Below are 72,089 nucleotides of genomic sequence, written 5' to 3'. Positions count from 1 at the left end.
TGTTGGGATTTTGGCAGAATTTCATTGGTTGAATTTTGGCATAATTTCATTGGTTGAATGATACAATTATGGTAGTCAACTGTTTGGTTATGTGGTTGACTTAATGAGCAAGTTAAGGGTTTGATAAGATAATAAACAAACTTTAAGGGAAGAAATTGATAGGGAATGAATTTCTTTGTGCCAGCAATAAGTTAGCTATCCAAAGGTGGCAACTTTGACCTATAAATTAGACATGAGACGCGAAGAAAGATTATGACCCCATGTGATCCTTTGTAGATCCTGGTGAGTTCCTTCAGAGAGATATTTTGATCATGAAGGTAGAGTCAAAATAAGTTATATTGGTTTTTGTGTGAAGAAATCATTTTGTGTGTACAATCTTCAAGAGAGATATTTGAAGTTTGTCTTTGGGTGGGTTTTCTTCTTTACGTAACCATATAATTATTGGGGATTTTTCTTGAGAGCATACAGTGAGCTTTTCTTCGTTTGGTGGGTGACGCTTTGTTGTGAGAAGAGTGATTATTGCCTGGAAGAACCAAAACGTTCTTCAATTTGTAAGCTTCTTCTATATAGTGATACGTATCATATCGCCTATGGATGTAACCCTATTTGTGAGGGTGAACCACATATAAATCTTATCTTGTGGTGTGTTTCTTTTCAACTTTATTCATATCTTGTTGTTATAAGATTTGTCTTCATTGTGTGTATCTTTGTCTGGGTTTCTATTTCTGCCCAACAAATTGGTATCAGAAGCTTCCATTGTGCCCAACAAGTGGTATCAAAGCCTAGGTTGCAAACTAGGGTCTTTTAGGATGGCTTCCAAATCCATGAGATATGAAGTTGAGAAATTTGATGGAAAAAAAATTTTTGGGATGTGGCAAGTTGTGGTGAAGGATATTCTTGTTAAGGAAGGTTTGATTAAAATCTTGGATGATAATCCTGATCCAACGAAGAAAGATGTAACGGCCCTGGTTTTTAGGCCAGCACGTCCTATGATGAACCGAATGTAGATTCGATAACGAATCCAGAATGCGGAAGAGAAACAAGACAACGGTCTCCCAAGGCACAACACACCTCTAAGACATTTTGATAACCTTCCATGAGGTCGTGGAACTCAATGAGAATTGAAGCGAAAGCAAAAGATCCAAAAAATAACAATTGAGCCCCCAGGGGTAAAATAGTCATTTTACATGAAAATGACATACCTAGAATGTATATCATTCCTGAAACACATCTATGACTTCCTACGAAGTCATAGAACTCAAAAAAAGTAGCGGAAAGTAAGAAAAACTGAGCAAAATAGCCCCAAGGGCAAGATAGTTATTTCTAAAACTATGGATTCGGATGTCACTGAGCACACCGCTGGAAAGACAATGAAAAACTAATCAAGATGGACTCAAAAATCGCATGATTCAGAGTTCAGACGAAGGAGAAACGGCATGACGAAGAAAAATGAGCACTTAAGGCTAAAAAGGTAAACTGGTGACTATCCAGGAAGATGTGGATACAATTGAGTACACCGTTGGAAAGATAGTGAAAAATTAGTCAAGTTCAAAAAAAAGTTCACTCAATTTGGAGTCCGAACGAAAGAAAACGAGTGAAAACAAAAATCTACGTCACGACGAGAACCCCGATAAGCACCATGACATGCTAGGGGAAGAAATGTTCCAGCCAGAACTGAGAGTCGAAACGAGGTCTGAAACAATATTTTCTGGGAAAATATGAAGAAGAAACCCCCCTTAAAATCGAGTTTTCTACCCGACTAAGTGAAGGAAAACAAAAAAAACTAAGTGTGAAATACCCAAAATGCCCCTAGATCAGAAGAGGTCAAGAGGGTCAAAAAGTTGCTACAGGATTTGTCCGCAACTGAGAGCAAAAACGGGCCATCAAATGAATTTTTCTGGAAAAACATGAAGAAGAACCCCACCCTCCCCCCAAAAATCAAGTTTTCTACCCAACAACGCGAACGGAATCAAAGAAAATGCACTATAAAATGCCCAAAATACCTCCAAGAAAACCAGGTCAATAAGTTTAAAATCTTTCCGAACTGCTGCCAAAGGAAAGGAAATGGGGCTTTGGGAGCTTTTTAAATTGCCTAAATTGGAAATGCAATCTTAAAATACACCCACAAGAACCTCGGAAGTTTCGGATCGGTTGATACATTTTTCAAAAAAAAAGTCGATGAATAGTACCAAGTACTAAAATCTCAAGTTTTAAAAACATATTTGTAAACTTTAGAATTAATAGCCCTTGGCCTCATGTCATACATACAAAATAAGCATCCAAAAAGTGTACTTAGGTACACATTACATATTTGGAATCAAAAATACAAGTTTTGATATATACAACTACAAAAATGACATTTCATGCTAACATTTGCATGAAATGGGAATTTTAAAAGCTACAAGTCATCCAAGGAATGATGAGCATCACAAACCAAGCCTTCACACCTGAAACAAATCCCCAGTAACTTTAGGGTGAGTAACATAAAGCTACTCGTAGGAAATGAGCATGCATCGACATAGCATTTTACAATTCTATAACCTTAAGGTAAAATATGTTAAAGGGGCTCATGCCACCTAACGTCTATGTCAAGTGAGACTCGGGGATCATCCTAAGCTACTCATGCAATCGAAATGAACTACGGTATACAAGTACACATGCTTCAGTCTACTAAACCGTATTAAAACATGATACATGACATACAAGCATACATGTTAAAGTACCTTAAATCATGTTAAACAAGATAAGCAATATCTAACACACATACACAAGTATTCGACATATATAGAGTACTCGTAAATCAAGTATATAAACACAAGTATACTAAGCTAAACAAAATACACATAAGACAAGCATACACGGCACGAGTATGCTAAGTGAAATTTAAACTCATGGAGTAAGTATACAAGTTCAAGTATACTAAATAGGATTCAAATATCCAAAGCAAGCATCAATTCTCAAGTTACAAGTAATCCATGATTAACAACTTGAATTTAAATGCAAAATCAAATGGTGGAAAGACTAAGACATGCGGTTACTAGACCAAGTAAGTATTTTTAGGTAATTACGACCCACAAGGTACTACCTAGTGCGCACTTATGACTTAGAGGGCACTTGTCCACGTACTAGAGCCAAATCCTAGCCATTACATAAATTATACAAAATCAAATACAAGTTAACACATTCCATGCACAAATAAGGTTGAATCCATACAAACCATGTCTTAGAATTCAAGTCTATATACCATATAACATGTCGTGTCCTCAATATGCAATTTATACCCAAAGCGAGAATATTTTACAACAATCGAACCAAATTACCATCCTAAGCCATAAGTACTAAATAAGCTACAATTTAGTAACTAGTTTTCAAGATAAAGAATTGTAATATTCTAACAAGCTATATACCTACACAAGATATACTTAAACAAGTCATGCAAGATAATGATATCTTATATCATGCAAAGTCCAATTCCTTGATTTAAACATAGAAACAATTTCAAAGACATAGTTAAATCCATGGAACAAGTAGATAGAATTTAATTAACTAAAATAATTAAATTTTCTAGATTTCAAATCAATTCCAAATAATCTCAAATTAATATATGTTAAGGGACATAGCATAGTCTTCACATATATCACATCAAATATCGAATCAAGGGATTAAAACACTTAAAATAAAATTAATTAAACTCATTAATTAATTTTCTCTAGATTTCCAAATAACTCCAAATGTCCTCAATTTTACATAGGTTGAAGAACATACCAAGGCCTATTTTAATATCACATTACAAGTTGATTTCATACTTGCTACAACAATGTGAATTAATCTTTCACAAAAAATAAATATTAAATAAAATTTGCATTTTTTATTCAAATGCTCCCAATTTAATATATGTTGATATACATACCAATGCCTAATTTACTACCATGCCACAATTTAACTCTAAGGTACACACCTTCATGAGAATTAAATCTTAAACATAGAAAATAATTAAATTAAATTCTAAAACTTGAACAAAGGCATGCTTACAAGTTGTATATGCTTATATAACAATCAATACAACATTAATATAAACCTAAGACATCCCCTACCTTAATTTGAGATGAAAATCTCAAAAGCCACCAAAATGAAACGGTTCCGAATCCAACAATATTTCAAGGTTTTGTCGGGAACAACGCCGTGAACATAAAACTCCAAGGAGGACCTACAAAAATCCTAACTTGACCTCAAACTCGAACTCAAAATATGGCCAAAAATGAGTTCTAATAAGGGGAAAAGATACGCGTAGCCAAGACAAACACAAAATGTAAAGGCACTACGACTTCTTAACAAGGGAAGGAAATTTTAATTGAGAGAAGAAGGGTGGCAGACCCCCTTGGGCTGCCATAGCAGCTGCTGGTTGTGCATAAAGAGAGAAGAAGGTCAAAAATGAAATGTCTCACCCCCCTTTTATAGGAAAACCCTAAAAGTGCCCCGAAAGGGCCCCCCGGGTCCGGAAAAGTGGAATTTGAGCAGACGCACTCAAATGACAAAACTCTGTGAACAAAAAAGAACCAAAACAAGAAAATATAAATAAAGGAAGAAACGACGTCAAAAACTGAGTCCCGGGCAGAGAAATATGCCCCGAACAAGTTCAGCGACAACTAGGGCCAGAAACCCTGAAACTGGGGGAAAACGACCGGAAGGCAATTCTAAGAGTACACGACTCGACAAAAAGTGAAAATGAATCCCGTACAAGAATCCAGGCTCAAAATGAGGCATTTTTGCAATAATTTTCATTAATTGCACAATGGCCCCTCCAAAAAGTGAAAATTGCATTAATGACCCAGAATGAAAATATCTTCCAAAAATATTTTCTTAAAACCACTGAAATAAAATATCTCCAAAAGGTATTTATGAAAAATACCCCAAGAAACAAAAATGTTTCTGAAGAACTTTGCATCCATGCCCTTATGGACACCGGGAGCAACCAGAGTACTTTCCTACAAAAATAAATATACGTATTTCATGGAAACCACTTAGAATGAAGATACATGAAGTCAAAAACCAACTTCGAACACAAAAAGTGAGGTTATGCCAACAAAGTGACAAACGAGAAAAAGACAAAATAGGAAAAAGGACGAAAAGTGAATAGTGTCGAAAAACGAAAAATGTGAAAATGACTCGGTCCTTAAAGAAAGTTGTCAATCAAAAGGAAAGAGTCTCAGAAACCATTTCCGAGCACTCGAGACAACACTAAATGATGAGAAACTGAACTAAGAAAAGAAATTTCAATGAAAAAAATTCATCCGTGAATTTTGAGGAAAAAGGAAAGGAAGGAAATGATTGGGTCATTACAAAAGATGAATGGGAAAAGTTTTATATGGAAGCTTGTTCTACAATCTGGTTGTGTTTGTCATAGGAGATCAAACATAACGTGATGATAGAGATATTAGCAAAGGAGATTTGGGAGAAACTTGAAAAACTTTATTTGGAAAAGTCACTTACAAATTGATGAGCACTGAAAAGTGCGTATTTAAACCCCTTAAGCTTAGGCATTCTAGTACCTTTTTCTATCTTACTTTACCATTTCAGATTGATTTCGTATTATTTCTATTTTCAGGCACTTATCCCGAAAATAAGCTAACTCAGCCAAATAAGAGTAGAAATGAAGCAATTCTAGGATGAATCAAAGAAAGGAGCCAAGTGGAAGCAAAAGGAAGAAAATGGTGGAAATCAACATCTTCGATCGATCTCAGATCAAAGTTCGATTGATCCAACATGATCAATCTCAGCACTTCAAGATGGATCAGAGCTATGATGACATTTTCAGAGATCTCAAAAGTTCGATCGATCGAACTGCTTTGTCCTTATCCAAATGATTGATCTTATCTAGTTGTACCACCCTACCAACCACTTTTGTCCTTTTCCCAAAAATATCTTCAAAAAATCTGAGATTTGTCTTTATCCAAAAAGCGCTGCCATTAAAGATCGATCCAGCCTAAGTTTAATAGATCTTAGCCATGTTCGATCGATCCAAGTCCAAGGTTCGATCGATCGAACTTCCTCCAGTGCAAAAAAGTTAAATTTCCAACTCATTGAAAGTTGTCTTTTATCCAATCATTAGGGAATATTTTGTGCACGACCCCAGCTCATTTTGTGTGTCATTTAACCTACCTATATAAGGATAAGGATTACTTTTGACATAGAGCACCTCATATCATATCATCTCATACCTTGTAAGAACTCTTGGAGAGCAAACTTAGAGGAGGAGGAAGCTAGAGACACCATTGGAGACTCTTCATCAACCAAGGAGCAAATCTCCACCATGGAGTTAGCCCTTGAGGGTTGGAGAAGCATTACCATGAGTGGCTAGACATCCTCTTGGGACTAGAGTTAGCCCCAAACATGCTTTCTATATCTTGATTTTGTGTATTATTGAGGGATTAGTGTTGTAATACATGTTTTGGCACTTTTATATATATAGATCTTGTTTATTCAATGATTTATGTGGTTTAATGCTTCCAATTGATCATTTCATTCTATCCATATGTCTATGTATACTAGAATAGATGTTCATGTGTTTATCTCTATTTCTTGTGTTATTGATGCATGTCTATGTGTATTAATGCCATAGATCTAGAGATTGTCAAAACATTGTGCTTCATGGAATGCTCTTGTAGTTTTCTAGATGGTTCATGCTCATTTCTTGATGGATTGTGCCTCTCCCTTAGCTTAATTAGTTTAATTTCATGTCATTAGCTTAATTGTAGTGTAATGGTAGCATAGTTGTTAGATGGGAGGACAATCCATACTTGTTGTTTGATGTTCCATACTTTTGAATGCAAGTAGCATATGTCTCTAACCTTGTGGTATATTTAGCTTGTGAGCTTAATAAAAGGATTAATAACTTGCTAGATATATTGTGCTTTTTACATGTTATTTAGACAATATATACTGGTCACCCTAACTATTGGTCACCCTAACTAATTGAATCAACCAAACACACACACACATCAATATTGCAATATACATTTCCCTCATTAGTCACTAGTTAAGGGTGTAGAAAAGCATTGCTTGGTGGTGACCTCTAAACCCTAAGAATTCTCTCTCTCTTACTTACTCCATATTGCATTCAATTATTTAGTTTAATTTGCACTCTAGTTTAATCAACCAACAAACTATTTGTTTGATCACTCGACCTACTAACCCTAATTGAGATTCCACAAGCTAGTACGATTCCAATCCCTTGGGACGATCCCTACTCGCCCTAACTATATTTTTAGTGAAGGTAGTAGTGACTTCTATAAATGTAAAACTTGGCCCTCGCCTAAATGCACACTTTCTAAGCTTGTGGTGTAGCGACACACCATCACAAATCGGATCAATCTCAAGAATCATTTCAACATGAAAGAGGGTTCTACGATGCAAGACTATCTCAATGAGTTTAATAGGATTCTCTCGGAATTATTAAATATGAAGGTAAAATTGGATGATGAAGACAAAGTCTCTGTTATCTTGGCTTCTCTTGCCACTAGATATGATCACTTAGTGACTACTATGTTATATGGGAAGAAGACTGTAGTCTTAGATGAGGTCAAATCAACACTTCTATTTCATGAAAATATGAGGAAAGTGTTGGAGATTAACAAAGACGGAGAGGCCACGGTCTTAGCTACAAGGGGGAAGACAGAAAATCGAGGCTCAAATTCAAATAACTCTAGGTCCAAATCAAGGAATTACAATGAAAATAAGTGTTACTACTGTCATGAGTTAGGGCACATCATTATGCATTGTCCCAAACTAAAGGCAAATAATGGGAACAACAAAGAGAAGGTTCAAAAGGCAAATTTTGTGGTAGCTGCTACAATGAGTGATTTGGAATATGATGATTATGTTCTTCTTATGGCAACTTCCTATTCAGGTATGTCATTTAATGACAATTGGATTCTTGATTCGAGTTGTTCTGTTCATATGTGTCCCAATAAGGATTTTTTCTCTTCCTACAAAGAGGTGAAAGGTGGTTCTATTTTGACGGCGAATGGAAACAGTCAAGATTAGGACACACAATGGGTTGGTGAGAACATTGTTAGGTGTGCGACATGTACTAAATTTGAAAAAGAGCCTTATTTCAGTAGGTGTGCTAGACTCCAAAGGTTATATGTAATACCCCTAGTTTTCAAAAGGATATAAAGGGAATTTAATTATTTATTTTATTTCATTTTATTTAATTATGTGGTTATGTGGTTATGTGGCTGTGTGTTTACAATGTGTGCTTAATTGATTTAATTGTTTCATGTGTTTTTGTGTGTATTAATTAGTGTGTATTTGTTTGATGTGATTAATTATGTTTTATTTGAAATTATATGCTTCCTTAAATGTTTAATTGTCTGTGTTATTTATTTATTTTATTTTATTTTAAAGGATGGTTATGGATAGTAGTAATGGACCAATCAATTGGGTTGCATGGACTACTTGGATATAAGTTGTTATGGGTATGGATATCTACCCATATACGGAGGTGGTATATACATATATATATTTGAGTATATATGTATATAAGGATAGAGTAATACTATTATTATTAATTATTTATTATTAATGGTAATAATAATAATATTGGGATGGTTAATATTTTATATAATTATAAATTGTATTATAGTTATATATGTATATACGTAATAAAGTTAGTTATCTTTTTACTTTATTATTATTATTATTATTATTATTATTTGCTTTTATTTTATTTAGCAGACTTAGATATTAGGTGGGATTAGGTTATGTTGTATAAGTATATATATATATATATATATATATATATATATATATATAATGATAGTCTGTTAAAGGGTTTAGAACCCTATTCACGAAATATAAAGGTAGTGATGAAAAAAGAGAAACAGAGAGAGGAAGCTAGGGTTTCGGCCAAGAGGACTAAACCAAGAATGAGGAAGAATAGTGGGTTGTTTGGGGGTTTAAGACTGAACAACAGAGGGCTTAGATGGTAGCCAGAGGTCACCGAAAAAGTTAGGAAGAAGAAGAGAAAGTTTCAATCCGAAACCTTAAGGCAAGCTCTTCTTCTATCTCATTTTCTTAGACTACATGTTCTATACAGGCCTAAGTTAATTCCAGGAACTAATCAGACTTTAAATTGATCTATTTTGCATGCTAATTATGTTTTAAAACAATGTTAAGTGAATTTATTTGTAATTGACTTGTCTTGTAAATTATGGCATGAGTATTTGTTTTAATTGATGTTAATGATGCATAATTAATTTATACAAATTACTAGAATGATTTGGGGAATAGTTAAGACCATTAGAAATATTAACAATGGAGAAGAGAGGGATTAGAACTCATCAGAGATGAGGAAGATAATGCAGAACAGGTTGAGAGCCGGCTCCCAAGGGGTGAGAGCCGGCTCCCATGATAAGTGCCGAATATTGCATATTCAGGCGCCCTTATTTGCATTAGTTAAGTCCATTAGTTATCTATACTGAATATATTAACCTTAATTGCATTCTTTTGTCTATTTTTAGGTGGTTCCCCTAAGAGAGGTAAAAGTGACGTTTTGATAAGTTTTTGAAGATCAAAGTATGCCGTTGCTGGGAACCTTCGTTTTGGCCAAGATTAATGACCCATGGGACTCGTGACGCTCTATGCAAAAAGTCCTAGGAAGAATTACAGCATCTCCGGGCCGAGCCAAATATTTGCGGAGTTGCAAGTAGCAGGTTGGTGCAAGGCAGAAGCCGCAGGTGACCGCCAACCGAGGGCGCCTGCCAATCAAGGCAGTGACTTCGTCCTCCGCGAGCGCCTGCAGGCGCCCGCTGATCTGCAAACATAGGTGCGTGGGCTATATTGTTTCTTCCAATGCTGTCCCCTTGACCTTTTTGTGTGGTCCTGATTTCTCCTAAGGTTGGTGAGCCACGAAAATGGAGGGAAAATGAGATTATTTTGGCTAGATAAGGGCTTGGAGGCTATTGTTTTTTGGATATCTCACATTTTAACAAGCTTCTAGAGAGAGAAATATTGTAATGTGAGGGGTTTGTGTGTTCTTGAGCTCAAAGTGCAAAAATGGAGTTAAAAATCACTCATTCTCCTTTCTCTCTTGCATCCATGAGTAACTAACTCCCTAACTAGGGAGGTGATGAAGCCCTCTTTAGTAAGTATGTTCTAGTCTTAGTTTATTTTGGGGAAAATGATGTATTTATGTGATTGTTTCACAATCTAAATTTTACACTTGATGTAATGAACCTAAATTCGTATAAATGATTATGATAAATGTATTATCTTGTCTTAGATCATATTATCTCATGATTGTATGGCTTGCATTTTCATAGTGACAATGGAAATAAGATTGTGAAATGGGTTTCTTGGCATGTTGTATGAGAATCTTGACATTCCATAGCTTAGGACCCTTATTTGATGGACTATTCTTGACTCTTGACTTCATATGCTCCTATCATGTGATTGAAGGCTTGATAATCTCAAGCTTAATAAGCATGTCTAAGGCTACACACTAGTTTAGGTAGTTCAAGCATGTGTATCTTTGATAAGTTATTCTTGCCATTGATTTCATGAATTTCTTAAAGGAATGTGTCTTTGATAATTGAGGAGAAAGGGAATATCGTATGTGGATATGATGGTGAAGTGATATTATGTTTATTATGAATTGTGTTATTGATGTTGGGCCATAAGTCATTATCCTTGCCTACTCTTGAAGTGCCAATTGATATAAACTCACCTAAAAGAACTCTTAAAAGAAACCTTAGGGAATCATAAAATTTAAGAGGACTTGATCTTGAGATTAATCCAATGGCTAACAATGAAGCAAATGTCAGGAATGAGGGAATTGATAATAATAGGGCTGAAATTCCAAATGTTGTTCCTATGACTCTTAGGGACCATTTCATCCCTACAACTAATGTCTTTCCGTCTTGCATAATGATGCCAAACATCGATGCAGCCCAATATGAAATCAAATCTAGTACAATTCAAATGCTTCATTCCTTTCATAGCTTGGAACATGAGGACCCTTATAAGCACCTTGATGAGTTCCTTGAAATCTGTTCCACTATCAAGCTTAGGGGCTTCCCTGAAAATGCTCTCCATTTGCATCTCTTCCCATTCGCCTTAAAAGATACGGCAAAATATTGGTTGAACTCCCATACTGCAAATTCCATCACTACATGGGCTCAATTGCAACAAGAATTCTTAAAAAAGTACTATCTAGTAAGTAAAACCAACCTAATGAGGCGTTCCATTCTTAGCTTTTCACAAAGCAAGGGGGAACAACTCTATGAGACTTGGAAAAGACTTCAAGATCTCCTTAGGAAATGTCCGTGTTAGTCACTAATTGACTCTAGAGGGGGAGGTGAATAGAGTCAATGGCCAATGTTTATAATTAAAAAAAAAATTATCTTCAACAACATAGAATGCAATACACAATAAAGATATTCGAGCAATATAGATGTAATTAAAAAGGATAGAGATAGAGAAATGCAAACAGTGACTCGGCGATTTAGCGAGGTTCGGAAGCTCCTATTCCTCGCCTCAAGGTCCTCCCTTGAGACTTTCCAAAATCACTAAAGCTCCTCATTAATGGTGGAGAGCAAACCGTCAATTGAAGCATAACTATGTTTCACTTCCTTGCTTGGAGAACACCTTTCTCCTAAGCTTTGGTTTTGGGTCACACCAACCCTTACAAGATAGTAGAGATATGAAAATGAAGATTACAATAATGTTTTTTTCTCTCTCTCTCTCTCTTTCTTTCTAGAAGATATTACAAGGATAATTCTCACACTAAGGTAAGTAGATGAAATAAATGAAGTTCTAGTCTCTGAACTAATATGAAAGAGAAGATGAGAAGTAAAAGCTCATATCTGAATTTCAGGCTCTTTGAATGCTTTTAAATGATCACCTTGAGTATTTTCACTTGTATGTTATATTTCTTTGAGCTCAAACCTTCTCTATTTGTAGATATTTCAAATTTAATAGAGCTGTTGTAGGTAGTTGAGAGCATTAAATGAAGATATAGCCGTTACAAATTTGAATCTGCAGACCCGTGACCAAACCGGTTGACATGTAGAATAAACAGGTCGACGTGTGCTGTAAATCGGTCGACGTGTGCTGCAAACCGGTCGACGTGTTCTTCATGATTCGGTTAATGTGTATGCTGAACCAATCGACGTGTACTGAGCTTAATTTGGACATTTGCTACTGCCTAGATACCGGTCGACATGTGTGTCAAACCGGTCGACATGTGTGAGCTTCAACTTGTAATTTTGTCACTACCTAGATACTAGTCGAAATGTGTACCAAACCGATCGACATGTGCTGCTTGACTTTTGAGTTTCAGGCTCTTTTCTTTTGAAGATGATCAAGAGCAAATATTGACTCTTTGAATTTCATTTAGAATACTTTGACTGTACATTTTTAGTGAGATGATCATATAGAAGAGCATATGCAACCTCTTGATGCTTTGGGAGACCACATAATGACTTGAAGTCCTTTCCACCCTTTCTAAAACAAGATCTCCATTTCTTTGCATTAAAACTCATTTAAACCATTAGAAAAACACATCATTATTGATTTGTTATCATCAAAATCAAAGGATTAGGGATTTTGATCAACAATCTCCCCCTTTTTTATGATGACAAATCAATTATGTGATCTAAAGAAAATAGGGTTGTTTAAAGATACTCCCCCTGTCATTTTGCCCATAGAATATATTAATTGACATGCTTTGAAGAGTTAAAATTTTAATTATTTGTGACAAAATGTTTTTGTAGGGACATATTCAATTTTGGAGATGTTATCTCCCCCTGTTTACATGTTTCAAGAAATTTTATGACATTGAGACTTAGTGAAGTAAAAAGATAGTTAATTTTCATATAATGCTTTTCATGAAGATCACAAATGACTAATTATAACTAGCATGCAATATTTCAAGCATTCATCAAAACCAACTATCCATGACTCACTGAGATCAATTGCATAAATCATCATAAAATCATTTTGCAAATATTATAGCAAACAACCATAAAGGTCACAGCAAAATGTCATAGATAAGCTTTTAACAAAAAGTCACAGCAGTATCAAGTTAAAATATCCCCAAAAGAATCCAAATGTTTTCCCAAGTCCTAAAAAAAATCACCCTAGATCACATTTAAATCAACCTAGATCACATCTTCTCCCCTTTTGTCACATCAAAAAGAGGGGAGGGTCAAACAACTAGTGAGGAGGCTGAGCGAGATTGGTGCGCAATTCTTGAAGATCATTCTTCATGCTCCGCAATTCTTCTCGTAGCATAATGACTTCCTCTTGAGTTTGACGAGAGACAGCCAATTGCTGAAGAATTAGGTTGCGAATAGCTGAAGAGATGTCATGGACTGGAGGTTGTTCATTGTCACTTTGGTTGCCCCTGTGTTCTTTCGCATCTGAGTCTTCAGATTCGCTTTCGGTTTGTGCACCACCCATAAGTTTGGGATCAAACCAATTCCCATCATCATCTCTTTTTAATCTCATTCGTAGAAGTGCCGACTTGTCAAAGCGATGTTGAGATAACAACTTCATTTTAGGTTGTCTAACAAATGATACCCCTTTGGCTTGAAAAATCTTAGTGAGAGGCATAGCGTAGTAAAGATGGCATTTTTCGTGATTGATACAATCCATCATATGATAGTATATTAAATGAGGCACATCAATTCTGCGACCCTTAAGCACACACCAAGTCAAAAGAGCTTCCGTGTAAGAAACGTCGGAATAACCGCCGGATTTGGGAATGATGGAATGGACAATGACTCGATAGATAAGGCAAGCTTTAATGGTAAGATCACCAGATTTGATGTCATCAATTTCCTCGGTAGTTTTGTCGTGACAAATATAATGAACAGCGGTGAGAGGATCAAAATCATCACTCTCATACCAAGAATGGGTTTCATAGTGACGGAGACCACTCTCGGGAAGGTTAAGGAGCACTCTTAGATCACTTTTGCGAAGGGAAATTTCAACACCCTGGACATATGACTGAAGGGAGTTAGTCGCATTAATTTTCTTGAGATGGGTGTAAAAGAGGCGAACTAACTTAAGATAGAATGGAATCTCCATGAAGACGAAATCAGCTAAGCCTACGGCTTCAAAAAGATTATAGGTATTTAGATTGTTGTTAATACGATTAGTGCTTTTGAAAGTTTTTCCATAAGCAACTTTCTTTTGAAGGAAAATGGTTTCAAATCTTGCCTTGTATTCTAGAAATTGAAAGATCATTAGGTTACGAGTAGGAGGAGGAACAGAGGCACTAGCTTCATGATCAAGTAGGGCTTTGCTTCTTTTCTCTCTGTTATGAGTGGAACGGGGTGGGTTTCTCCTAGGACTCATTAATGATGATAGTTTGAGTCAGGGAAGGCAAAGATAATAGGTTAATATATGGAGCCAATAATGATGAAGAGGAATAAAATAACAAAACCCTAAATTGAACTAAGAAGAATCGATGATGGGAGAACACAACAATTTTTAATGAATCATATTTATCATGAATCAAGGAGGAATTTAAGGATTTATGATTCGAAATATTAGGGAGAATGTATCTTTGAACCCTAATTCAGTTCTACCAACAAGGATTACTAGAGAACCGTTAAAAAAATATGAACACATAATGTATGAGACAGGTTGAAACAAGATGAAGATGACTTGGTATATCTTACCTTGAATGATGTAAGAAGGAATGAAGCTTGATAAACCCTAAATCGCCTTGAGGAGAGAAGAGAATGAGACTGAGAGAAGAAGGTACGAAGTGAGAAGTGAAAACCCACAAAATATATATATATATATATATATACATATAACACGGATGTGGTTCAAAAATAACCCGAAAAAAAAAAAAAAAAAAAAAAATGGATTGACCCATCTCAGGAACTGGTCGACTGGTTTGCAAGAGATGTCAACTGGTTTGATCAAGTGAGCTGAATCAAGCCTGTTGTCAAGTGAGCACGATATCGCCTTTTGACACATGATCCCTTAGAAAATGATATCTAATTTCGATATGCTTTGTTCTTGAATGCTGAATAGGATTTTTGGAAATACATATGGCACTTGTATTATCGCACATAATGGGGATATGATCAAAGAAAAGTCCAAAGTCTTCAAGTTGTTGCTTAATATAAAGAGTTTGAGCACAACAATTTCCGGCTGCAATATATTCGGATTCGGCCATTGATAGAGCCACAGAATTTTGTTTCTTGCAAGACCAAGACACTAGGGACTGTCTAAGAAAGTGACATGTCCCACTAGTGCTTTTTCTATCAATTTTACATCCGCCAAAATCAGCATCTGAGTAACCAACAAGATCAAATGAGGTGTGTCTAGGATACCAAAGACCTAAATTTATGGTATTACTCAAGTAACGAAAAATTCATTTAACGGCACTTAGGTGAGATTCTTTAGGACAAGATTAGAAGCGGGAACATAAGCAAACACTAAACATGATGTCCAATCTACTTGCGGTCAAATACAAGAGACTACCAATCATGCCTTGATACTTTTTAATATCTACATTAATCCCTTTTTCATCTTTATCAAGTTTCAAGGATGAACTCATGGGAGTGTGAGCATGTTTGACTTCCTCCAAGCCAAATTTCTTTAGCAAATCTTTAACATACTTTGATTGGCAAATAAAGATGCCATCAAGTGTTTGTTTAATTTGTAATCCTAGAAAGAAAGTTAGTTCACCCATCATGCTCATTTCAAACTCACTTTACATACAAGAAGCAAAGTTTTCACATAACACATCATTTGATGATCCAAAGATAATATCATCGACATAAATTTGAACAATTAATAGGCTGCAATCAATAGTTTTGGTGAAAAGGGTATTGTCAATTTTTCCTCTAGAAAAACCATTTTCAAGTAAGAAACCACTTAGTCTTTCATACCAAGCTCTTGGAACTTGTTTCAAACCGTACAAGGCTTTTGATAATTTAAAAACGTGGTTTGGACAATCATAACTTTCAAAACCCGGTGGTTGTTCAACAAACACTTCTTCATCAATGAAGCCATTCAAGAAGGCACTTTTTACATCCATTTGAAATAATTAAAAATTCTTATGGGATGCAAAAGCAAGGAGCATTCGTATAGCTTCAAGTCGAGCGACGGGAGCAAATGTTTCCTCATAATCAATTTCTTCTTCTTGATTAAAACCTTGAGCGACAAGTCTTGCCTTGTTTCTTATAATCGATCCAGACTCATCCCTTTTGTTTCTAAATACCCACTTTGTGCCAATGATGGTCTTGTTTCTAGGTCTTGGAACAAATTGCCAAACCTTATTTCTTTCAAATTGGTTGAGTTCTTCTTGCATTCCCAATATCCAAGACTCATCATTTTCAGCTTCATGAATATTTTTAGGTTCAAGTTGTGAGACAAAGGCGACAAAATAGCATATATTGCTCATTTAAGATCTAGTCCTTACTCCTTTGGATGGGTCGCCAATAATTTGATTGATCGGATGATGAGGCACATGCTTCCAAGTCTTAGGAAGAGTGTCCTCATGAGATTGACTTTCTTTTAGATCATCTTTGGTGAGATCTTTTAGAGATGAATCATTTAACTCAAGATTCTCAAGATCCTTTTTGATCTCAATTACATCCTCATTTTCATCCGAAGATCATCTAAGAGGGGGTAGAGGTGCTTCATAAAAAACAACATGTATAGATTCAACAACAACAAGTGTTCTTTTGTTAAATACTCTAAATGCTTTGCTACGAGATGAATAACCTAAGAATATCCCTTCATCCGATTTAGGTTCAAATTTTCGTAAGTTATCTTTATCGTTTAACACAAAGCATTTGCACCCAAACACCTTAAAATAACCAATGTTTGGCTTTCTTTTGTTCCAAATTTCACAAGGAGTTTTGTTGAAAAGTTTTCTAATAATGACTCTATTTATGACATAGCATGCGGTACTAACGGCTTCGGCCCATAGGGTTCTAGGAGATTTATGTTCATTTAATATAGTCCTAACCATTTCTTGGAGAAACCTATTTTTCCTTTCAACAACTCCGTTTTGTTGAGGAGATCTAGGAGCCGAAAGATTATGATAATAGCCATTATTATCACAAAATATTTCAACAACTTGGTTTTCAAACTCTCTTCCTCTATCACTCCTAATGGTCTTAATCTTACACTCTTGTTCGTTCTCAACTCTTTTACAAAATTTAGCAAAAATTGAATGGGTTTCATTTTTGTGGGCAAGGAAAAACACCCAAGTGAATCTAGAGTAATCATCAACAATGAAAAATGCATAGAGTTTTCCACCAAGACTTACAATTCTCTCCGGACCAAATAGATCCATATGAATCAACTCAAGTGGTCTTGAAGTAGTTAAGTCTTTTTTCCTTTTAAATGATGATTTAATTTGCTTCCTTATTTGGCATGCACTACAAATTTTATCCTTCAAAAAATTAGTCTTTGGGAGGCCTTTGACTAATTCATTATTAGATAATTTTGAGATCAAATCCATGCTAGCATGACCCAACCTTCTATGCCATAACTAACTATTTTCATTTGAAGAAACAAAGCACTTAACATCTTGATCATGTAATTCACACAAAAACAAAGTATATACATTACCATTTCTAAGAGCATGAAATACTTCATCATTATTCCTTTTAATAATGCATTTATCCGATTGAAACAACACATCATATCATTTATCACATAGTTAGCTAATACTAAACAAATTATGTTTTAAGCCTTTAACAAGTAAGACATTATCAATAGATAAGGAAGAGGATATACCAATAGATCCGATCCTGATAACCTTGCCTTTTGAATTATCTCCAAATGTAACACTTCCTCCTTTGTGAGACTTGATAGAGAGAAATTTTGATCGATCTCCCGTCATGTGTCTTGAGCAACCACTATTAAGGAACCATTTGTCCTTGGATGAGTATGGAGACTTCAAGCAAACCTACAAAAGGAATTTGAGTAATCTTCTTTTGGTATCCATAATTTCTTAGGTCCATGAGAGTTAGGAAGAAGCTTATATGTACCTTTAATAACCCAAGTTTCTTTTGTCATACATGGCCTAATAGGACAATGGTTGATCTTATGTCCTAACTTCTTACAATAGTTGCATTTTAGACTAAAAGAAGAATTTTTAACAAAGTAATTGTTCAAAGGTTTTCTCTTTTTCAATAAACAAGAATCTTTGTTGTGAGGATCAAACCCAAGCCCATCTTTAGCATAAGCATTTCTTTGCTTTCCAAGTAAGAGGTTCAAATTTTCTCTACCTTTTGTGAATTTGGCTAAGGTTTCAACTTGATCCTCAATAATGACTTTCAATGATTCATTTTTAGCAATTAACTCAATTGAGGCCTCTTCTTTAGCAAATTCTTTTTCCTTTTTCAACGTTTCATTTTCAAGTTGAGATTTTTCAAAGTTTTGAGAAATGATAAGTTTTTCTCTTCTAAGGCTAGCACATTTTTGAACCATTTTACCTAATTCATCATGTAATTCTTTAAAAGCATCTAGCAAATAGTTATGTGCATCAACTAATTCATCATAAGTAGTTTCTAAGTCAAATGAGTCATGATTAGAGTTTACCTCATCTCCATCGGCCATGAGGCAAAGATTGACCAATTCGTTGAGTTCATCATCACTTTTGGATCCATTTGAATCATCATCCTCCTATGTAACTCTCTTGTCTTTGCCTTTCTTTTTCATTTCCTTCTCATTTTTGTAGGCATAGCAATCGGATTTAAAATGCCCCGGTTTTCCACAATAAAAGCATGTAGGTGCTTCTCTTTTTCCTTGTTCACTAGATGAGCCACTTCTTTTAAAATTGTTGCTCTTTTGAAACTTCTTCATTTGAAGGACTCTTCTCACGGTTTTGGTAATGAGGGCAATTTTTTCTTATTCTTCATCATTAGGAGCCTTATCAATTGTGACTTCTTTGGTAGAAGCTTGAAGAGCAATGTCCTTCTTTTGAGTCTCCTTTTCTTTATCTATGGGAAGTGTGTTGAGATTTTTGGCTTCTTGGATGGCAGTCTTCTTTGCTTCCCAATTTTTAGGCAATGACCTAAGAATTTTTCTCACATTCTCGGATGATGTGTATGACTTTCCAAGAGCCTTCAAAGGATGCACAATGTTAGTAAAATGATAGTACATTTCACTAATAGTTTCTTTGCCATTCATGGTAAAAAGTTCATATTTATGTACGAGCATATTCATTTTGGATTCCTTAACATGACTAGTACCTACATAGGTAACTTCAAGTTTATCCCAAATTTCTTTAGCTATTTTGCAATCCAAAATTCTATTGAATTCGTCTTTGCTTAAGGCATAATAGAGATTTGTAATGGCTTTGACATTGCATTGTACAAGTCTACAGTCATTAAGGGTCCATTCAATAACGGGTGTTGAAACATTTTCACCATTTACTACTTTGGTTGGAACATGGTCTCCTTGTTCGGTGGCTTTCCAAACATCTATGTCTATGCCTCTTAGGAATGCTCTCATTTTGATTTTCCAATAATTGTAGTCACTTCCATCAAACCATGGAGGTCTATTGTTAGATTGACCTTCTTGGTGAAATATTATATTACCCATGATCTTTCTCTAAGATGGTTAAATCTTTTTCTAGAGATTAGGCTCTGATACCAATTGTTAGTCACTAATTGACTCTAGAGGGAGGGGGTGAATAGAGTCAATGGCCAATGTTTATAATTAAAAAAAAAAAAATTATCTTCAACAGCATAGAATGCAATCCACAATAAAGATATTCGAGCAATATAGATGCAATTAAAGAGGATAGAGAAAGAGAAATGCAAACAGTGACTCGGTGATTTAGCGAGGTTCGGAAGCTCCTACTCCTCGGCTCAAGGTCCTCCCTTGAGACTTTCCAAAATCACTAAAGCTCATCCTTAATGGTGGAGAGCAAACCGTCAATTGAAGCATAACTATGCTTCACTTCCTTGCTTGGAGAACACCTTTCTCCTAAGCTTTGGTTCTGGGTCACACCAACCCTTACAAGATAGTAGAGATACGAAAATGAAGATTATAATAATGTTTCTCTCTCTCTCTCTCTCTTTCTAGAAGATATTACAAGGATAATTCTCACACTAAGGTAAGTAGATGAAATAAATGAAGTTCTAGTCTCTGAACTGATATGAGAGAGAAGATGAGAAGTAAAAGCTCAGATCTGAATTTCAGTCTCTTTGAATGCTCTTGAATGATCACCTTGAGTATTCTCACTTGTATGTTATATTTCTTTAAGCTCCAACCTTCTCTATTTGTAGATATTTCGAATTCAATAGAGCTATTGTAGGTAGTTGAGAGCATTAAATGAAGATATAGCCATTACAAATTTGAATCTACAGACCTACGACCAAACCGGTCGACATGTAGAATAAACCGGTCGACGTGTGCTGTAAATCGATTGACGTGTGTTGCAAACCGGTCGACGTGTTCTTCATGATTCGGTTGATGTGTACGCTTAACCAGTCGACGTGTACTGAGCTTAATTTGGACATTTGCTACTGCCTAGATACCGGTCGACATGTGTGTCAAACCGGTCGACATGTGTGAGCTTCAACTTGGAATTTTGTCACTACCTGGATACCGGTCGATATGTGTACCAAACCAGTCGACATGTGCTGCTTGACTTTTGAGTTTCAGGCTCTTTTCTTTTGAAGATGATCAAGAGCAAATATTGACTCTTTGAATTTCATTTGGAATACTTTGACTATACATTTATAGTGAGATGATCATATAGAAGAGCATATGCAACCTCTTGATGCTTTGGGAGACCACATGATGACTTGAAGTCCCTTCCACCCTTTCTAAAACAAGATCTCCATATCCTTGCATTAAAACTCATTTAAACCATTAGAAAAACACATCATTATTGATTAGTTATCATCAAAATCAAAGGATTAGGGATTTTGATCAACAGTTTGCACCACCTAATTCCAAAATGGCAATTGGTGCAAGCTTTCTATGCTAGTTTAACCAACACCCATAGATTCATGGTTGACTCATCATGTGGAGGGATGTTCATGTCTAAAAGTACAGATGAGGCATGGACCTTACTTGAGAATTTGAGTGAAAACTCATTGCAACATAATTCTCGTAATGCTCCAACCTCAACCAACGCAAAGAACACCAACCCATGTCAACCAAAGACAATGAGGGAAGAGTCTTCTCAAGTGGATGCCATAGCTCATAAATTCTATCAATTGATGGCACCACATCTCTCTCCTTCCTTGTCTCAAAATTCAGCTAGTGCGGTGTGTACATCATGCACTAGTCCTTTCTATCTCTCGGAAGATTGCCCCACATCGGAGCAATTACCTAGTCCCAATCAAGAGCAAGCAAATGCGATGTTTTCCAGGCCCGGAAATAATCCTTATTCTAATACTTATAATCCGGGATGGAGAGATCATCCGAATTTTTCGTGGAGGCTACCCGCCCCACAAAATTTGAATTTTCAGAATCAAAGGCATCAAAATCAGCCCCCTTCTCAATTTCAAAATAGGCAATTTCAGGTCTCTTCAAGTTACCACCCCCCTTATAATCCAAATGTCTCTAATCACCCTCCTGTGTTTCCAACTGATGAGATTTTGGCGGCAAACAAGCAAATGATGGGAGATTTTGGCTGTAAATAAGCAAATGATGGAATCTCTAAACAAGCAAATGTTGTAATCCAACAAGCAACTCTTGACATCATTACATCCCACTCTCCAAATAGTTCATTCTCATACTCAGTTGATAGCTAAACTTGAGAATCAAGTAAGACAAATAGCTACTTCCATAAACCAACTTCTTCAAAAAGATAAGGGAAAGCTTCTCGCTCAACCATTTGAGAATCTTAGAGGGGATGCATGTGATTGACGAAGCCCCTCCTCCGAGTGGGCCCACTCATGAACAAGTCCAAGTAATCACCACCCTCCAGAGTGGTTGAGTTGTGGACAACAAGGTTGATGGAGGGAAAGAAAAAGTTCTTCCTCCCAAAAATCCAAATCCTAGCTCTTCTAATCCAAAGTTTATTCCTGAAGATCCAAATTCTAGCACTAAAAATTCCAAGCTTGTCAACCCAAATGTGGAGACTTCTTACGAGCCTAAGGCTCCATTCCCTCAACGTCTCCAAGAGTCAACACATTTTGGGAACAAAAATTGTAAAATTCAAGACATGTGGGAAGTTTTCAAGCAAGTAAAGATTAACTTGCCTCTCTTGAATACTATCAAGCAAATCCCTCCCTATGCAAAATTCCTCAAGGATTTATGCACTCAAAAGTGCACTTCCAAAAATCATTTGCCAAAGAAAGTAAGATTAATTGAAAATGTGAGTGCAATCATTCAACATAGTGCTCCTCCAAAGTATAAGGATCCGGGCGCCCCAACTATCTCGTGTGTCATTAGCGATAACAAGATAGAGAGGGTCCTCTTTGACTTAGGAGCTAGTGTAAATTTGATTCCATATTCAATTTACTTACAGCTTGGATTGGGAGATTTAAAGCCAACCTCCGTGGTCTTGCAGCTTACCGACAGATTGGTCAAGCACCCACGAGACATTCTTGAAGATGTCATAATCAAAGTGGACAAATTCTACTTCCTGGTAGACTTTGTGGTTCTTGACACAGAACCAATCCATGATCCAAAGAAGTATATTCCCGTGATCCTCAGTAGGCCATTCTTAGCTACAGCTAATGCTTCAATTAATTGCTGAACCGAGGTGATGGACATCGCCTTTGAAAATATGCAAGTCAAACTCCATATTTTCAATGCAACTCAACATCCTTCCGAAGAGGATGATTGTTTCCTTATTGATGTGGTCGATGAAGTGGTTGAAGAATCTCTCCCCTTCATTCTAAGCAGAGATCCTTTGGAAACTTGCATGTCCTATTTTAACCTCTCGAACTTTGATATTGACCAAGCCATCTAAGAAGTGAATTCGTTGCTCGACATTGGTGCTATCATGGACTTTCCTCCTTGGAAGGTACCAAAAGAACCACTTCCCCAACTTTTCACTACTCCTCCGGTCCCTTCTGTGATATCTCCACCACAACTTGAGTTAAAGCGGCTCCTGGCCCACCTCAAGTATGTGTTTTTTGGTGCAAGTCAAACTCTTCCAGTCATCATTACTTCGAACCTTTTAAAGGATTAAGAAAATAGCCTTTTAGTGGTGCTACAAGAGCATAAAGAAGCTATTGGCTAGGCAGTGGCTGATTTGAAAGGAATCGACTCTTCTATTTATATGCACCGCATTCATTTGGAGGACGATGCTAAACCTTCTAGAGAGGTACAACACTAGTTGAATCCCAAAATGAAAGAAGTGGTCATGAAAGAGGTGATCAAGCTACTAGATGCGGGAATCATTTACCCCATATTCTGCTAGCAAGTGGTTGAGCCCCACTCAAGTTGTTCCTAAGAAATTTGGCCTCATCGTTTTTGAAAATTCAGTGGGAGAGCTCGTGCCACAACGCAACACCACCGGGTGGCTTGTGTGCATTGACTACCGGGAGCTAAATTCTACCACTAGGAAGGATCATTTCCCACTCCCATTCATTGATCAAATCCTAGAGAGGTTAGCCGGCCAAAGCTACTATTGTTTCCTTGATGGTTATTCTGGCTATAATCAAATGGCAATTGATCCGCAAGATCAAGAAAAGACCACATTCACATGTCCCTTTGGAACATTTGCCTATAGGCACGTGCCCTTTGGACTATGCAATGCACCGACAACCTTCCAAATGTGCATGATGTCCATATTTTCATATATGGTTGAAAAGTTTTTGGAAGTGTTCATGGATGATTTTTCCGTCTTTGGATCTTCCTTTGACTCCTGGCTCCAAAATCTATCCCTTGTGCTTCAAAGATGCAAGGAGACAAATTTGATTCTAAGTTGGGAAAAGAGCCATTTTATGGTCCAAGAAGGCATTGTCTTGGGACATGTCATTTCAAAGAGGGGAATTGAGGTTGACAAGGCTAGAGTTGAGTTAATCTCTAACCTTCCTCCTCCCAATTCTGTCTGTCAAATCCGTTCATTCCTTGGACATGCTTGCTTCTATCGCCGCTTCATTAGAGATTTTAATAAAATCTCTCGGCCCTTGTGTAATCTTCTTGCCAAGGATGTTCCGTTTAATTTTAATGAAACCTGTTTGGAAGCTTTCAAGAAGCTCCGTACTCTTCTCTCATCTGCCCCAATCATGAAACCATTCAATTAGTCTCTTCCATTTGAAATCATATGTGATGCATCTGACTATGCATTAGGAGCGATTTTGGACCAGTGTGTGGACAAGCTTCCGCATGCTATCTATTATGTTAACAAGACTCTCTCTGATGCTCAGTTAAATTACACTACCACTGAAAAAGAATTGCTAGCTGTGGTGTATGCCTTGGATAAATTCCGCTCTTACCTTCTAGGATCCAAGGTCTTTGTCTTTTCAGACCCTGCCACTCTAAGGCATTTGCTCGCCAAAAAAGAGACCAAACCTCACCTAATTCGATGGATACTCTTACTCCAAGAGTTCAACATTGAAATTTGGGACAAAAAAGGGACAGACAATGTTGTCGCCGACCATCTCTCTCGTTTGCTCATTAAGAAATCTTCTGAATTTGCTGCAGTTCGTGATTCCTTTCCGGATGAGCAACTGTTTCAGATTTCTCATTCAAATCTTCCATGGTTCGTGGATGTTGTCAACTACCTTGTAGTAAGAAAAATTCTGTCCAAATGGTCAAAATAAAAGAAAGACCAGTTCTTCTCCCAAGTCAAGCATTTCTTTTGGGAAGATCCGGAATTATTCAAGTATTACCTGGATCAAATCATCCGGAGATGCACTCCCGAATATGAATTCACAAGTGTCCTAAATTTCTGCCATACCCTTGCTTGTGGGGGTCACTTCAGTGCTAAGAAAACCGCTGATAAAGTTCTTCAAAGCGGATTCTACTGGCCTTCCTTATTTCGGGATGCTTACAATTTTTGTAAATCTTGTGAGCGTTGCCAAAAGCTCGGCTCCATGTCTAGAAGAGACATGATGCTCCTCACTCCCTTCTTAATCATAGAAATTTTTAATGTGTGGGGGAATGACTTCATGGGACCATTTCCATCTTCTTATGGCTATGAGTATATTCTTGTAGCGGTGGATTATGTGTCTAAATGGGTTGAGGCCGAGGCTACCAAAACCAATGATCATAAAGTTGTGGTCAAGTTCATTCAATCGAACATTTTTAGTCGTTTTGGTACGCCCCGAGCACTCATCAGTGACGACGGATCTCATTTTTGAAATCGTTATCTTAAATCCGTCCTTTCTAAATACTCCGTCATTTATAAGGTTGCCACACCTTACCACCCTTAAACGAGTGGTCAAGTGGAAGTATCTAATCGGGAAATTAAGCATATTCTGGAAAAAACGGTTCGACCGGACCGCAAAGATTGGTCATTAAGACTAAATGATGCACTTCGGGCATACCGGACAGCGTATAAAATGCCCATTGGCATGTCACCATATCAACTTGTCTTTGGCAAAGCTTGTCATCTCCTGGTCGAATTAGAGCACCATGCTTATTAGGCCATAAAAAGGCTCAACTTTGATCTCAAACAAGCCAGCTCTACTCGCAAATTGCAGCTCAATGAGCTTGAGGAAATTCGCAATGATGCATATAAAAGCGCCAAAATCTATAAGGCAAAGACTAAAGCGTTTCATGACAAGCACATGGTTAACAAGTCTTTTGCCCCTAGACAGAAAGTTTGGCTTTTCAATTCTAAATTGAGACTCTTTCACGGTAAACTCCGTTCACAGTGGGATGGTCCATATTTTATCACTTCCGTCTTTCCTCATGGTGCAATCGAACTCCAAGATCCTGCCGATGGGTCTCTCTTTAAGGTCAATGGCCAACGGCTTAAGCCTTATGTTAATGGCATAGTCCCAATTCGCAAAGTAGAGAAAGTCCTATTGACGGACCCAATTTACGAGGACTAATGCGAAATCTTGGTTCGTCTAGCTATCGATGTTAAATTTAGCACTCATGGGAAGAAATTCTTCCAATTTCCAAGCTTCCCTCCTTTAAGTTGCCTTGGCCACGAATTCTCCGGAAATTAGCTAAGTTTAACCAAAATGTGGATTCTTCCGGAATTGCCTTGAATTGCATTCCAAAAATCGCATGTGGTTCTCTTAGTCCTTTTAAGGTCTCAGTACCATTTTTGAAATTTTTTGAGGTCATTACCGTAATTTTCTTGTCTAAATCCAAAAATCACGGGCATTTCGGGCATCAACTATACCGCTTGGGTAATTGAGCGCCGATTCTCATTCCAGGGGTCTTACACGATTTCTAGGATCCGTCAAAGCATGTGTTTTACATTTTGATCCTGTCCCGGCCCCCGTTAGGCAAAAATTCATGCCAATCAGGAAGTTTGCACAAGTAGTTGTGAGCGCACGTCCAAGTCTCGCGAGCGCCCGCAAAAATGTGCAGATTCATTGAAGTGACGCAGGCGCCCGCGAAAATGGGCAGTGGCCTCTTGCTTCGGCGAGCACCCCCCAAGAAGCTGCAGGTGCCCGCCGCCCGTCACAACTTTTTTTAAATGGGCATGTCAAGCCCATGTTGTTAATTCTAAATCTCTCTCTCCTCTACCTCTTTCTACCTCCAACCCTCTCCTTCGCCCTTCAACCTTCTACCTCCTCCTCTTTCATCCTATCCTCTTCTTCCATCCCCAACCTTTTTCCTCCTTCCTCAACCCCTCATCCTCATCTCCATCAACACACGAAAAGGGGATTTGTGCTCTCCATTGTTGGGTAAGTGTCGAACCTTTGTTCTTCTTTCAATTTTTGATCATGTGGAGGCTGGGATTGATCGAATTGAAGTGTAGTTTGTGCTTGGGACTTGTATTGTTGATTATAGGGTTCAAATTTTTGGGGTTTTCACATCTCTGACTCCCTTTTGTCTCTCTTCCTCATTTTTGTGCACACCAGGTGTTCGATAAATTGCCCGAACCAACTTTTTCACTCAAATGGCGCCCAAAACCTCTTCCAAGTGAGCTCGTTCTTCCGAAGGACCTTCCGGGGAGGCCCCCACGCCAATTTGGGCGGATTGGCCCATTGACACTGAGGCAAAATTTGACATCCAAGATGGCTTCGAAAACAATCCAGAAACCGCGTGGGAGGTCTGCGAATTGACGAAGCGTGGCCTCGCCACTCTTTTCAAGCCATGCGCTAATGGTTATTACCCGTATGTAGTCCGCCTGTTTTACGCGCACCTGTTCCATTCATGCAACAACCCGAACGTCATTAAGACCACTGTTGATGGCATCACTTTTAAGTTCAAACTTCGAGACGTTGCCACGGCTTTACTCTGCCCATTGGCATCTCCGGTGGATGAAGCGGGTCTACCTCTGTACGTTGTGCCTCCAGATAATCTAAAAGTGGTGAACGTTATGGAGGAAATTTGCCACAACCAGTATACCGACAATCAAACAACCAGCACCAATAAGTCATTTCTCCAATACCGGCTCTAGTTCTTGGACTCGGTCCTGGCCAAAAATGTCCTTCCTGTGCCGAAGCATTCTGAACGTAAAGGGGCTTTTCTAAACTCCCTTTATGCTGCTGAGAAGGAACAGTGCTTCTGCGTCCCACAGCTTGTCTGGGACCAAATTCTCAAGGTCAACAATGACCTAATTGTGTTACGGTCGAGCGATGCCATCACCTAGGTATTACCTTTTCCATACTTGATCACCCAGTTGCTCAAGAACAAAGGGTTCAAAGCGCCTCGTAATGAGGAGAAGTTAACCGATGTGTTTCATTTTGACCTTGGGGTTTGGAAGTCTAACACAGTTCAACTCAAGACTTCTCGTCAAGCTCGCATAGGTGATGTGTTGGATTGGGGAGCTCCAGCTGCTCCTGTTGCTCCTGCTCCACCTGTTGCTCCTATTGCCCCACTCCAGCAGCGAGTCGAGGGCATCCTTACGGACTTCTGTAAGGAGACTCTTGAGAGGCTTCAGGCGACTCAGGATGGACAGTAGACATTGCAGACCATGCTCCAAACCCTGATTGACCGAGCCCCAGGCGGCGCCGGTAGCTCATCCTCTGCTCTGATGGAGTGATTTTGTGTTTTCCATATCTATCTTGCTTTCTAGTTGTACTTGTTAGACTTCATTTTGGGCCGCGTTTGGCATTTACTTTCCAGTTCCTATTTTGAACTTTTAACTACAATACTTTTACTGCTTTGCAGGGATATTTGGTTTTTAGATAAATAAAATTGCAGTTATTTCTATTCATCTTTGTTTGGATTCATTTGATGTTTGTGGTGTATAGGTGTCTTTTGCTAGGTTTTTGAATTCAAGTTTGGGGGCATGCTCTTGGAATTCGCAATGTGGCTTATTTTTGCACCGCCACTGAATTTCTTCCTCCACTTGGTACTATTGTTCCATGTACCCTCTTTTCAATTCCATTTTCATTATTTGTCTTCTCACATTGAGGACATTGTGACATTTAAGTTTGGGGGTGTATTATTGCATTTTTGGCAATTACATTTTTGTTTGCATGCGCTAGTTGTTCATGTAAAGTAATAAAATCATGTTTTTTTTTTTTAAGAACAATGATAGAGTAATCTTGGAACTTGTTGGAGATTGAAGTATGCGTTTAATACTTTGTATACAGAGGCATTTTTATTTTATTTTTCTAAAAAAAAAAAAAAAAAAAAAAAATCTAAAATGATCATGTTGATTCATATTGGTTTGTATAAATGCTTCAATCAGATTTTCGTCGGATTTCATACTCTTCTATGCTTCACACTATATAAATGCACATCGGAAACTCAATTGTGAGGCATGCAACTTGATTGAACTTGACCTTGACTCAGTTGATTTGAATTGATGACCCTAATGATTGGATATCTTTGGCATTGAATCTAAAAAAAATATGAATAAGGATAATGACTAGTTTAAGTTCGTAACCTTACTAACTCGAGTTACTAAGCCTTTGGAGTGTCCTTACACATAGCACCCTAAAGCTGTCTGGTTTGGGAATTATTGGCCTAACACTTGCTACATGGGTTAGTTAGGAAGCTTAAGGGACTTAGGCATTGCACGGTCATTCACGAAATAAAAATAAATAAATATGATTCGTTGGAGTTCGTAGCCCTACCAATTCAAGTTATTAAGGCCTAGAAGTATCTTTATACTTAGCACCCTAAAGCCGTCCGGTTTGGGAGTTGCTGGCCTAACGCTTGTTACATGGGTTGGTTAGAAAGCTTAAGGGACTTCGACATTGCACGACCATACTATGTATCTATAAAAAAAAAAAAAAAAAAAAAAAAAAAAAAAAAAAAAAAAAAAAAAAGAAAAAGAAAAAAAAAGCAGCAAAAGTTGTATTTTGAATAAATTCATGCCTTAGAGACCTCATTCAAAAAGGGAAATTCAATGATTTGAAACTTGTGTTTTGAAATTGGAAAAAGAAGGTAATAGCCACATATTGGGAATCCGGTTCACTTTCACTGAAGTTGGAGTTGATTTCTACTAAAGAAATGACAATTGAGGTTTTTATATAGACTATGATGTTGATACATGAGAATTAAAATTTGTTTAGCCATTTTGTTTATCAAGGCTTCATATATGCAAGGTAGTCTGCTTAATGATCCCAATATTCTGTCTATTCCAGTTTACATTTGAACTTTGCATATATTTTCTTGCTCCATGATTGATGCATGTTGATAGCATTTCAAATGTTGTCATTTTTGTTAAGGGTTTCATTTTTAGTTTTGTTATGGGACTAGCAAAATATTAGTTTGGGGGTGTGATAAGCGCCAAATATTGCAAATTCAAACGCCCTTATTTGCATTAGTTAAGTCCATTAGTTGTCTATACTGAATATATTAGCCTTAATTGCATTCTTTTATCTATTTTCAGGTTGGTTCCCCTAAGAGAGGTAAAAGTGACATTTTGATAAGTTTTTAAAGATCAAAGTATGCCGTTACCGGGAACCTTCGTTTTGGCCAAGATAAATGACCCATGGGACTCATGACGCTCAATGCAAAAAGTCCTAGGAAGAATTATAGCGTCTTTGGGCCGAGCCAAATCTTTGTGGAGTTGCAAGTAGCAAGTTGGTGCAAGACAGAAGCCGCGAGCACCCGCCGATGAACCGCGGGTGCCCGCCAATCAAGGCAGTGACTTTGTCCTCCGTGGGCACCCACCTAATCGTCCAGTATCCTCATCCTCCGTGGGCGCCCGCCTAAGCTCTGCAGGCGCCCACCGATCTGCAGACATAGGTGTGTGGGCTGCATTGTTTCTTCTAATGTTGTCCCCTTGACCCTTTTATGTGGTCCTGATTTCTCCTAGGGTTGGTGAGCCACGAAAATGGAGGGAAAATGAGATGATTTTGGCTAGATAAGGGCTTGGAGGCTATTGTTTTTTGGATATCTCACTTTTAGCAAGCTTCTAGATTGAGAAATATTGTAAGGTGAGGGGTTTGTGTGTTCTTGAGCTCAAAGTGCGAAAATGGCGTTGAAGATCACTCCTTCTCCTTCATTTCTTGCATCCATGAGCAACTATCTATCTATCTAGGGAGATGATGAAGCCTTTTCTAGTAAGCATGTTCTAGTCTTAGTTTATTTTGGGGAAAATGATGTATTTATGTGATTATTTCACAATCTAGAGGTTACACTTGATGTAATGAACCTAAATTCGTATAAATGATTATGATGAATGTATTATCTTGTCTTAGATCATATTATCTCATGATTGTATGGCTTGCATTTTCATAGTGACAATGGAAATAAGATTGTGAAATGGGTTTCTTAGCATGTTGTATGAGAATCTTGATATTCCATAGCTTAGGATCCTGCTTTGATAGACTATTCTTGACTCTTGACTTCATGTGCTCCTATCATGTGATTGAAGGCTTGATAATCTCTAGCTTAGCAAGCATGTCTAAGGTTACACACTAGTTTAGGTAGTTCAAGCATGTGTATCTTTGATAGGTTATTCTTGCCATTGATTTCATGAATTTCTTGAAGGAATGTAGCAATTTTGTGTTGTAACATTTCATAATCACATATTTATGTTGTTTCCCCATGTTAATCTCAACTAGCATGTTAATAGGGTAGGTAGTGGATTCACTTCCCTAGTCCCCTCTACATTATTTCCATCTTTTCAATTCATTGCAAGTATTGTTTTATGCAATCTTTAATTCCTAGTTTCTAAGTGACAAACCAACCAAAACTCTATCCCCATTTCATCAAATTAAAAGTGAATTTAAAAATTAGTAATCCCAGTGGTTCGACTTACCCGACCAATAGCCCTATTTTACAATGATTTGTGTTATTGCAAAGGGTTGATTTATTATAGATCGAATCTTTACCAATCATCCCAAAAAGGAATTATATTGACGACTCTCAGAGGGAGAGAGCTAACTCTATGAAATCGAGAGCCTGCTCCCTCAAGGCGAGAGCTTGCTCTCAAGTGGACAGAGCTTGCTCTCAAGGGGATAGAGCTTACTCCCACGAGGACAGAGCTTGCTCCCAAGGGGACAGAGCTTGCTCTCAAGTGTACAGAGCTTGCTCCCAAGAGGACAAAGCTTGCTCCCTAATTTGAGAGCTTGCTCCATCGCTGATACTTTAATATTTTGGGATTTTTGGCTACTGTTTTGAGGTTTGGGATGTTCTAGGGCTGTGTAGGTTATTATGGATGATTTAAATGACTACAATGAGCATGTTAAATACCTAGAATGTATAATTAATAATTATATGCTATGGAACGATGAACAATGTGAAATTTTAATTAAATTTATGTGCTGTTAATGGATGGTTTAATTACCTAGTATTATTCTAGCAATCTAAATTGATGATATATGATTTTAATCATGCATTGGCAGTATAATATGATCATGTTATTATCTGATTTTTATTATGCTTGTTTATAGAATTAATTGATGTGTTATTTTAATTATTTCATTAATTACTGGACTATATGGATGTAATGCACCGGTATGGGACGGCGGCATTCTAGAGACGGATTAACCAAAGAAGTTAAATCCTACCTATTATGATATAAGGGAATGGATTAATTACAATGTTAAATCCTACTTATATTCATGTCAGGTCAACGAAATAGTTGAATGACATATCGGATATTTATTTTATATTCTGGATAAGATGGATTTATATATGTATAGATATATGCCATGATATGGGTCTCAGGATCTTGGTTAGGGAACGTATATACAGTGGGATGAATAGCTGGCTATGATGGTTAGTGGTGTACCCTGTTAGGTGTAAGCACTCATGTCCACTTCAGGTGCGTTTTGCATGTTGCATACTATTCAGGTTGAGACCATCATGTAGTCCAGTGAAAGTCCCTTAGTGTGTATATATATATATATATGGACTATATAGCTATTTTTAAGTTGTCTAGGATGTATACGTGTATCGGGTCTTTGTTTAGATTGTAGTAAAGTAGAACTTGTTTGTGGGCATGACCCACCATTATTTTTTAGGTATTCGTAAGGAATAGGGATTGTTCGTGCTGAGCATAGATCATCTACTTCATTCTTCTGGATTATCTATATAGGAGTTCTTTTATGATTCTGTATTTAGTTGTTGATCGTTGATTATTCAGTTTTGAATTTTCTAAGGGTCCATATAGTATGGATTCCTGGGTTGTACAAATTGGAGGATTATTTGTATTACAAGAATTTATTAATGGAAATTTATTCTGAGGAATTATTGGATTATCATTTTAGTTTCATTTCAGCATTTTATTTATTCTTCTATATCATATTTGTATTATGCGTTCAATTATTACCTATTTGTTTTTGATATCCTTGGTGGGCGTTCGGGAGTGGGCCTGGCCAACCTGCATCCGGAAGACGGGGGTATCACATTATAATGTTGTAACAGAAAGTGGAGTTATAAGGGTCGCAATGGGTTTTCTTGTGGTGTTATAGGGAATCAAGGTAAGTAACTTGTATATTCTTCAAGGGAATACAGTAACATGTGGAGCTATTATGGGGTCTTCTACAGTGAGCAGAAAGCTGCATTCGGGTCTTGGAAAAGGAGGAGTTACAGAGAAGAGTAACGATTTTAGTTCTCAAAAGGGTTGTGAGGGGGCTACACAACGTTATGGGAGAATGAAATCCGTTTTCAGATGGAACCGAAATTGCAGCAGTCCTTACAGAGAGGTAGACCTATAAGGACAGATGTGGTGGTGACTTGTAACAATCTCGGTGGACATAACATAGCCCGTTTGAGTGCCATTAAGATTTCTAGGAAACAAGTAGTTGATCACATTAGAGATGCGAAGGAAAGTCAGGGATGTCCTATTCTCCACAAGGGTGAGAAAATGACTTTTCATTACCAGTCGGTGGTTTATGGGCGGTTGGCGAAGGTTGCTAGAGGAGATGTCAAACTTAGAGTTTCCGAGGGTGTTTTTGATAAGCATTTAGAGTTTGATAAAAATACTGGAGGCATGCTTGTGGCTGCCCAAGACGTGTTTGGGTTGAAGAAGAAGATCCTAAAGGTTAGGTTTGAGGAAGACTCAAACTTAACTAAAATCCTTCATTAATTTGGTTTTTCGATGGCAATGATGATGGCATTTTTTTTAACTCACATTCTGGTGGAGAAAGTCTCTTTATGGTGGTGCCTTATTATTTGTGTCAAGGTAGAGAAATTTTACCAATGTGGAGATTGTTGGGATTTTGGCATAATTTCATTGGTTAAATTTTGACATAATTTCATTGGCTGAATGATATAATTATGATAGTCAACTGTTTCGTCTTATGGATGACTTAATGCGCAAGTTAAGGATTTGATAAGGTAATAAGCAAACTTTAAAGGAAGAAATTGATAATGAATGAATTTCTTTGTGCCAGCAATAAGTGAGCTATCCAAAGGCGGCAACTTTGGCCTATAAATTAGATGTGAGACGCAGAGAAAGATTGTGACCCCGTGTAATCCTTTGTAGATCCCGGTAAGATCCTTCAAAGAGATATTATGATCAAGAGGGTAGAGTGTGAATAACTTATATTAGTTTTTGTGTGAAGAAATCTTTTTGTGTGTACAATCTTCAAGAGAGATATTTGAAGTTTGTCTTTGGGTGAGTTTTCTTCTTTATGTAACCATATAATTATTTAGGATTTTTCTTGAGAGCGTACGGTGAGCTTTTCTTTGTTTAGTGGGTGACGTTTTGTTGTGAGAAAAGTGATTATTGCCAGGAAGAATCAAAACGTTCTTCAGTTTGTAATTTTCTTCTATATAGTGATACATATCATATCACATGTGGACGTAACCCTATTTGTGAGGGTGAACCACGTATAAATCTTGTCTTATGGTGTGTTCCTTTTCATCTTTATTTATATCTTATTGTTATAGGATTTGCCATCATTGTGTGTATATTTGTTTGGGTTTCTGTTTCTGCCCAACAAATTAGTATCACAAGTTTCTGATATGCCCAACATATATTTGTACAACTCCCTCTATTGCTCTGAACAACGAACCAAGTCCAGAAAGAAACCCATATGCATTAATTTCCGACGAAATCTTAGAGGTCTTTTGTTCTTATCAATCTCTTCGTTCTTAGGTTTTGGTTGTTTTGGTTATTTATATACATCCATATAGTCATATACTATATATAGTGTATATACAGATGAGTAGGTTTTTTTTAAAAAAAAAAAAAAAAAAAAAAAAATCTGGGTTGTTTTCCAAGGATTTGAGGAGGTGAAATTGGATGGGTAATATCGAAAGTAGTTGCGTAAACGGTCACCGGAGACAAGGGAACAGGCGCAACCACCCTCCGCCACCGCCACCGCCACCGCCACCGCCACTGCCACTGCAGTAGCCTCACCCTGAAATCACGGGTATGCTTTCGTTGCTGTACCAATATCCAAACATGACCGTTGAGGGGGATTTCATATGTTGTAGCCAAACATAACCATTGAGGGGCAATTTATGCATTAAAATTTAATTTTTTGTTGATGTCGACAAAAAGTGCCTCTGACCAGCTTTGACCGTTGACCGAGTGGGGAGACTGATGTGTGTCAGAAAAAGTAAAGGGTTTGACTAAAATTTTGCAAGTGGGGGGAGGGGGGGTTGGACAAACCGCAAGGGTATAACTGAATTAAACCCTTTTAGAATCAAAATCTCACATTTCTTCATGTGGATACTAAAAAGATCGATAATCCTAATAGTTTTTTTTGTTCTGTTTTTTTTAACGGTCCTGATTTTGTAGGAAAGTGCGGCCCATTCATCAACGGTTGTCATAATTTTAAGGTTTTGGAAAAATAAATATTTGGAGAAAATTATTTTTTCAAAACCAAAATTTTTTTTAAATATATATATATATATATATATATATTGCAAAATAACACAATAAATTTTCAGTTTTTGAAGAAGACCCTTTACAACTTCGAATGTATTTATCTAAGTAAGAAATGACGTTTAATTCCAACTCTATATCATTTTTCTTTCTTAAAAGAATAGTAACATAACTTTTTTTTCCAAACACTTAAAAAATATCATGAAAACTAGTCCGATTGTTTTCATGGCCTTAATTATTATGTAACATATTTGAACATATGGTTATCTCATTTCCTTTCTCACTCTGAAATAAAAATGAGTTTATTATCATTTTTAAAAAATAGTATGGGGTCAAATGCAAAAAACATGTTTATAGTGCATATTGCACCCCTCCAATGTAAAAAAAAAAAAACACCCTAAACTATGACATTTTTGCAAATAGGTCATATTTATTAAATTTGAACTAAAATATCCTTAACAACCCATTTTATAATATATAATTTTTTTTTATTATTATAAAATGACTAAAAAGGGTTTGCCGGTGTGGAAAAAATGATGACTCCTACTTCGGCGTCGGCATCGCATAGAATGGCCAGCTCTTCCGCCTAATGATGCTAACCTTACACACCTTCTCTATCTTCTTCCAGTATTTTATTAGCAAAAATAATTAGTTAAATATTGGAATAGAATAATTTAAACCCAGTATATATGCTCGTGATGCCTACAACCCCCTTCCCTCTCTTTATCTCTCCAACCCAACCCCATTTCCTCTCTCTTTCTATCTCTACCCCACTCTCCAATCACAACCTCAACATCTCACTACCACCACCCAGTTGTGTCGAGGAACGGGGATGAAGGGCGGCGATGGTTTGAACCGGTGATGAGGCGGACTAAAACGAGGGCGACAGAGATGTCTTCAGCGAGGATAGTGGTGCTCTGAAGCGGCGGCGGCGACGGAGAACTATCTGAAAAGTGAGTTCGACAAACACATCTCATCGCCGGCCAGTTGTGTCGCCGCCGTCCTCAAAGTTGCACATCGCCACATCGTTGGACGTCGGTATCGGTAAGTTCAGATCCCTCGTGCATCGCCGTCGCCGTTCCTAGCTCGCCCTACACATCTCATTGCCGTCCAGTCCTTGCGCCGGTAGTGGTGCTCTTTCCTTGCCAATTTACAAACCCGATCGTCAACCACCTCTTCCCCACCGACCCAATTGAAGCCCAAAATCAGAACCTCCTGCACGAAGGTCAAATTTTGGATCTTCCCTTCAAGCTCTCAATGAGATCCGGATTTAAGTTTGCAAATTTATGTCATATTTATATAGACAAATTGGCATTTTTAAACCTATTTTTTATAAGTTGGTGGTGGTCACCACCTCCGAGAAATGAAGAAAGATATATAGATTAGATGTGTGTGTATATATATATACACACAGATATATGTATATAGAGAGAGGAAGAGAAATAAGAGAGGGTAAATATTGGAATTTGGAAGAGAGAGAGAATCGAAATTACAGAAGAAAAAAAAAAAAAGAGAAAAGAAACTGAAAATTAGCAGGGAGAAATGTTTGGAGAAAGTTAGAGAGAGTTGCAGAGGTCCTTGTTGCCCGAGGTGCAGAGAATTTTTTTGATTTATCTAGGGGCATTTTTGAAATTGTAAAAGGGTAAAATAAATATTATATTAATTAAGGGTTGTTTTTGCATAAAAAAAAAAAAATAGGAGTGTTTTTTGTACACATTTTTAAATAGGAATAAAATTATTACGAAATGAATACTTCATAATGTTTCTTGCACTTACCCAATAGTATGTGCTTCTCTTTCCAAATGTCCTAAGAAGTTATTTATGGTTTAATATAAAACAAAATGATAATAGTAATAATAAAAAAATAACAATATTTGTTTATGACTTTTTTGCTATTCAAACTATTAAACAAAATCCTTCTATATCTTTTTTTTTTTTTTTTTAAAAAAATAATCTAATTCTTCATTTGCTATTATCTTCTACTTTAATGTATTTTGTTCCTTCTAACTAAACGAAACCTTAAAAAATAAAGTATATATTTCTATTTTAATAAAAAATTAAATAAGAAGCATGAAAATGGTGTTATTACAACTTCTCTATAACATTTTCATGTTTAAACTACAGAATTGACATAAATATAGTTGAATTTTTTCCAAATTATAAAACGAAAATTTAACCCACAGTTGGTTCAATTGAAACTAGGAACCAAATTTATTTTGTATTTAGATCAATCGATTTACTTCATATCACAATACTAACTTTGTATATTGACACGAACTCATGAGACCACCACAAGTGCATGAGGCTACAAAAAGTAAATTGTATAAAAGAGTGACAAAGTTAATTAAATATATAATTAAAATGTACGACACTGAAGTTCTCTAATCCATTTAATTTCACGTGTTGTCGTACTCACCTAAAATTAATTAAAAAGTACAAACTGTGGTTTAGCGGTACCAAGTTTCTATTTTTTAAAGAGAGGTCAAGAGTTCGAGCCTCAGTGAAGACATGTGTGTGTAAGTACCAACTAGAAAAAAAAAAAATTTAATTAAAAAGTATAATCAAATTGTTTTGGGTATCATGGACACTTAATTGATAAGAAGTAAGACTGAGTTTGGCCATATGTTTAGACTTACTAATAGCATTATTTGCAGCGATTTATTTATTTCCTGTTGTGTTCTCACTTTTGATTATCCCACAGTATTGAGTAATGACCTTCATTTTTTTTTTATTTGTTTTTTCTTGGTCAGAATTAGAAATCAGAGGGGAGGGGATAGGCGGCTCAAACCGAGGCGCGCACGTCAAACCGTGTAGCACCTTGTAGCTTCTCACTAACTGGGACACAAAGCACGCCGGTAATGACCTTTATATTTTAAAAAAGGGTACAAATTTCCTTAAACTACCCTTTTGATCTTCCCAAAATGCCCTTATATCATTTTACATATAACCAAACAATGTTGTGTTTGGTTAGGGTACATTGGTCATTTTATATTTATTTATTTTTTCAAATACAAAAGGGCACTTTAGTCTTTTTTTTTCAAATACTGACCACATGCCGTTGTTCGCACCAAAAATAAATATTAGGGACTTTTGAACCTATAGAGAGATATATACCCTATTTGCGAACACCGGGTGTTTTTCACTCTCCGCATTTTTTAAAATACAAACATAGATAGATTAGAGTGATGGCAATGCCAACAAAATTATAGGATTTACATTATCAATTCATCTGGTTTTTACAGTCTCCCTCACTCCATCTGCATTGAAAAGCTAGACAATCAAAATCACTCTACAAAATCAACTGATGGAAAAATTGGCAAAATTCTTGAATGATATATCTTCCTGCACTTCGGATGGTACATGGGATTCGTCATCCATCTTCCATCTATTGCTTGCACTTCCAGAAGCTAAACATGCTATATACTGATGCGATGAACAAATGCGTGCTGAATTTGGAAAGAAACAGTGCCACCTTCTTCGATTGCGCTTTGCTATGGTAAGACTTACGGAATTTACAACGATATATTCGAGTAAAAATTGGCAAAAAGCAATGGGCTCCACATTTTTTTTCTAGGAATTAAATTCTCTTGTTTTACCAGTAGTCCCCACAGGAACAAACACCATTTTCAAAATGGTGAAACCTTTTCCGATCTCTCACCACAATTTTTCTTCCAGTAACCTTAGTAATGAGCTTGATCACTGAATGACAATCATTGCATACTCTTAGATTTTTTACGACCCTTATTGTGGTATATGGTTTAGTCGAGATTAGCCCATAGCATATTGCAAGCCGCTCACTATGGATAGCTAAGGCCCCTTCTTTCTCCTGATCCTCAATATCCTGTAAAACCACACCTGTTTCTGGAGAGTAACCCTCAGATCTCAGTATCTGATTCAACTCCTTTAGTTTTCTGTAGATTGCTTCCTTTTCCGGATGTCTAAGGTCCCCCAAAAGGAATTCATGAATCTCATTCTTCACCTCAATCGAACTACAACCCGGTTCCTTCTTAATACCACATTCCTTCATCTTTGCTCTCACTTTTGCAGCATCCTCCCATTTACTCATTGAAGCATAGACATTAGACAGAAGAACATAAGTTCCCGAATCAGCATCCCCACTTTCTAGCAATATTTTTGCAATAACCTCTCCTAATTCGACATTTCCATGGATTTTACAGGCACTCAACAGAGCTCCCCACATGATATGATCCGGTGCTATTTTCATTCTCAGAATAAAATTATAAGCCTCTTCAAGACGACCCACACGGCCAAGAAGGTCTACCATGCATCCATAATGCTCAATCCGTGGTTCAATCCCATGATATCCAGTCATTGCGTCAAATATTTCATACCCCAAATCCACCAAACCCCTATGACTACATGCATTCAACACGCCAACAAAGGTAATGTTGGTTGGCATTAACCCTTGCTTCATCATTCGTTTAAACATCTCAATAGCCTCGATGCTCTTCCCATTTGATGCAAGCCCCACAATCATGGAATTGTAAGTGCTGACACCTCTCTCTTTCATCCCATTAAACACTTGTTCCGCCTCATCAATACTACCACATCTTGAGTACATGTCAATCAAAGCCGAACCCACAAAGTAATTCATCTTGATATCAGACTTCCCCACATAAGAATGCACCCACCTTCCTAGCTCCAATGCCCCCAACTGTGAACAAGCGGATAAAACACAAACAATAGTAACTTCATTTGGTCTCACACCTTCTCTTTGCATATCCCTAAACAACTCCAAAGCCTTATTCATTTCCCCATTCCGAACAAACCCATCAATCATTGCCGTCCAGCAAACCGTGTCCTTACTTTGAACTCGACAAAAAACACTAATCGCCTCCTTGACTAACCCATAATCAAAGTAAGATGAAATCATGACTGTTAATGCAACAACATCTCTTTCAGGCATTTCATCGAAAACCCTCCATGCATCATCAAATTCCCTGCATTTTCCATAGAGTTGCATAAGTTTCATCCTTACAGATCGATTTGAATTCAACCCGAGCTTCAAAGCCCGTCCGTGAACTTCTTTACCTTCTTTCAATGCCAATTCAAACCCACAAGCATTTAGAACTGAAGTAATCGCGTAATTGTCGGGTACAACTGATTCGTGGACCAATTGAGAATATACCCGAATCCCATCAAGACATGACCCATACAATACCAATCCATCAATGAGAGCAGTGTAGAGATAGACATTAGGGTTTCGAGTTTGTTGGAAAACCTTGTAGGCGTAATCAATGGACTTACAGTTGGAGCAAGTGCGAAGGAGCTCGAACAAAATAAAGGGGTCTTGTTCGTGTCCGTTTCGGATGATTTTGGCGTGTATTGGAGTGATTTGTTTGATGTGTTTGCATTTCTGCAACAGAGTGATGATTTGCTTACGTTGTGGGGAGTGATTGGGTTTTGAATCTGAATTTGAATTTGGCGGGAACGGAGACAGTCCCACAACGGCTCTTGTGGAGTGACTCATCATCAGTCATTATCTCCCAAATGTACCTATTGATTTTTTCATTGTAGTCGTGCGTGTTTATGAGCATGAGAAGAAAGTGAAAAAGGATAACACTTCATGCTTATGTGAATTATGGCCCTTTTAGTATCTCCTTGTACACCTGTCCATCCATCTTTAATGAATTTTGTGTGCGCTAACAAATACTCCGTAATATATATATTAATTTTTTGATATTTTAATTATGAAAAAACTACCTCTTTGACAAAGATTTTTTTTATCTTTTTAATAAATTGGTATATTATGTATCTTTGCAGATCTCATAGTATATTGTTATCTTTTAGTATAAAAACTATCTTATATACCTTTGAAAAAAAAAACTTATATTTGATGGACAAAAATGACCTCACTGAAACCGGTTCCCATAACATTTAAGTAATTTAAAAATAAAAAATAAAAAAGTCTATCTCCCCTCCGTCGTGGGTCATATATGTCATTCTCTTTTTCCTTAAATAAGACTTCCCTATATCGTTAATACTTCGTTATCTGTACTATCAATCAATTGTATTCTGTGACATAAATAAAAGTATTCTATGTTAGTAGGTCATATCTAATTAGTTGGTAATAACCAACAGGTCCGTAGCCTAGCTAGTAGTATCTGGCCCCAACTTCCCAAAGAGAGGTCAAGGGTTCGAGCCTTAGCGGAGGCATGTGTGTTTGAGTACCAATTAGGAAAAAAAAAAATCAATTGGTAATACCACGTCACTAATACAATCGGCCCAAAAAGTTTTTCTTCCCCTCTTTATTCGTGGTCTCCAACATCACCTGGTGAGCCTTTTGGTATCGACTCCAGCTGGCTAGGACCATGTCACCGACATCATCCACCTCATCGTCTTTCTCCTTTGTTGCATCAATGGCCATTGTATTCCTCCTTGAATACATAAACGGCTAGTACAACATTGAATAAGAGTGACCAACTTATATTAGTGTGTCGTGTCAAGACATGAGTATTTCATTGGTGTGTTAGGACACGAGTATCTTATTATATGAATTAACATGAACACGATACAATTATTATTCATGCTAATAAATCTTAACACAAACACAACACAATTATTAATCGAGTAAATTAATACGATACAACACGTTTTACTTAAAATTTCATACTATTAAAGTCATTTTTAAGATGAATACAACAAGTTTATCTAACACATTTGCAGATGTCTCGATAACCCAATAAGTTAGTGCCTCTGGTGAATTTTGGAGTACCAGACTTCGGCTCTTTACATTTACTAATCTAACTTCTAACACTTCTTACCTTAAAAAATAAATAAATAAATATAACATATTAGTTAAAACGAATCTCATCGGGTAGAAAGTGAATAGGAAAAGAGATTAAAGTTTGCTATCAATTATGTTTCTGCCAGCCAATCAAGTTACAATCGTGTGCTTTTATAATGTTGATAGTCAAGAACTGAACACATTCTTTCATAACGTGGAAACACAGTTGCTGCTATGGGTTCATTGGAGACGATAGTGTGGTATCGACCTAGCTTAATAGAGTGAGAGAGACTTACTTAGGTCCGCAGCATCTCCATAGAGTGAGAGACTTACTTAGGTCCTCAGCATCTCCGTCTCTGATACTGCTACTACTCTTATTTTCAGAATTAAAATCTCACATTTCTTCATGTGGATGCTAAAAAGATCGATAATCCCGTTGGGGCAGGTTTTTTTTTTTTTTTTTTTTTTTTAACGGTCTTGATCTTCTGTTAATGATGTGGAAATTCTTCAACCCAACATGTTTGTTGGGGTTGACAGCCTAATTTCCAACAATATATCATTGGGACCTCTCATCACTGCCATCTATTCCCTTCTTTCAAGCAAGGTCGTTAAAATTGGGATTTTACGCAAAATCGTTTTAGGTTCCGTAGAATCGGATTGTGAATAGTAAAATTCTACCAAATTATGAAAAAGTAATTAAAATTAACTTCTTGAACAATAAGATATGTAAAATATAACTAAAATAAAGCCAAAACACAAAATATTACATATTCATAAGTTCATAAATTTCAAATTCTTGAATATGTGACAAACCTATTTGGTGACAAACTTATTTGGGTGCGTGTTGCTTTCACACGGTAGCTAATGAATTATTATGTTCTTAGCCCCTGCTATAGTGTGACAACATGGGTCTTTGCTTTTTTGCAATCAGTGTATCTATCAGTTTTGATAAGGATGTGAATAAAAATAATAATTTCTTCCTACTTACTTTTTTTTCTTTTTTCTTTTTTTCTTTTTTTTTTTTTTTTTTTTTTTTGTTCATATTGGGTTCCACCACAGGTCAATAATCTAAAGTACTAGCTTATTTATTTATTTATTTTAAATGTACTCCCAAGTTGAAACTAAAATTTAGATAATATTATTTTAGAATTTTATCATATATTCTTTTTTCATATTTTAGTTTTTTTAATCAATTTAAGAATATTTTCATAATTATACAAAAAAGAAAAGAAAAGAGAGACCTATAAAGTTGGTTCCTTTGTAAAGTTTATGCAATTCACTTAATCAGAAAATTAGGGTCCGTTTGGTTAGTTAAAAATTGATGATGGAAAGTAAAAGAAAGAAAAGTGAAAGAAAAGAAAAGAAAATTAGTTTTCTATTATGCATTTGGTTAGCAAGAATTTTTTTGAAGAAACTTGTGAAAAAATGTTGTTTAATTAGTTTGGATAGCAAGAGAATGAAAGGAAAATGATTTTATATGTCAAAATTACCCTTATGAATTTAATAGTAAAATAATAATAATATATACAATTAAATAATAATAATATTAGTAAAATAATATACACAATTAAATTACCCTTATGAATTTAATAATAATAATAATAGTGATAAAATAATATATATAATTGGATTTATAAATAAATATATATGTCTAGATATGTATGTGTCTCTTTATATAGTTTTTTTTTTTTTTTTTTTGAAGTTTTCATTTTATATTAGGACTCTGCTATTAGATCAGTTTACTTTGTTTTGTAAGTGTAGCGAAGAATTTTCATTTCAAGAGTAAAAGAGTTGTAATCAAGTTAGGAGTATTAATTTGTGTAAGAAAACTCTCCTTTTGTGAGTATGAAGAAACAAAAAGAAACATTTTACACAAGAGTATAAGAGGAAATTAATATATAATGATATAACTTTCACGCGAAACTAAAATTTTCCCGTGTTTTATAGAAGAAACATTTTGAGGAAAATCAAACAGTTATGAAAATATTACTTTTTTGAAAAACTTTCCTTTTCATGCTAACCAAACGACTAAAAATCTTAAAAAATTTCTGTTTCTTTTCCTTTTTCACTAATTCATGCTAACCAAACTAACTTTTAAAGATTGAAGAGGTTTTTTATTAGTTTCTATACAATATTTGGACCAGGCGTGGCCCAAACAACTAATAGAATAAAGGCCCAAACACCAAATACTATAAAGGCCTACCCAAACACCCATTTTTGTAAAATCGTACTATTTTACGATTCTATCCATGATTCTATCGATTATACATTCGATTCTACCAATTGAGCGATTTTGTTAAGATTTAACTCGATTTTGAATTATAAATTGTAGAATCGCGCAATTCAACAACTCAGAATTGCGATTTTAATAGCCATGCTGCACGGTTAATCTTTTTTATCACAGATTCAATCTCTGCCTACTCCATCAACTGCTCCGGATGTGATTAGTTGGACTCCATCTCCAACTAATTTATTCTCCTTATCCAAAACTATTGATTATCTTGCTCCAACCTTGGCACAAGCTTATTTGGTTTAAGCACCATATTCCTAAACACAACTTTATCTTGGCTTGGTTTAAGGGGTAGGTACGGTTCAGAACCCTTGATTCTAAGCTAACGAAGAAGAAGCATTATACAAATGCATGTTACTTATGCCTCACCAAAGAAGAATCTTTAGACCACATCTTCTTCAAGTGCAAGTTCTCGGCAGAAATTTGGCTGTTTGTACAGCATGTTCCAGGGTTTTATATTCTCCCCAATTGCTGGTCTGACCTGGTGGTTTGGTGCTCAGAAAATTGGAATTCAAAGACCCATTTGGTACACAAGTTACTATTTTCTGCCTTTATTTACTTCATTTCGATGGAAAGAAATGCAAGAGCTTTTCGCAATCAATCCTCTTCTGCACAGCACACAATCAACCTCATTAAGAACTGCATCAGATGCAGAATAGCTTCTATCAAGTTGAGAAGCACTGCTGAGCTCAGACAGGTTGATAAATCTGAAGACTTGGTGCATTTATTCAACCAGGGCTGTTCAATAGCTCATGGTCATCTCTTGTTAGCCGGATAGGATTTTTGTTGCTCGTTGGGCTCATCTACTGTGATGGTTCTTGGTTGCTCCTGGTGGTACGTGCTTTGTTGTGCTTTGTGTTCTTGTCTCTTTTCCTTTGTACATTCTCTTTATTCAATACAGGCTTACCAGTTAACCAAAAAAAAAAAGAAAAAGAAAAAAGAAAAACAAAGACAACCAACTGGAAAATCTGCTTACAAGACAAAGAAAGGAAATTCCTAGTCCTACTATTCCAACATAAAGACAATACTAATTGCAAAAACCATTAAAAGGAAAATAAAAATAATTTTTTTCCTATTCGAACATGTACTATTTCTTGTTGAACCATGTCATACACAAATAATAATTAAATACTCAATGAACAAGTAATGTTTCAATCAGACTAAATAAAATTCTAGATCTTCTTCCACTATTACGCGTGTTATCATCTACCAAAGCAAATATCAACACCTATGAAGTGCGGATATTTATATTTGTTTTTTGTTTCCATAATATTTGTTTTTTTGTTCTCAACTTTGAGCACCCATATGATACTTCTTAGGTCACAGAGTTAATAGTATTTTATGACACATGTTGTGATAATACGGATTTTTTAAAAATTTTAATTTATTTTATGAATTTTAATTTAATTGTCAAAGTTTGATTATTTTATTTTAATCGGAGACTTGTAGTATATATATATTTTTATTTGTTACATATTTTATATATGTTTTTGTTACATCAGAACATAATGGAAGAGGTGGCCGAAAATGCAAAAGAAAATTAAAAAAGTAATAAGGTAGTTGAAGGGTCCCACTAAAGTTGTTTGATTTGGTTTGTTAACTCTCTCTCTCTCTCTCTCTATATATATATATATATATATATATAATATGATGGGATGATGGAAGGGACCAGCCGAAGTGGGAAAAGGGAAAAGAAAATTGGTGATGTTTTGCGGGCTCAAAAGGAATGGATATTTAAAGAAGTTTGAATTGGTTTTTGATATATATATATATATATATATATATATATATATATTGCCTGTTGAAGCAAAAAGGGGCTGCCAGTCGATTTGAGTGAGAGAAAGGGACATTGTAATATGATAATGGTGGGGCTTATTAGTTGATATTTTAGCAAAATATTGCTTTATTTACGTGAGATGTTGCTTGAGAGATACCAGATGAAATGACACGGGTTAGTAGGGAAAGAAAGAGATGGTGGCGGGTCTTAGTGTAATTTGTGGTTCAAATGTGATTATATTTTCTGATGGAAGGGATATGGTGAGCAGTTGTGAGTGGTCGGTGGACTTGCCTTTAAATATCAATATCAGTTTTGTAACTTCGGTGAGCAAGTGGAGATAGGAAAAAAAAAAATTAGAAAGAGTTCGAGGACAGTGAGCCGAGACAGAGAAGAGAGAAATTAGAGAATTAAAGAGTGAGAGTGGAAGAGGCATAGAGAAGGAGTCGAGAGCTTGCAAAGGAGTCCGGGACCTTGAAGCTTTGATGATTCAGTGAGGAAATTCTTTTTTAAGTGTAAGCTTCTCTATATCTTGAATGGCTTGCGGTAATTTTACTTTAAATAATTTTATTAAACATTTTAATTAAATGCATATGTATTTTGTTTATATATTCACCTGAGTATGTATATTTTGTGAAACTGTTTTATTAAACCCTTATGAAATTCTTATTATGGTTTTTTCTACTGGGACTTTCTGTCTCACCACCCTCTAGTTTCAGGTAACTAAGATGAATGGAGATCACTAGATTCAGTCTTAGGTGGAAAAGTCGGCGTTGCAGGATTTATTTTATTTATTAGGAGAATTTTTGTGTATATTTGAGGAAATTGACTTTGTATAAAGAGGCATTTTTTTTTATGATCCTGGTTGTATTTTGATGGATTTGGATTCGTATAAATTGAGGATTTTATTAAAATTTTTGTATAAATTGAAAATTTTATTAAAATTTTCAGAACGTGACACATGTCCAAGCCTTGAACTCTAAAAATATAACTTTTATATAGAATTCTAAATACTTAAAGATTTTTCAACAAAAAAAATTTGAGATATAATGAGTAGATATTATATCTAGTTTAGTCCAAAGTTAAACTACTATATAACATTTAATTATAACATGTGATTTTAATTTTAAAATGGATGCAGGCTGTTTTAATTGTTATACATACTTCATACAATATAGAAATATAAATTTGTATCCCCATCTTTATATCTTGTGGTTTCCTTAATCTTATATCCAATTATCCATGATCATGTTTCATAGAAAATCACAAACCATTTCCAATTTAACAAATAAATGTCATGTCTATTAAAATAAGAGAGACAAAGTAAAAGGAAAAGAAACGATCATTCTTAATGGCAGAATAAAACAATTGGAGTGCAATATTGAAATATATATTAATATAATACATATATATATATATATATATATATATAATAAATATTTCAATAATTCCTTCCCCTGGGGTTTGATGATCAACATAGTGCAATCTTTGAAATGGGTATATCGCAGGGTAAGGTACAATGCAGACTAGCTCATGGGTTTTTGTTTTCACTTAAATTTTACATTCAATAAGGTATATTTTACATTGCGGAAGGTATATTTTACATTTTACAGAAAGTACATTTTACATTTTGAACATTCAATAAGATACAAAGACCAAATCTTCCATAAGCAAGCGCGTATCTAGTGGGTGCGCTTCTCTTCCACTGGTATATTTGTCATAAAAGTATATACAACAGTGGATATATACACCAAAAGTGCAATTGTAACCAGTATAACCATCACGGCGACTGCAAGAATTGTTGATTTGCACCCACAAGACAACGTCCCCAACCGAATCTGGATCACATTGATCATCGAAAGCATCAAGAACACGCAACCCATGACCGATCCAAAGGCCGAAAACAACATCCCAACTCTGAGGCCAGTTTTGTTAATGTCTGCCTTAGCCGCAAGCTCTACCTTGCTGTTCAACAGATTGATGGCCAGTTTGAGACCCTGCGCGACAAGGGAGGAGAAGAGGAAGAAGCTGAACGAAAAAACCTCGAACACGAGGAGCCTCTTGGCGACGGCAACGTCTGCGTGGCAGTCCACTCGGTCCTCGAGGCTCCGTTGGGTGCCCGGCGTGGTGAGAGAGAGACCGACGAAGACGGCGAAGGTGAAGAGAGAGTTGACATTGACGAGGCCGTCTAGGGCTGTCACATGGACGCGGGTTGTCGACCTAGATTCGGATCTGAAAGAGGAGAGAGAAATTGAATTAGAGAATATATAAACACATGTATATGATATCTATATATATGTGTGTGTGAATATGTAGAGAGAGAAAAGAGAGATTACTGTTTCGTGTCCATCGACTCCATCGACAGTTGTCCCTATTTAGGGTTTTATGTTTTTCCTGAAATTTGAGAGAGGAGGAAATAGAGTTTAATTTGTGAGGACTGTTGGGTTGTTGATTTTTAGGATTTGCTTGCTTCTCTGTAACTGGGAAGGGAAGTGAGTGTGTGTGGAAGATTGAGATGCTTTGCTTTTTATGGTAGTTTTGAGCGTGGAAAAAAACAACGTGGGTGAATTAATTAATGAAGGCCCCAAAAATCACGTGAGGTTAATTTGTCGAAAAAGTATCATTGGAATAATTTACAAGCTTGACAAAGACATACAACAATCCTTCCTATGTCATGTGATGATGGTGAGTTACAACTAATCTTCTTTCTTATTTGATCAATGATTAAAGAATCTTAAATTTGTTGATAAAAGCGACGAAAAAAAAAAAAAAAAAAAATTGAGAATAAATTCAAAATCAATTTTAAGTCTGTTATAGAGTGTGATTTGGATTCTGTCACATAGTTGGAGATCGTATAATCCTATTTAGAGAGGATAAAGAGGTCTTATACTTCATTAAAGATGGAGGATCAATTCTGGTTGCTTGATAATGCAATTTGGAGATTGAATGAGGACACCCAGAATGATCAACATTCCACCTTTGGTAGAGGATCCAAGTGCATTGAGATCGTAACATTGTGTAGTTTTCAAATTTAATAAAAAATACTTATTAAATCATATGATTCATGTATTGAAAATTTTACATATTATACATTTTGAGTAACACTTCATTTTATTTTATTTTTCATTAAATATATAAAAAAATAAGAGAGAGATGTGGAGTAAGATGATTGTTGAAAGTTTCAATAAAAGGAATGAAACACAACTGCCCACCTTCCCCAGATCCACGGCAGAGACCTCTTTCGGACACAATGCATGCACTTATTGTAGCACAACGCCGATGCACACAATCCCTGCTTTGTTCAACCATATAAATTGTAACACATTAGATACACAATCAACAGAAAAAGGAATAATCACATGCATTTGCAAGTCTAAATGAATTTCAGTTATATATTTTAAATCGAAATATAGAATTTTAAAAAGTGTGTTTAATATGAAATTAATATAGAATTTAAAGGTGTAATCTTCACTTGAATTCAGTTTTTATTTATTTTTTAAAATTAAAAAGGGAACGATACAAAATCATGGAATTAAAAAAAGAAAAGAAAAAAAAAAGTATATTGGGGAAATTGGACTAATTCGGTCAATATTTGTTAACAATGTTGTGAAATTAGTTTTAACTAAAAAAAAATGTGGTGAAATTAGACTGATTCGTAAAATCTTGATATCAAGCAGATGTTTTCTTTGCTTTTAATAGGTACATATTGGGGATGCATATTTTAATGATAGCTACTCTTTGGTAAACTATTGCTATCTCATTGTGCAATATTATGTTATTCCTAAGAACTACTTACTATTTGTTATAGTATTTATTAGATTAAAATTATATAGTCTTGAATTTTTGCACGTGTTTTTTGCTAGTCTGTATATATATATACACACACACATACACAAAGACAGATGGAGGGGTGAGCCTAGGTGGGCTTGAGCCTACCCAAAAAAAAAAAAAAAAAATTACTATACTAATATTAGCTCACCCTCAAAATATATATATATATATATATATATATATATATTAATAGTATTAACCCATCTAATCAGGCTCAAGTCAACTTCAGCCATCATACTAAAATAAAGATCCAAACCAAATATTAACTCACCCCAACAACAAATCATGAATCCGTCCTTGTATATATTATATATAATGAATTTCTTATTGTCTTATACCATTAAGTTTGCCCTTATGTTATGTTTGAGTGCATTAAATCGGTGTTTAGAATTTAAAATAAATAATAATAATAATAATAATAAAATTAAAAATTTATATTAATCTATTGGTGAATTCGGTGCCGAACATAATATTATGTACAAAATGGGGCGCGCCTTGGCATATTAACTTAGGATCATGTCAATAGAAAGTTGGTAAGGTATTAATTTCTTATTATTATAATTATCCAATAGTTGATGTCACCACTTACGCATATCGGTGAGAATGGCACTGACATCATAACCATATATATATATATATATATATATATATATCCCTAGCAAAGACAGCAAGACAAACAACAACAAAACCATTACACGGAGCACAAATACAGATCCCTCAAAGCCAACTCAGTAATGTGATAAGGGATAGAAGAAAGAAGACAATAAGAAAGCAACTGCCCACGCAACAAAGCTGCAAGTGCATGAGCCACACAATTTGCACTATGCCGAAGACGAGGCACTGTATCCATTGGAAAAAATTTCAACGCTGCAACAATATAAAAAACCAGCGACGCAACTGCCATCGCAGCATCACCCTCACCTGCCACAACCACAACTAGCAGTTTAGCTTCAGATTCAAAATATACGTGTGTTAGCTGAAACAATTGAGCCCAAAAAATAACCATATTTATAAGTCCATCAATTTATATAAATAGACATACTCCTCATTTATACATGATGCTTATGAATTGGATTTCACTAATAGGGAGTACCCACCTTAACTTGTGGTCCACTCATTTGATTTGGATTTCAATAGGGGACACTTGGTATAATTAATGCATGAAAATGATGTACTTTCTTTAGTCCCACCATTGTGATTTGTGACTCACTGATTTGTAATTTTAAAATATATGCTTAACGTACAATGCATTAATGTGACTGAAAAGCATATAAACTGATAATCCTAGTGACCATTAATAGGCCGCGTCACCTTAATTTGTGGTCCTGCACTTCCCTCCATTTTCTTTTGCAACATATGTAAACAAACCATAGGAAGATGACGAAAATTGGGTTGTTGGTGCCACCTCTTGTTATATATATATATAGGAAGATGACGAAAATTGGGTTGTTGGAGAGAGAGGACGATGACGAAACCAAGTTTCGTCATCTTCCTGTGTGTATATATATATATATATATAGAGAGAGAGAGAGAGAGAGAGAGGAAGATGACGAAAATTGGGTTGTTGCTGCCACCTCTTGTTACAATGCATTATCACGTTGCGTTATATATATATATATATATATATAGGATGTTACAGATTGAACACTAGATTTTTTCAGTAATCTGAACTTCCAATGAAAAAGATGAAAAATCCAAACCAGCCCTTTCAATAGGTAGAACCACCTCAAGCTGTGGTCCATTTTCATTTATAACAGATGTAAGCAACTATATGATAATCACAAAAAAATTGGGTTGTTGGGACTCTGTACAATTGTTGCATGAAACGACGAGCTTTCTAGAATCACCATAACGAGTCATATTTTTAAACGACACTGCTACACACACAATTGTCACTCACGGCTCTGTGGGGTCGTCATCGTCTTTGAGTGTTGAGCACAAGAAATTATTATATGATTTTAGAATCTATATCACCACGTGACATATTAATAAATACATTGAAGTAAGTTTTATTTAGCTTTTTGCCGTTGTGTCATATAGTGATTCGACGTACTAATGATTCCAGTAATAGAGATTGTTGTGAGATTTATATGTACCACTTACAAATGTACGAATCTTTATAGATAGATTTTACTTGTAAGGGTGTCGTACCCAAAGAATTTGTGTTAATGAAATTTGTCAACAGATTTCTCAAATTCAATAGGTAGTACACCTAAATATGCAGGGATTGTATACTCTAAAAAGTCATTATTGACATTTATTTATTATAAATTTTGATTTATTTAACTTCATATAATTTCATCATACTATATTGGTTAGATTAAGAAGTTTTGATCTCCATTGTTTAATAATTATGGTAAGATGAATTTATGTGTACAAGATGTAAAGACAAATGCAAGGGAGATATAAATTCATCAATATTCGTAATTATTAATGTTCGTACTTAAAGAAATATAAATGGTCATTCTATTTGGAATATCAACATTAAAAAAAAATAATTAGGGTTTGATTGAAAAAAGAAAATGTAAAATTATTTGTAGAAATTATAAATAAATAAAAAATGAAGGGGAAGAAGAAGAGTAAGAAGGAAAAGAATAAAAAAGGGGGAGAAATTTTTAGAAAAATATAATTTTAGGAGAGAATTATTTAATATTTTACAAATTATAAGATACAATTTAAGGGGAGAATTATTTAATATTATTTATAACCACACCTCCTTTCCACTCCTTTTACAACTATTGAGTATAAGTTACTATTTTTATTTTTATTTTATTTATTTTTTTTTTTTTTAATCTTGATATATCTCCTTTGTTAAAATTTAGAATGATACTTAACCTGTGACGACATCTGTGGGAGGGTGTGATGTGACTGAGCACTAGTAAGTTACATGTGTCATGATCTCATATTATCTGGATAAGGTGAATTGCTATATATAAGTTTTACACCCTTTAATGATGCAACGCGGGAGGTTTTTAGTCCGAAGGAGCAAAAAACAGACAATATTATATATGAAAAGGGTGAAGTTTTTACAAATGATATCAGATCTAAAACCCAACACTTTAACAATCGAAAGTGTGACCAACGAGAACATCTTAAATCCGTCCTTTTATATATATATATATATATATATATATATATATATATATATATATATAATGAATTTCTTATTTTCTTATACCATTAAGTTTGCCCTTACATTATGTTAAATAACAGTAGCATGTTTGATTGTCTGATCTACTGTAGGTCCACTCCAACCCAAACACATGTAGAGACAGGACTTTTCTTATTTATGAAGAGCCACGAACACGACTTTTTATAACCATAGAAATCATATCTACTAATAAAAATCTACTGATACATGAATTGAATGACAAAAAAAAAAAAAAAAAAAAATACATGAATTGAAAGGTCAGGCTACAGCTCCCAAATTGACACCTGTTTTCCACACACTTCTGCAAATTATTGATATTATCACATAAATTAAATGACCGGTGAGAGAGTCCCAATAGTCTGCGCCATCCTTACTGAAACTTCCTCTGTGGAAATCAAGATGATTTAATCAATCAGAAATTCAATTGTCTATGATAAAAATATCCACTCTAAAACTTCTCCTCCAGAAGCTTCCTTATCCAAAGCATTGGTGAAACCTGCAATTAAATGAATCTGTCAAGGATCAGTTTGAAGATCCCACAGACATCAATGACCCTCATGAATATTAGTTTTAATGGATTTTGTCCCTGATAGAATTGCCATTAATACTGAATTTCAACAGGATCAATATAAAGAATTCAGAAATTGGTATTTCAAAAGTTTTGACCAAAATCAATTACAACTTTTTAAAACCCAATTTTATGACTTTCTACAAGAACGCAAAATGGTTATACCTTTTGTTTCTTGGTTCTACATGACCAATCATTCTCTTGTTAATATAAACATATTGGATGATTTTCTCAAACCATGGACCACATCTGAAGATAAGGTTTTCCACTCTGTCCATCCTCCCCCTGAACATTTAATTCTGAAAAGAATTGACCCTGACAGTGGTTCTAAAGTGGAAACCAAGGCTTATAGCCAACCTAGAATAATTGATCCATCCTGTAATGCTACTAAAAAGGACATTACTCATGTTTACAGGCAGAACAATTATACTAATGTTTGCTTACAAACGATAGGGTCCCAGCTAAATTGCACCAACGTGAAACTGATGTTTGAATAAAATATACCAATTTCGGATCAAACAGTTTGAAAACTTTCAAGTTGAAAGAAAAAGTGTGTGAAAATGAGATCAAACAATGATATCATAGAAGCTGTGGTACAATTGATGCATGAAAACGACGAGCTTTCTACAGTCACCCTAACGAGTCATATTTTTAAACGACACTGCTAAACACACACAATTGTCACTCACGGCTCTGTGGGGTCGTCATTGCCTTCCAGTGTTGAACATAAGAAATTATTATATAGTTTCAGAATATATATCATCATATGTCATATTAATAAATACATTAAAAATGTGTAAATTTTATTCAATTTTTTTGCCATTGTGTTATATGGTAATTCGCCATGCTAATGATCCCAGTGGTAGAAATTGTTGTGAGATTTATATGTACCACTCGCAAGTACAAGAATATTTGCAGATAGAATTTACTTATAAGAGTGTCGTACCCAAAAAAATTTATGTTAATGAAATTTGTCAACAGATTTCTCAAATTCAATAGGTAGTACCACCTAAATATGTAGGGATTGTATACTTTAAAAAGTCATTATTGACATTTATTTGTTATAAATTTTGATTTATTTATCTTCATATAATATTCATCATACTATTTTAGTTAGATTAAGAAGTTTAGATCTCCATTGTTTAATAATTATGATAAGATGAATTTATGTGTACAAGATGTAATGACAAATGCAAGGGAGATATGAATTCATCAGTATTCGTAATTATTAATGTTCGTACTTAAAGAAATATAATTGGTCATTCTATTTCGAATATAAACGTTAAAAAAATAATTAGGGTTTGATTGAAAAAAGAAAATGTAAAATTATTTGTAGAAAATTATAAATAAATAAAAATGAAGAGGAAGGAGAAAAGTAAGAAGGAAAAGAATAAAAAAAAGGGGGGAAATTTTTAGAAAATAATAATTTTAGGGGAGAATTATTTAATATTTTACAAATTATAAGTTACAATTTAAGGGGAGAATTATTTAATATTATTTACAACCACTCCTCCTTTCCATTCCTTTTACAACTATTGAGTATAAGTTACTATTTATTTATTTATTTATTTTTATCTTGATAGATGTCTTTTGTTAAAATTTAAAATGATACTTAATATGTGACGACCTCTATGGGAGGGTGCGATGTGGCTTAGCACTGTCAGGCTACATGTGTCATGATCTCACATTGCCTGGATAAGGTGAATTGTTATATTTTGGTTCTACACCATTCAATGACAACTCAGGAGGTCTCTAGTCCAAAGGAGCCAAAAACAGACAATATTGTATACGAAAAGGGTGATGATTTTTACAAATGATATCAGAGCTGGAACCAGCACTTCAACGACCGGAAGTGTGACGACCCTGGTTTTTAAGCCAGCGTGTCCTGTAATGAACTGAAAATTGACCCGATAACGGATTTGATATGCGAAAGCGAAAACAGAAAATAAGACTCTAAGAAGTCAAAGTGATCTTCCATGAGATTGTGGAACTCAATGAGAACTGATGCAGAAGCAAAAGATCAAAAATATGACAAATAAGCCCCAAGGGGCAACATAGTCATTTTTGAAAGTATGGATTTCGGTGCCACCGAGCACACCACTGGAAAGAAAACGAAAAACTAACCAAGATGGACTCAAGAGTCACATGATTCGGGGTCCGGTTGAAGAAGATATGAAACTCCAAAGTTTCATAAAATCAAACTTTTGGGTTTTTAAAACAAGTACGGCAATGGTACTTTACATGGGGTAAACTAGTCTTTTTAGACAAAATCATATGCAACTGAGAATACCATTAGATAGATAAGGAAAAACTAATAAATCTAGACTCAAGAATCTCTTGATTCGGAGTCCGGATGAAGAAAATATGAAACGTCAAAATTACAAAAAAACTAGACTTTTGGGTTTCAAATAAATGTGGCAAAGGTATTTGGCGAGGGGTAAAATGGTCCTTTCAGAGAGAATTGAATGCAACCGTACATACCGTTGGATAGACAAGCAAAATTTAATAAACTTAGACTCAAAAATCACTTGATTTGGAGTCTGGATAATGAAGATATGAAGCCTCAAAGTTTAAAAAAAAAATCAACTTATTTTCTGGGTAAGAAATCTGGGCAGGAATAGTGTTTTTACAGCAAGCAACATTTGATTTTTTTTCCAGAACTGAGGCTAAGAACGGACCCTTAAACAAGTTTTTCTGGAAAAATACGAAGAAGAAACCCCCCTTAAAATCACGTTTTCTACCCGACATCGCGAAAGAAACAAAAAAAAAAAAAAAAAAACACGATGTAGAGTCCCTAAAATGCCCCTTGAACAGCATAGGTCAAGATGGACCCAAAAAGCTGCTACATGAATTTTTTCAGAATCTGCCCACAACTGAGAGCGAAAACGGGCTACCAAACGAATTTTTCTAGAAAAACACAAAGAAGAAACTCCCCTCAAAATTGAGTTTTCTACATGATTCTGGGAAAATTAAAAAAAAAAAAAAACGCAATGTAGAATACCCGAAATGCCCCTCCATGAAATCTAATCATGGAGGTCCAAAAAGCTGCTAAAAAAAAAAACAGAAAGCTGAACTTTGAGATCGATTTTCGGTACCAAGACAACATTTTCTAGAAAAACACAAAAAATAAACCCCCCCTAAAATCACGTTTTCTAAGCGACCATATAAAGACTGGAATTTATTTCCGAAGGAAAACCCCAAAGTGCCCCTAAACCAGATTATGCAACAAAATGTCAAAGTGAATCCCTAGGAGGCTCAATTCACAAAGGAAAGGGTTTTTCACGGAAACGATCTTACACGCAGATGTAACTTACCTAATTGGACGTGCTACAATGGTTTATGACTTAAAAATACTACCGATGCAAAATCCAACCCCCCCAACGGCCGAAAAGGCAAAAATTGACTTGAAATGGAAAATATGAAAACCAAAATTGACAAATGATTTCAAATTACCGTTTGGCCTTTGGTCATACTTCAAACATGATTTATGAGACCCTATGAAAGAATGAAAATGGAATTCTCACACCCGATGCAAAAGTTATGACATAATATCTATGAATTTTCAATATTTCCATAATGAAGTTTGTAAGTAAAAGTGCATAACATACATAATATATGATATTGGCCTTCGGCCTCATTACATACACATCAAAAGAGTGTCAAAAGGGATCATGCCACCTAATGGCTATGTCAAATATTAGACTCAGGGATCATCGTCAACTATCATGGAGTAATAGCAACAAGAATCATGATATATATACACACATGAAACAAGTCATAGTTGGGATAATCCAAGATCATGACAAGAAGGATACTAGAACATAGGTTAACATGAATTGCATTATCAAATACAATTAAACAAGATTTAGAATGATTCTATACAACACGATAAAAAGATACTAGAATACAAGGATTTCATTTTCAATGCAATTATCATGGTTGGAACATTCCAATTAACACGATAGGATTAATACACAAAGTCAAAAACATGGCATAATATCTATACAATTTAACAAGGTTTGGACATTCCAATTAACAAGACAAGAATATTACATAGAATCATGGATACTACATAGTATCAATGCAATAAAACAAAATTGAGGCATTCCAATTAACAAGGTAAGAAATTATACATAAAATCAAGAACAAGGCATAACATATATGCAATTTAATAAGGATGGAATCTTCCATACAACATGAAAGGAGTCTTAAATCTTCAAGGAATACAACACTTGAAATTTAAGAAATTAAATCACGAAAGAAGCATAAAATCTATGCGATGAGACAAGATTGGAGCATTTCACATACACGACAAGTTTAAATCTTTAAGGAATAGCAACTTGAAATTTAAAGAGTGAAATCAACCAATGTGGAGACTCGGATATTGCCCGGATTAAAACCGTACTCTTGAGATCACTTTAGGGCTACTAACCCATGGGTACCTTTCCCCTAGTGCGCACTATAGTTTAGAGGGACAATCCCCCGTACTAGAATCAAGTCCTAGCCATGTCAATTCTTGATTGATATCCCAAGTTCCAAAATCAACAAGTTGTGCAAGTCAAGATTGTATCAAAATACAAGAAATGCATTAACCACATATCATACACAACCAAGATTTTGGAACACACAAGTTATGCCCTAAGTTCTTAACTATGATGGCATGTGAAATGTCAAGAAATCAATGTGTGCATTTATATAGACCACAACCAAGATAAATAGCACATGGAATCCATCGAAGCAAATATACCTTAAGTATAAGATATATGATTCAATTGTATATTAAACAACACATGTGTAAATAAACCATTCTGAAACAAATGAGCATGTTCATTAAGCACATTAATGAAACCAAGATACAAGAAGTCTAGATACATGATATCAAGGCATGATTAACTCGAGAGAGACATAAAATAAAATTTAATCTACTTAAGGGATTAAATTATTAAGGTTACATGGCAAGTCCAAATGTTTTACGAACATGTTATGTCAAGAATCATGTCAATGCCAAGTTCAATGTCAAGTTTCAAGTTCATTTCATACATGACACAACCATGTGAGTCAAGTTCCATACAAGGGAAATAAGTAAATGTAAGTTTCAAAACTTATCCGATTATGCTCAAAGTAATACACGTGAAGGAACTTATTAAAAAAATCATGAATACAAGATTAGAAACTTAATCAAGTGCATAGAACCATTAAATGGATTTTAATTATTTCATTTAATTAAAATCTCTAGATTTTGAAAGTCATCCAAATGACCTCAATTTAATATATGTTTTACAACATGTCATAACTTGATTTAAGAACACGGTACAAGTACATTTCATGCAAGGTACAGCCACGAGTATTAAACTTTAATCCTAGAAAAATAATAATTGAAAAGTTTCAAAACCTAATCAAATATTCTAGATTTAATATATGTGAAGCTATATGACATGCATAGCAAGAATTTCAAGTCGTAAATCCAACGGGATGAATAGCATACTTGGAGCAATTTAACTAATCTAATTAATTAAATATTACTAGATTTCAAAACTTCTCCGATTATTCTCAAATTAATCTATGTTGAAGAGCATGCGAAAGCCTAATATAATATGCTATCACATGTTGATTTAAAGTTAGATAAGGCCACATGATTTAATATTTTACTCAAGATAAATATTAAATAAAATCTTCATTACTTGTCCAAATAATCTAGACTTAATATATGTCAATCTACATATCAATGGGTAATATTCTATCATACCACATGATTAAACAAAGTTATGGACAACCGAGAAAATTAAATCCTTCACAAGAAAAATATATAATAAAATCTCTAGATTTTGTGATTCAAGAATGTAATCAAGTTGTTTAAGCATCACAAGCATATAATATAGCAAGAAAGTAAATTATAACACCCCCTACCTCAATTTGAGATGAAAACCCCAAATCCCCACCGGAAGAAAAGTGTTCCGAATCCGTCGAAATCGAAGGGTTTTGACGGGGACAACACGATCTACATGAATCCAAAGGAAGCCCCATGAAAATCACAACTTGACTTCAAACCCAAACTCAAGAAGTGCTCGGAAATGAATTCTAATAAGGGGGAATGGTAGAACACGTCGAGGGGAACAAAAACCGTGAAGGCCGAAAACTTTTCACTTAAGAAAAGTAAATCAAAGGAGGAGAGTGAAGGTGGAAGCTCCATGGGCATCCATGGCTGCTTCAGGTCATGCAAGGAGAGTGGAGAAGATGAAAAATAAAATATTTCACCCCCCCTTTTAAAGAAATCTCAAAAAGTGCCCCGAACGGGCCCCGCCGGGTCCGGAAAAGTGGAATTTGAGTAAACGCGCTCAAATGGCAAAACTTTGTGAACAAAAAAGATTTAAAATGAGAAAATATGAACAAATGAAGAAACAGCGTCAAAAACTGAATTCCGAGAAGAAAGTTATGCCCCAAACAAGTTCGGCGGCAACTAGGTCCAAAAATCCTAAAACAGGAGAAAACTGACCAGAAGGAATTTCCAAGAGTCCATGACTCAAAAAAATGTGAAAACAAATCCCGTATAAGGATCTAGGCTCCAGACGAGGCATTTTGCAATAACTTTCGTTAATTGCACAATGACCCCTACAAAAAGGGTTAACTGCGAAATTACCCCAAAATGAAAATATCTTTCAAAAGATATTTTCTTAGATGCCCATGAAATAAAATATATTCAAAAGATATTTATGAAAAATACCCCAAGAAATGAAAAAGATTCTGAAGAATTGTGCATCCATGCCCCTATGGGCACCGGGAGCAACCAGAGTATTTTCTTGCAAAAGTAAAGATACGTATTTCAAGGAAACCACTCAAGATGAAGGCACGTGAAGTCAAAAACCAACTCCGAGCATGAGAAGTGAGGTTGTGCCAACAGTGTGAGAAACGGAGAAAAGACAAAATAGGAAAAAAGACGAAACATGGAAAAGGACAAAAGGCGTATAGTGTCCGAAAAGTGAAAATGCGAAAATGATTCGGTCCTCAAAGGAAGTTGTCAATTAACATGAAAGAGTCTCAAAAACCAATTTCGAGCACTCGGGATGACATTAAGCGACACGAAACAGAGCTCAGAAAAGAAAATTAAACGAAAAAAATTCATTCGTAAAATTTGAAGAAAAAGGAAAGGGAAGCAAATGACCGGGTCATTACAAGAAGTGTGGCCAACGAGGACATCCTAGATCCGCCCTTGTATATATATATATATATAATGAATTTCTTATTTTCTTATACCATTAAGTTTGCCCTTATGTTATGTTTGAGTGCATTAAATCGGTGTTTAAAATTTAAATTCAAAAAAAAAAATTAATTTTTTTTCTAATCTATTGGTGAATTCAGTACCGGACATAACATTATGTACAAAATGGGCCAGGCCCTTGGCATATTAACTCAAGATCATTTTAATAGAAAGTTGGTAAGGTATAACTGTTGGAATTTATATATATATATCTTTAAACAATAAAAATTATTTTATGGTCTTATGCACTACGTTTTCTAAAGTAGGATTACAATGTAATTATTGATACTTGATGGATTGGGTTTTACTTTCTAATTTGATGATCTAATTGGGAGTATGTTTTTTATACTGTTGGATTGTGATTTTCCAACTTATTTGGTGTGATTTAATTCTAACCATTAATATCTAAGTTTCCATGATATGAAGGGAGACTTAAGTATGCTTGTTTGTAGAGAAGTCGTCTCTCCCCCCCCCCCCCCCCCCCCCCCCGGCGGTTGTTGTTATATATAAGGGTTTTAAAACCCTTATTCAGACTTATTATATCGACAACTTTCAGAATGGGATAAAACGCTCTATTTTTTCCAATCTCTCAAAGAGCGATAAGGAATTCTCAAAGGTATCTAAAGTTTAATTTTTTAATCAGGTATGATATCAAAAACCTCTCTTTAATTCATGATCAATTTTGATTTCTACTTGTTATTTATTATTTAAACCCAATAATTGGTATCAAAGCAAAGTTAGGGTTTATAAAAATCAAAATAGTAAAGATTGATTTATGATGTAGTATACTTAAATCGGTGTATTTAAAATCGCACTGATTACCTTTGTGTTCATGATTTTTGGAGGTGATTAACAGTTAATCACATGGTCTAAATCTCTGTGAAAAATATTAATCCAATCAATAATGGTGTTTGATTAATCAGTTATAGCTTTTGGGATATCCAATTAATTTAACCACATAAATTGATCACATAATTAATGCAAAGGTGAGTATTATGACTTCCGTGAGATTCAGTTTGTATGTAAACATACATGGAAAGTTTCAAATATTTTTGTATGCAAGCAAATTCTTGTGCACGCCGAACGAGATACTTGTCCATCAAATTCTTGTGCAACCAGTTTGTACGCAAACATACATGGAAAGTTTCAAGTATTTTGTTTGTATGCAATCAGTTTGTAAGCAAATTCTTGTGCACGCCGAACGAGATTCTTGTTCATCAAATTCTTGTGCAATCAGTTTGTATGCAAACATACATGGAAATCATTGTTTTTTTTTATACTATATATGGAGATTAACTGATTAGATTACTGATGCCTATATTTTGGGTCAACTTTGTATTCTCTAATTTCTTGCAGAATCAAATAATTTTGTATGCACAATATAGATATATGTATATATAATCAATTGTATATGTATATATAAAAATAAATTATTTTAAAATAAATAAATACAGTGGTGTGTAAGCAATGAGGCTATTGAACATGAGTTTTTAAATAATATTATATTGTGCACAATTGAGTAGTGAATGCTTTAAATGTCATGGTAAATATGTATGCATCTATACACTAATTTAGAATTTGATTTTGATGAGATAACCACTAGTGAAGCTTGTAGATTTACAAATATAAAGTTACTTTACACACATATGATGACTCATTTTATGGTATTTGAGATGTCAGTTCGTAGATTATTTCTCTTATTGTTTTGGGTATATGTTCAGTATGTGAATATATGGGGCATAATTGACTGATCTATGGTGAACTAATTAAACATTTAATTAATATGATATTCAATTCAAGTTCAAATATGTGTACAGTAATTAGTTGATATCAAAGAATATTTGAATAGAAATTTTCTTTAAAATTTTATAATCAATTAGATTGTTTGCATGACAATATTGTGAACAAGTGGTTTATTCATGAATAGTGAATAATAAATGGCATAGATGTTCTTAAGATTGTATTACATATACAAGTCAGCTTTAGCTTGAAAATTTTATGGGGTTTACATGCCATAAACAAGCAGTATTAACTTGATTGATTTAAAGAATTGAGTATTTTAAATTGTTTATCGAATATATAATATACATGCATCAAGTATTTATAATTTTCTTTCAATTAAAGTATAGAAAGAATTAAGATTTTTTAAATCTTGATTGATGTGTATGTTATTATATTGTTCACTGTAATTTCTTAAGATGTATGAGGAAGCTTTATTTTATTTGTATTAAAGACATTTATATTACGATGAAATCAAGTGTTCCATAATATTTGGGTTTAGTTTATGTTCATTATAAAGAAATTGTTGAACTTAAATAAATGGAACTTTTGCAGTTTAGATTCTTCCTTGGGATTTAGGAAGACCGGTAAAGTGACCATTTTAAATGTGGTAGCCAAAGTGAGTGATGCCTGCCAAAAGGTGACGCGTTCATGAAGGTTATTATTTTTTGAAATTTTAAGACATTGGTCTTATTGAGGTCTCACAATGCACTTACCTACATGAGGCATTAGTTATGCCAAAAGGTGATCAATGTCTTAGTGTGGGATAAGTGAGTAAAATATTTGAGAGTGCTTGAATTATAACTGAATAACCCTCTTGCCAAAAGGTAATGGAAGTGTTTAGCAATAATTCAAGTATAATCAAATAGGTCTATATATGATTTTATCGCAGCTTTGGGGGTAAAGTAAAATCTAAATTTCTGCCAAAAAGTGATTTTTTGATGGCATTTTATCTGTTCCCGCAGGGTGGACGGTTTTGCACATAGTAAAACACCCTGAGAAATTCGGCTTAAAACCCCAAACACGAATTAAAGTGATAATCCCTAAAGTTATGACATATTATTTTATATGTTATTTATGTAGTGTTATTTAATATAACATTTATTCAGGTTACAGACACTTTCGCAATTTAAAGACAGTTCATAGGGATTAAACCATTGAACGGTTAAAATTATATTGCCTCGAAAACAGGTTTTGATATTGTAATGACCCGATTATTTCCTTCCTTTCCTTTTTTTCTCAGAATTTTACGGATGAATTTTTTTCGTTGAAATTTCTATTCTAAGTTCAGTATCTTGTCACTTAGTATCATCTCGAGTGCTCAGAAATGGTTTCTGAGGCTCTTTCCTTGGGATTGACAACTTCCTTTAAAGACCGAGTCATTTCCACATTTTTCATTTTTTGACACTATTCATTTTTCGTCCTTTTTCCTATTTTGTCTTTCCCCGTTTGTCACTTTTTGGCACAACCTCACTTTCCATGCTCAGAGTTGATTTTTAACTTTAGATATCTTCATTCTAAGTGGTTTCCACGAAATACGTATCTTTACTTTTGCAGTAAAGTACTCTGGTTCCTCCCGGTGTCCATAGGGGCATGGATGCATAGTTTTTCAGAATCTTTTTCTTTTCTTGGGTGTTTTTCATAAATATCTTTTGAAGATATTTTATTTCAGGGGTTTTTAAGAAAATATTTTTGAAAGATATTTTCATTCTGGGTCATTAGTGTAGTTTTCACTTTTTGGAGGGGTCATTGTGCGATTAATGAAAGTTATTGCAAAAATGCCTCATTTTGAGCCTGGATCCTCGTATGGGATTCATTTTCACATTTTGTCAAGTCGTGTACTCTTAGAATTTCCTTCTGGTCATTTTTCCCCATTTTCAGGGTTTTTAGCCCTAATTGCTGCCGAACTTGTTCGGGGATAACTCTCTGCTCGGGACTCAGTTTTCAACGTCGTTTCTTCCGTTAGTCATATTTTCTCATCTTGGTTCTTTATCATTCACGGATTTTTTTCCATTTGAGCGCGTTTGCTCAAATTTCACTTTTCCGGACCCGGTGGGGTCCTTTCGGACACTTTTAGGGTTTTCCAATAAATAGAATGTCTTAAAGTGAAAATTCACTTTTTCCATCATCTTCCTCCCTCTTTGGCCAGCAGCCATGGGAGCTCCTTGGGCTGCCACCTTTTCTTCTTCTCCTCTCCTTGATTTCCTTGGTATAAAGTCTTCAGCCTTAATATTTATCGTAAACCTCGTCGTGCTCTACCTTTCCCCCTTATTAGAACCCGTTTTTGGCCAAATTTTGAGTTCGGGTTTGAAGTCAAGTTGTGATTTTGATGGGGCTTCATTTGAATTCTTGTTCATCATGTTATCCCCGATAAAACCCCGAAGTATCGTCGAATTCAGAACACTTTTCTTTCGGTGGGGATTTGAGATTTTTATCTCAAACTGAGGTAGGGGGTGTCTTAGGTTTATATTAATGTTGTATTGATTGTTATATAAACATAAACAACTTGTAAGCATGCCTTTGTTCAAGTTCTAGAATTTAATTTAATTATTTTCTATGTTTAAGATTTAATTCTCATGATGGTAAGCACCTTGGAATTAAATTGTGGCATGCTAGTAAAGTAGGCCTTGATATGTTTATCAACATATATTAAATTGGGAGCATTTGAATAAGAATTGCAAATTTTATTTAATATTTATCTTTTATGAAAGTTTAATTCACATAGTTGTATCAAGTATGAAATCAACTTGTAATGTGATATTGAAGTAAGTCTTGGTGAGTTCTTTAACATATGTTAAATTGAGGATATTTGGAATTGTTTAAAAATCTAGCGATTTTTAATTAATTAGCTTAATTAATTTTATTTTAAGTGTTGTAATCACTTAAATTAATTTTGGGTAGAATATATGTGAAGACCATGTTATATCCTTTTACATATATTAATTTGAGCCTAATTATAATTTATTTGAAATCTAAAGACTTTTCATGTTAAGGTGATAATCTCATGAAATGTAGTGCAATAAATTACCTTGTGAGCATATTACTAATTAGATGTAGAATTAGTACTTGGGGCATCTTAAAATGGTAATTGAACTTAGCATGATATGTGATATCATTGTCTTGAATAGTTTATTTAAATATATCTTGTGTAGGTATATAGCTTGTTAGAATATTACAATTGTTTACCTTAAAAGCTTGTTGCTAAATTGAAACTTATTTAGTACTTGCGGCTTAGGAGGGTAACGTGATTTAATTATTGTAAAACATTCTTGTTTTGTATATAAATTGCATATTGAGGACATGACATGCCATATGCTATTTAGACTTGGATTCTAGGACATGGTTTGTGTGGACTCAACCTTATTTATGCATGGAATGTGGTAACTTGCATTTGATTTTGTATAAGTTTTGAACTTACTGGTTTTGGAAAGCTTGTGAGGACATAAATTAAGTGATGGTTAGGGTTTGAATCTAGTACGGAGACAAGAGTCTTCTAAGTCATAAGTGCGCTCTAGGTGGTACCTTGTGGGTCGTAATTACCCGAAAATACTTGCTTGGTCTAGCGACCACATGTCCTAGTCTTTCCGTTATTTGATTTCGCATTTAATTTCAGGTTATCAATCATAGATTACTTGTAGCTTGAGAATTGATGCTTACTTTGGATATTTGAATCCTATTTAGTATACTTGAAATTGTATATTTGTTCTGTGAGTTTAAATTGCATTTAGTATACTTGTGCGATGTATAATTGTTTTATGCGTATTTTCTTTAGTTTATTATACTTGTGTTTGTATACTTGATTTACAAGTACTCTATATGTATATCGAATACTTGTGTATGTATGTTGGATATTGTTTTTCTTGTTTAACATGATTTGAACATGTATGCTTGTATGTCGTGTATCATGTTTTAATACGGTTTAGTGTACTTGAGCATGTATACTTGTATACATTGTTCATTTCAATTACATAAGTAACTTAGGATGATCCCTGAGTCTCACTTTGACATAGACGTTAGGTGGCATGAGCCCCTTTAACACGTTTCACCTTAAGGTGATATAATTGTAAAATGTAGGTCGATGCATGCTCATTCCGTACGAGTAAACTTGTTTATTCACTGATGAGCGCTGAAAAGTACACTTTTAAACCCCTTAAGCTTGAGTATTCTAGGACCTTTATATATCTTATTTTCCCGTTTTAGTACTTATTTGTGTTTTTTATCTATTTCAGGTCAGTAATGTTAAAATGGGCTAAAAATGGTTTCTTAAGGCCTTTTTGGAGTCAAACTAAGTCTTAGTGATGATCCGGAATAAAAAGAGGCTGATTTGGAGCAAAAAGAGGCTGATGTTAAAAATCTGCCAAGTTAGATCAATCCAACTTTTTTTGAGATCGATCGCTTTTTCTGAGATCGATCAAAGTTGGATCGATCGAACTTTTTCTCTGATCGATCGAACTTTTGCTGGCAGCGAGCTGTCTTATTCCTCGTGCGCGCCTAAAAGTCCACCTACCACATAGTACGGGATTAGATATTTTTGGAGCCATATTCCTGATTTAGTGACTAAGAAAAGGACTTTCTATATAAAGGGAAGTGACCCATTTTGTAAAGAGGCTTTTTATCTTTTTACTTTTTACATTGTATTTTTTATTTCTCTCTCTAGCAAAGTTAGAGATTAGGGTTAGAAGAAAAGAGGGAAGTGGAGGCACATCTCAAGATCTATCTCTAGACCACTCTCTTTTTTCATCTCTAGAGCTTCAAAAAAGAAGAAGAAGAAGAGGAAGAAGAAGATGGAGCCATATTTAGAGCTTGATTACATGACCACATCCACCTCCACAATTGGCTAGATCTATACTTAGGGTTTGGATGAGCCCTAAGTCTTGTGTAATCTAAATCCTTATATTTCTATTTTTGGGGATTTATATATATATTATTGTGATTAGTGCTCTAGCCTTGTGATTGTTGATTTAATTCTTCCTTATGATTCTCTATTTTAATTACATGCTGTCTTATGTGTGATTATTTGGGGAATTGATCTCTACACTAGATTCTCTATGTTGGTTGCATGTCTATGTATGATTAATTAAGGATTTAGTGATGGCTAAGCATGGGTTTTTATTGAATGGGTTTGTCAATTAATTTGATGGTTTATACTTATGCTTGATGGGTTGTTCTACAATTTAATTCATGCTTGTAGGTAGGTAGACAATCTATACTCGCTTAGATATTCCATGGCTTATTATTGCAAATTCCATGATTCTCTAAATTGATGTATGCTACAATTGTTACTAGTTAGATGGGTCATGCTTAAAATTGATGGGTTGTGCTACACTTAGTTTAGGTAGACAATTCATTCTTAAATTAGATGGTCCATACTTAATATTGCAATTGGTAGTCGCATTTTGTTCATAACAATGTATTCCCCATTAATAGAAAGCAAGTAGTTAATTACACGAGCTTAGTGGTGATTCCAACACCCTAAGTCCTCTCTTCATATCTCTTAAATCTCTATCTCTAATTAGTTTTATTTCACTTTCATTTTAATTAATTGTTTTCTAGTTTAATCAACCAATCTCTATCTTTTGCAATCAATTGATACATTAGAGTTGAAGTTAAATTCTAACACGTATAATCCCTTGGGACGATCCCTACTCACTCTTGCTACGTTAGTAGTAGTGTTGGTAGTAGTTTTTATAAATTTAAATTTGACCTAAAAGGCTTTTCTTGAATCGCACATTCACAACATTACTTTAACGTATACAAGCGGTCTCGTCAAATTTTGGCGCCGTTGCCAGGGATTGACGGTTTTGTTGGAATTAAATTAGACAATAGTGTTCATTTGATTGCTTCTATTTTTATTTTATTTTTCATTGTATATTCTTTTCTCTTGTTCTCATTATTATTTGTTCAATTAGGTACTTGACTACAAGGAAGGTAATCATTGGATCTTAAAGCAATCATTGAAGCTTAAAGCTAAAATTAAAATTTGACGTTGTTTAAGGACCGTTGTTAGCAATTCTTGGAACTCTTGTATTTTGATTATTTCACTTCTTTACATGCTTGAGATAGCCCTTGTTGAGGCTCGTTATATTGTTTTATCTTTGTCCAAGCATAAGCCCATGTTAAGGCCACTATTTTCTTGCATTTGGATTTTAATTGTGAATGGAGGAATTGTTTGATCCAAGTTTGGGGGGAAATTATATCCCTTCACCTTATGTTCCTCCACCATATTTTGATCCTTATGAGGTTGAGTCTAATTCATTTCAAGATGCATCATTTAATTATGGACTAAATCACTCTTTTGATCCTTCTTATGACTATTGCCTTCCCCTACCATTTTATGATGAACCAAATCCACCACCTTTTAGGTACTCACCTGGATTTGAAGAAAAAGTATTAGCTTTACTTGATGTGCATATTTCACACACTTCACTTACTAATTCTCATTCTCAAATGTTAGCCAAACTTGAAGCTTAAGTTGAGCAAATTGCAAGTAATCTTTCTCATCAAGAGGAGGAGGAAGAGGCAAATGAAAAAATGGCAAGAACTTTAATATATATAGATGAGGATGAGGAGAGTGAGGAAGAAGTAGCAAGTGAGCTAATGCCTAGCACTCTATCTTGTATAGAAGAGGAAGTGGCAAGTGAGTTAGTGGCTAATCCAATAGAGCATAACATGATTAATGAGGACTTTCCTTATTTTGATTATGATTTTATCTCGGACATTGCTACTCTAGAGAGTGAGGAGATGTTGACCACACTTAAAGTAGGAAAGAAGGAGGAGGAACGTGTTAAAGAGGGCCTTCCTTTTATTATCTCCAAAGACCCCTCTTGAGGAATGCCTTTTTGAAATGTATAGAAATTGTGGTTTTAACCTTGAAAGCTCCAAAAATGAAGTGAACTCTCTAATGGACTCCTTAGCCAACTTGGAAGGTGAGGAGATGGTGATTTTTGAGGAAAAGGAAAATGATGAAGAGAATGTGTTCCTTAATATTCCAAATGAGTCTTTAAAAGACATTGACTTGCCAATTCACAAAGGAAGTAATTCTTTGAATACACTTCAAGTGCACAAAATTGAGGCAAGGCTAACCATGATTGATTTTGTTTTCAAGACCGTGGATGAAAGGAACAATATCATCTCTTTTATTTCTTTTCAAGTCATTCTTTTGGAGGATGATTTCATTGTCATAAGTGGGACATTAAATGAGAAAAGTGAAAAGAGGATCAATAAGGATATTTCATATCTGGTTTTTGATTCTTTTGATTAGTGAGTTGGCCCAACGTCTTGCTAGAGACGTTAAACACTAATATTCGTAGAGTTTTCAACTCTATTCCTCTCATTTATTTTTATTTTTATTTTTCGTTCTTTTATACATTCTTCCATCCATTTTTCAATCTCTATTTTTGTTACCATCGTTGGGGCTTAGCATAAGATTTTATGCACTTTCATCTCAAAATGAGGCATTTGGTGCTAGTTCGATCGATCACAAGATGACCTTCGATCGATCGAACATCATCTCTGCATATTTTCATCTTTCTGTTCCATCATTTGAAGAAAACCTGCATATTTCAGCTCTCTGTCTGATCGATCATAATTTCTTCGATCGATCCAAATTCATCTTGGATCGATTTGCAGTCCCAACACTTAGAAAAAATTTTGAACCTGCATATTTCAACTCTCTATCTGATCGATCGAACTTTATGTTCAATCAATCCAAGTTATTTCGATCGATCCAGGAGCCCTCATGATCGATCGAGATTCCATACTTAGAAAAATTTTCAAAGCACTGTAAATTCCATACTCTCTATCCCATCGTGCAAGCATAGATCGATCATGGTGTGATCGATCCAAGTCAAGATCGATCACAGTTTTGCCCCTTTGAATTTTTGACTTTTTCTTATTTCTATTTTTATTTTATTTTATTTTTCATCTTCTTTGACTTTTGTTATTTCTTTTATTTTATTTACTCTCTTTTCTCTTATAAAAAAAATAAAATGAAAAAAGTTTTAAAATTTGTTAAAAATACGAAAATATTTTTGTTTATTTTATTTTATTTTTGAAAACTCCAAAAAGATTTTTATTTTATTTTATTTTCATTTTTACTTTCAAGATTTATTTTTACTTCAAAATTTTTTTTAAAAAATCCCAAAACTATTTTTATTTTATTTCCTTTTATCTTATTTCCAAAAAAATCCAAAAATATTTTGTTTAACTTTAATTTTTACTTTTTCTTAATTTTTAATTTTAATTTCGAAAAAAAAAAATTTTAAAAAATTATTATTCTTTGCATTCTTTATTTTCTTGAATTTTTTCTTTTTGCATTGTTATTTACTTGCCTTTTTATTTTTGTTTGTGTACATATTTGTTTTGTCTAAAACAAAAAAAAAAAAAAAAAAAAAAAAAAAAAAAAAAAAAAAAAAAAAAAAAAACGGTATTTCAATGTAGCATTTCGTCTTGCTAGAGACGTTAAACTTAGCACCCACATGACACATTGTGTCTTTTATCTCTTCTATAGTTCATGTTTGTTTGCATTTTTATTTCTTTATATTTCTTATATTTTGTTTCATTGTACATACTTTTATGAAGAAAAAAAAAAGAGTTTTTATTTTCATTATTTTGTTCTTGCATCCTTTCTCACTTTTTGTTTTTCATTTATTGCATTGTACATATTCTTTCATTGCATTTTGCCTTCTTTATTTTTCTTTTTGCATTTTGTTCATGCATCATATTCTTTGTTTTTCTTGCATTTTGTCTATACTTGCATTCATAAAAAGAAAAGTATAAAAACTTTTCACCATTGTGCCCTTATGTGTAGTCATGCTACTTTCATATTTTCTATTGGGTTTTATCTCATATCTCTCTTTCATCTTGTGTTATATTGCCTTAGAATGTATAATTTGATTATTCTTACCCCATTTGATATTTGATGTGAGTTTGCTAGTGTGGTTATTCAAATAGGTTGTTGATTCCAAATTTGGGGGAGATCCTTTTCATATTGGATCATTGTCAGGCTTCATGTTTTCGCTACCACGGTATACTCTATCCATCTTTTCCATTGTTCTCATTGCACATTGAGGACAATGTGCGGTTTAAGTTTGGGGATAAGGTATCTTTGTTGCATTCTACTTAAGTTTGAGACTTAAGTGTATGATTGAGATTGGAGATCCATATTAGCGATAATTTTGATCTTTTGAGGACTCTATTCCTTAAAATTTAAAAATTGTTTGACTTGAGAGTCTAATACTCCTTGTATGCCTTGTGGATGCCATTTAGGAGTAAATTTTTCGAAAGATTGATATCTTGCTTACACTTGTGGTCCACATCATCATGATTTTGTGATTGTTTTGAGATTCACTCTAGGATTCTACACTAGCATAGGCGCACACTAGCATTCATTTGTGGGGTACATGCTTTGTTGATTATT

At 34.9% G+C, this 72,089-nt stretch overlaps 2 protein-coding genes, 1 long non-coding RNA gene and 1 other non-coding gene across 4 annotated transcripts; 1 reads left to right on the top strand and 3 right to left on the bottom strand.

Annotated features, from left to right (window-relative positions):
• Positions 1 to 38,425: 38,425 nt before the first annotated feature.
• LOC132306573 (putative pentatricopeptide repeat-containing protein At5g59200, chloroplastic) lies at positions 38,426 to 40,941 on the bottom strand. The gene has a single exon (XM_059804008.1). The coding sequence runs from the start codon at positions 40,767 to 40,769 to the stop codon at positions 38,868 to 38,870; it is 1,902 nt and encodes a 633-aa protein (XP_059659991.1). The 5' UTR covers positions 40,770 to 40,941; the 3' UTR covers positions 38,426 to 38,867.
• Positions 40,942 to 45,980: 5,039 nt separating this feature from the next.
• LOC132306572 (uncharacterized) lies at positions 45,981 to 47,665 on the top strand. The gene is made up of 2 exons (XR_009482046.1): positions 45,981 to 46,633; positions 46,801 to 47,665. It is a non-coding gene; the product is annotated as an uncharacterized LOC132306572 (long non-coding RNA).
• Positions 47,456 to 48,813, bottom strand: LOC132306571 (uncharacterized). The gene is made up of 2 exons (XM_059804007.1): positions 48,424 to 48,813; positions 47,456 to 48,319 (listed from the first exon to the last, which is right to left on the bottom strand). The coding sequence occupies exons 1-2, from the start codon at positions 48,444 to 48,446 to the stop codon at positions 47,770 to 47,772; spliced, it is 573 nt and encodes a 190-aa protein (XP_059659990.1). The 5' UTR covers positions 48,447 to 48,813; the 3' UTR covers positions 47,456 to 47,769.
• A 425-nt stretch (positions 48,814 to 49,238) lies between these two features.
• On the bottom strand, positions 49,239 to 49,386 carry LOC132310967 (small nucleolar RNA snoR135). The gene has a single exon (XR_009482794.1). It is a non-coding gene; the product is annotated as a small nucleolar RNA snoR135 (small nucleolar RNA).
• Positions 49,387 to 72,089: the final 22,703 nt, after the last annotated feature.

Source organism: Cornus florida, unplaced genomic scaffold (genome assembly GCF_030987335.1).
Source record: "Cornus florida cultivar Cherokee Brave unplaced genomic scaffold, ASM3098733v1 CherokeeBrave_3.0.0_Hap2_Chr05, whole genome shotgun sequence".
Lineage (NCBI taxonomy): Eukaryota > Viridiplantae > Streptophyta > Magnoliopsida > Cornales > Cornaceae > Cornus > Cornus florida.
The sequence above is the reverse complement of the archived record's forward strand: the minus strand, read 5'-3'. Positions and strand labels throughout refer to the sequence as shown.

Bases quoted from the DNA above. Each gene is read 5' to 3' on its own strand.
- LOC132306573 (XM_059804008.1), bottom strand. From the start codon at position 40,769: ATGATGAGTCACTCCACAAGAGCCGTTGTGGGACTGTCTCCGTTCCCG.
- LOC132306571 (XM_059804007.1), bottom strand. From the start codon at position 48,446: ATGGAGTCGATGGACACGAAACA. The intron at 48,320-48,423 runs GTAATCTCTCTT...CTCCTCTTTCAG, and splicing joins GAGTCGATGGACACGAAACA to ATCCGAATCTAGGTCGACAA.